We start from the raw sequence: 60,948 nt of genomic DNA on the forward strand, positions 1-60,948 counted from the left end.
ACCCAGGGCGCGACCAATGGAGCCCGGGAAAGCATGGCCCAAGAGGCATCAGCTCTCTCGCAGCTCTTCTTCCCTGACGCGACAGAGCGAATGCCCAAAACCTTGCTGAGGAAGCAACAGTGAAGTGCAGATCGCGCCCAGCTGAAAAGCTCCGGGAAAGCATAGCAGTCGCTGGGAAGTCAGAGTCGGTTCAGTGGGCTGATGTTGCTTCTTGCCTTAGCCTAGTATAGGCAGCACGGTGGGAGAAACCCGCATAGAGCAAAAGCCTCTTTGCCCGGGCATCCCCTCTGGAAAGCACAGCATTCTTTGTGAAATCAGAATCCGGTCTGTGGGATGATGCTGCTGCTTGCCTGAGCAGGTCTCCACAGCACGGTGTAATGAACCCGCATGGGGCGAAATCCTCTTTGCCCTGACATCCCCACTGCCTAAGAGAGAAGCTTGGTGGCGCCTCTGGAAATAGCCTTAAGGAAAGGGACACGTCTGTCACTGCGCTCCCCAGGAGCATGTCTGAGGAAGGCACAGCACACTGCCCAAGTGAAGAGAAGGGGCCCTTTGCCTTGTTGTCGGGAACCGGTCGTGAAGCAGGAGAGCCTGCCATGGCAGGAAGAGCAGGCGAGTGGCAAGACAGGTGTCCCCCTCTCTATTTGCTGAGAAATGAGGGAAGGTTCTGCGGGATGCTGCTGCTGCTGGCCTGAGCCCAAGTCTCATGGTGGGAGAAACCCGCATACAGCCAAAGCCTCTTTGCACAGGCAACTCCTCCAGACAGCACAGCATTCGTTGGGAAATGAGAGTCGGGATTGTGGGATGCTGCTGCTGATGGCCTGAGCTAGTCTCCGCAGCACGGTGGAAGAAACCCGCATGGAGCGAAATTCTCTTTGCCCTAGCATCCTCTCTGCCTGAGAGAGAAGCGTGGTTGCACATCTGGAAAGGGCCTTAAGGAAAGGGACACGTCTGTCCCTGCGCTCCCCAGGAGCATGTCTCAGGAAGGCACAGCACACTGCCCAGGTGAAGAGAAGGGGCCCTTGGCCTTGTCGGGAAACGGTCGTGAAGCAGGAGCACCTGCCATGGCAGGAACAGAAGCGGGTGGCAAGACAGGTGTCACCCTCTCCATTTCCTGAGAAATGAGGGAAGGTTCTGCGGGATGCTGCTGCTGCTGGCCTGAGCCCAAGTCTCACGGTGTGAGAAACCCGCAAGGAGCGAAAGCCTCTTTGCCCAGGCAACTCCTCCGGGACAGCACAGCATTCGTTGGGAAATCAGAGTGGGATGGTGGGATGCTGCTGCTGCTGGCCTGAGCTAGTCTCCGCAGCCCGCTGGAAGAAACCCGCATGGAGCGAAATCTCTTTGCCCTAGCATCCTCTCTGCCTGAGAGAGCAGCGTGGTTGCACATCTGCAAAGGGCCTTAAGGAAAGGGACACGGCTGTCACCGTGCTCCCCAGGAACAATCTAGGGAAGCCACAGCCACCGCCCCGGAAGAACAGAAGGAGCCTTTGGCTTTGTTGTGGGGAAACAGTCGCGAAGCAGGTGAACCTGTCCTGTGAGGAACAGCGGGATGGTGGCAAGACAAGCGTCACCCGCTCCGTGTGCAGACAGACGGAAGCCTGGCTGCCAAGAAGACACGAGGGGACGGCTAGGCAGGCGCGCGTCCTCCACTCTGAGGAAGGAGTCTGGGCAGAAGGCAGGCATGTCCTGGGCCTCTGGTGCCAAGGGGACAGCATCTCCTTGGCCACCTGTCCCTAGGACAGACTTGGGCTTGCCACCAGGCGTCGTACACGGAACTCCCAGAAACAGCTCCCTGGAGAAACGGGCAGTCAGATGCCGTCTTCCTCCAAGATGTGGCAGCGTTGGCGGTGGCAGGGGGTGTGTCGGGGAAGGAGTGGGGACAGTCCCCCACAGCTCCCAATCCCAGGACACGGGCAGAGTGCACAGATCCTGTCGCCTCTCCTCTCCTGTGGGGAAGGCACTGGTCTCGTCCCCGGGTCCACCTGAACGCCAGAGCCAAAGGCAAAGCCTTGCTTACGCCAGGGGATGTTAGTGGGCATAGAGTGCCATCCTAGGCCACACACGTTGCTGCAGGGTTGTGGCTGTGTCTGCTCAGTTTGGCCGGGCAGTGTGAACCCAGGGCGCGACCAATGGAGCCCGGGAAAGCATGGCCCAAGAGGCATCAGCTCTCTCGCAGCTCTTCTTCCCTGACGCGACAGAGCAAATGCCCAAAACCTTGCTGAGGAAGCAACAGTGAAGTGCAGATCGCGCACAGCTGAAAACCTCCGGGAAAGCATAGCAGTCGCTGGGAAGTCAGAGTCGGTTCAGTGGGCTGATGATGCTTCTTGCCTTAGCCTGTATAGGCAGCACGGTGGGAGAAACCCGCATAGAGCAAAAGCCTCTTTGCCCGGGCATCCCCTCTGGAAAGCACAGCATTCTTTGTGAAATCAGAATCCGGTCTGTGGGATGATGCTGCTGCTTGCCTGAGCAGGTCTCCACAGCACGGTGTAATGAACCCGCATGGGGCGAAATCCTCTTTGCCCTGACATCCCCACTGCCTAAGAGAGAAGCTTGGTGGCGCCTCTGGAAATAGCCTTAAGGAAAGGGACACGTCTGTCACTGCGCTCCCCAGGAGCATGTCTGAGGAAGGCACAGCACACTGCCCAAGTGAAGAGAAGGGGCCCTTTGCCTTGTTGTCGGGAACCGGTCGTGAAGCAGGAGAGCCTGCCATGGCAGGAAGAGCAGGCGAGTGGCAAGACAGGTGTCCCCCTCTCTATTTGCTGAGAAATGAGGGAAGGTTCTGCGGGATGCTGCTGCTGCTGGCCTGAGCCCAAGTCTCATGGTGGGAGAAACCCGCATACAGCCAAAGCCTCTTTGCACAGGCAACTCCTCCAGACAGCACAGCATTCGTTGGGAAATGAGAGTCGGGATTGTGGGATGCTGCTGCTGATGGCCTGAGCTAGTCTCCGCAGCACGGTGGAAGAAACCCGCATGGAGCGAAATTCTCTTTGCCCTAGCATCCTCTCTGCCTGAGAGAGAAGCGTGGTTGCACATCTGGAAAGGGCCTTAAGGAAAGGGACACGTCTGTCCCTGCGCTCCCCAGGAGCATGTCTCAGGAAGGCACAGCACACTGCCCAGGTGAAGAGAAGGGGCCCTTGGCCTTGTCGGGAAACGGTCGTGAAGCAGGAGCACCTGCCATGGCAGGAACAGAAGCGGGTGGCAAGACAGGTGTCACCCTCTCCATTTCCTGAGAAATGAGGGAAGGTTCTGCGGGATGCTGCTGCTGCTGGCCTGAGCCCAAGTCTCACGGTGTGAGAAACCCGCATAGAGCGAAAGCCTCTTTGCCCAGGCAACTCCTGCGGGACAGCACAGCATTCGTTGGGAAATCAGAGTGGGATGGTGGGATGCTGCTGCTGCTGGCCTGAGCTAGTCTCCGCAGCCCGCTGGAAGAAACCCGCATGGAGCGAAATCTCTTTGCCCTAGCATCCTCTCTGCCTGAGAGAGCAGCGTGGTTGCACATCTGCAAAGGGCCTTAAGGAAAGGGACACGGCTGTCACCGTGCTCCCCAGGAACAATCTGGGGAAGCCACAGCACGGCGCCCCGGAAGAAGAGAAGGAGCCTTTGGCTTTGTTGTGGGGAAACAGTCGCGAAGCAGGAGAGCCTGTCCTGTGAGGAACAGCGGGATGGTGGCAAGACAAGCGTCACCCGCTCCCTGTGCAGACAGACGGAAGCCTGGCTGCCAAGAAGACACGAGGGGACGGCTAGGCAGGCGCGCGTCCTCCACTCTGAGGAAGGAGTCTGGGCAGAAGGCAGGCATGGTCTGGGCCTCTGGTGCCAAGGGGACAGCATCTCCTTGGCCACCTGTCCCTAGGACAGACTTGGGCTTGCCACCAGGCGTCGTACACGGAACTCCCAGAAACAGCTCCCTGGAGAAACGGGCAGTCAGATGCCATCTTCCTCCAAGATGCGGCAGCGTTGGCGGTGGCAGGGGGTGTGTCGGGGAAGGAGTGGGGACAGTCCCCCACAGCTCCCAATCCCAGGACACGGGCAGAGTGCACAGATCCTGTCGCCTCTCCTCTCCTGTGGGGAAGGCACTGGTCTCGTCCCCGGGTCCACCTGAACGCCAGAGCCAAAGGCAAAGCCTTGCTTACGCCAGGGGAATGTAGTGGGCATAGAGTGCCATCCTAGGCCACACACGTTGCTGCAGGGTTGTGGCTGTGTCTGCTCAGTTTGGCCGGGCAGTGTGAACACAGGGCGCGACCAATGGAGCCCGGGAAAGCATGGCCCAAGAGGCATCAGCTCTCTCGCAGCTCTTCTTCCCTGACGCGACAGAGCGAATGCCCAAAACCTTGCTGAGGAAGCAACAGTGAAGTGCAGATCGCGCCCAGCTGAAAACCTCCGGGAAAGCATAGCAGTCGCTGGGAAGTCAGAGTCGGTTCAGTGGGCTGATGTTGCTTCTTGCCTTAGCCTAGTATAGGCAGCACGGTGGGAGAAACCCGCATAGAGCAAAAGCCTCTTTGCCCGGGCATCCCCTCTGGAAAGCACAGCATTCTTTGTGAAATCAGAATCCATTCTGTGGGATGATGCTGCTGCTTGCCTGAGCAGGTCTCCACAGCACGGTGTAATGAACCCGCATGGGGCGAAATCCTCTTTGCCCTGACATCCCCACTGCCTAAGAGAGAAGCTTGGTGGTGCCTCTGGAAATAGCCTTAAGGAAAGGGACACGTCTGTCACTGCGCTCCCCAGGAGCATGTCTGAGGAAGGCACAGCACACTGCCCAAGTGAAGAGAAGGGGCCCTTTGCCTTGTTGTCGGGAACCGGTCGTGAAGCAGGAGAGCCTGCCATGGCAGGAAGAGCAGGCGAGTGGCAAGACAGGTGTCCCCCTCTCTATTTGCTGAGAAATGAGGGAAGGTTCTGCGGGATGCTGCTGCTGCTGGCCTGAGCCCAAGTCTCATGGTGGGAGAAACCCGCATACAGCCAAAGCCTCTTTGCACAGGCAACTCCTCCAGACAGCACAGCATTCGTTGGGAAATGAGAGTCGGGATTGTGGGATGCTGCTGCTGATGGCCTGAGCTAGTCTCCGCAGCACGGTGGAAGAAACCCGCATGGAGCGAAATTCTCTTTGCCCTAGCATCCTCTCTGCCTGAGAGAGAAGCGTGGTTGCACATCTGGAAAGGGCCTTAAGGAAAGGGACACGTCTGTCCCTGCGCTCCCCAGGAGCATGTCTCAGGAAGGCACAGCACACTGCCCAGGTGAAGAGAAGGGGCCCTTTACCTTGTCGGGAAACGGTCGTGAAGCAGGAGCACCTGCCATGGCAGGAACAGAAGCGGGTGGCAAGACAGGTGTCACCCTCTCCATTTCCTGAGAAATGAGGGAAGGTTCTGCGGGATGCTGCTGCTGCTGGCCTGAGCCCAAGTCTCACGGTGTGAGAAACCCGCATAGAGCGAAAGCCTCTTTGCCCAGGCAACTCCTCCGGGACAGCACAGCATTCGTTGGGAAATCAGAGTGGGATGGTGGGATGCTGCTGCTGCTGGCCTGAGCTAGTCTCCGCAGCCCGCTGGAAGAAACCCGCATGGAGCGAAATCTCTTTGCCCTAGCATCCTCTCTGCCTCAGAGAGCAGCGTGGTTGCACATCTGCAAAGGGCCTTAAGGAAAGGGACACGGCTGTCACCGTGCTCCCCAGGAACAATCTGGGGAAGCCACAGCACGGCGCCCCGGAAGAAGAGAAGGAGCCTTTGGCTTTGTTGTGGGGAAACAGTCGCGAAGCAGGAGAGCCTGTCCTGTGAGGAACAGCGGAATGGTGGCAAGACAAGCGTCACCCGCTCCCTGTGCAGACAGACGGAAGCCTGGCTGTCAAGAAGACACGAGGGGACGGCTAGGCAGGCGCGCGTCCTCCACTCTGAGGAAGGAGTCTGGGCAGAAGGCAGGCATGTCCTGGGCCTCTGGTGCCAAGGGGACAGCATCTCCTTGGCCACCTGTCCCTAGGACAGACTTGGGCTTGCCACCAGGCGTCGTACACGGAACTCCCAGAAACAGCTCCCTGGAGAAACGGGCAGTCAGATGCCGTCTTCCTCCAAGATGCGGCAGCGTTGGCGGTCGCAGGGGGTGTGTCGGGGAAGGAGTGGGGACAGTCCCCCACAGCTCCCAATCCCAGGACACGGGCAGAGTGCACAGATCCTGTCGCCTCTCCTCTCCTGTGGGGAAGGCACTGGTCTCGTCCCCGGGTCCACCTGAACGCCAGAGCCAAAGGCAAAGCCTTGCTTACGCCAGGGGAATGTAGTGGGCATAGAGTGCCATCCTAGGCCACACACGTTGCTGCAGGGTTGTGGCTGTGTCTGCTCAGTTTGGCCGGGCAGTGTGAACCCAGGGCGCGACCAATGGAGCCCGGGAAAGCATGGCCCAAGAGGCATCAGCTCTCTCGCAGCTCTTCTTCCCTGACGCGACAGAGCGAATGCCCAAAACCTTGCTGAGGAAGCAACAGTGAAGTGCAGATCGCGCCCAGCTGAAAACCTCCGGGAAAGCATAGCAGTCGCTGGGAAGTCAGAGTCGGTTCAGTGGGCTGATGTTGCTTCTTGCCTTAGCCTAGTATAGGCAGCACGGTGGGAGAAACCCGCATAGAGCAAAAGCCTCTTTGCCCGGGCATCCCCTCTGGAAAGCACAGCATTCTTTGTGAAATCAGAATCCGGTCTGTGGGATGATGCTGCTGCTTGCCTGAGCAGGTCTCCACAGCACGGTGTAATGAACCCGCATGGGGCGAAATCCTCTTTGCCCTGACATCCCCACTGCCTAAGAGAGAAGCTTGGTGGCGCCTCTGGAAATAGCCTTAAGGAAAGGGACACGTCTGTCACTGCGCTCCCCAGGAGCATGTCTGAGGAAGGCACAGCACACTGCCCAAGTGAAGAGAAGGGGCCCTTTGCCTTGTTGTCGGGAACCGGTCGTGAAGCAGGAGAGCCTGCCATGGCAGGAAGAGCAGGCGAGTGGCAAGACAGGTGTCCCCCTCTCTATTTGCTGAGAAATGAGGGAAGGTTCTGCGGGATGCTGCTGCTGCTGGCCTGAGCCCAAGTCTCATGGTGGGAGAAACCCGCATACAGCCAAAGCCTCTTTGCACAGGCAACTCCTCCAGACAGCACAGCATTCGTTGGGAAATGAGAGTCGGGATTGTGGGATGCTGCTGCTGATGGCCTGAGCTAGTCTCCGCAGCACGGTGGAAGAAACCCGCATGGAGCGAAATTCTCTTTGCCCTAGCATCCTCTCTGCCTGAGAGAGAAGCGTGGTTGCACATCTGGAAAGGGCCTTAAGGAAAGGGACACGTCTGTCCCTGCGCTCCCCAGGAGCATGTCTCAGGAAGGACAGCACACTGCCCAGGTGAAGAGAAGGGGCCCTTGGCCTTGTTGGAAAACGGTCGTGAAGCAGGAGCACCTGCTATGGCAGGAACAGAAGCGGGTGGCAGGACAGGTGTCACCCTCTCCATTTCCTGAGAAATGAGGGAAGGTTCTGCGGGATGCTGCTGCTGCTGGCCTGAGCCCAAGTCTCACGGTGTGAGAAACCCGCATAGAGCGAAAGCCTCTTTGCCCAGGCAACTCCTCCGGGACAGCACAGCATTCGTTGGGAAATCAGAGTGGGATGGTGGGATGCTGCTGCTGCTGGCCTGAGCTAGTCTCCGCAGCCCGCTGGAAGAAACCCGCATGGAGCGAAATCTCTTTGCCCTAGCATCCTCTCTGCCTCAGAGAGCAGCGTGGTTGCACATCTGCAAAGGGCCTTAAGGAAAGGGACACGGCTGTCACCGTGCTCCTCAGGAACAATCTAGGGAAGCCACAGCACGCCGCCCCGGAAGAAGAGAAGGAGCCTTTGGCTTTGTTGTGGGGAAACAGTCGCGAAGCAGGAGAGCCTGTCCTGTGAGGAACAGCGGGATGGTGGCAAGACAAGCGTCACCCGCTCCCTGTGCAGAGAGACGGAAGCCTGGCTGCCAAGAAGACACGAGGGGACGGCTAGGCAGGCGCGCGTCCTCCACTCTGAGGAAGGAGTCTGGGCAGAAGGCAGGCATGTCCTGGGCCTCTGGTGCCAAGGGGACAGCATCTCCTTGGCCACCTGTCCCTAGGACAGACTTGGGCTTGCCACCAGGCGTCGTACACGGAACTCCCAGAAACAGCTCCCTGGAGAAACGGGCAGTCAGATGCCGTCTTCCTCCAAGATGCGGCAGCGTTGGCGGTGGCAGGGGGTGTGTCGGGGAAGGAGTGGGGACAGTCCCCCACAGCTCCCAATCCCAGGACACGGGCAGAGTGCACAGATCCTGTCGCCTCTCCTCTCCTGTGGGGAAGGCACTGGTCTCGTCCCCGGGTCCACCTGAACGCCAGATCCAAAGGCAAAGCCTTGCTTACGCCAGGGGAATGTAGTGGGCATAGAGTGCCATCCTAGGCCACACACGTTGCTGCAGGGTTGTGGCTGTGTCTGCTCAGTTTGGCCGGGCAGTGTGAACCCAGGGCGCGACCAATGGAGCCCGGGAAAGCATGGCCCAAGAGGCATCAGCTCTCTCGCAGCTCTTCTTCCCTGACGCGACAGAGCGAATGCCCAAAACCTTGCTGAGGAAGCAACAGTGAAGTGCAGATCGCGCCCAGCTGAAAAGCTCCGGGAAAGCATAGCAGTCGCTGGGAAGTCAGAGTCGGTTCAGTGGGCTGATGTTGCTTCTTGCCTTAGCCTAGTATAGGCAGCACGGTGGGAGAAACCCGCATAGAGCAAAAGCCTCTTTGCCCGGGCATCCCCTCTGGAAAGCACAGCATTCTTTGTGAAATCAGAATCCGGTCTGTGGGATGATGCTGCTGCTTGCCTGAGCAGGTCTCCACAGCACGGTGTAATGAACCCGCATGGGGCGAAATCCTCTTTGCCCTGACATCCCCACTGCCTAAGAGAGAAGCTTGGTGGTGCCTCTGGAAATAGCCTTAAGGAAAGGGACACGTCTGTCACTGCGCTCCCCAGGAGCATGTCTGAGGAAGGCACAGCACACTGCCCAAGTGAAGAGAAGGGGCCCTTTGCCTTGTTGTCGGGAACCGGTCGTGAAGCAGGAGAGCCTGCCATGGCAGGAAGAGCAGGCGAGTGGCAAGACAGGTGTCCCCCTCTCTATTTGCTGAGAAATGAGGGAAGGTTCTGCGGGATGCTGCTGCTGCTGGCCTGAGCCCAAGTCTCATGGTGGGAGAAACCCGCATACAGCCAAAGCCTCTTTGCACAGGCAACTCCTCCAGACAGCACAGCATTCGTTGGGAAATGAGAGTCGGGATTGTGGGATGCTGCTGCTGATGGCCTGAGCTAGTCTCCGCAGCACGGTGGAAGAAACCCGCATGGAGCGAAATTCTCTTTGCCCTAGCATCCTCTCTGCCTGAGAGAGAAGCGTGGTTGCACATCTGGAAAGGGCCTTAAGGAAAGGGACACGTCTGTCCCTGCGCTCCCCAGGAGCATGTCTCAGGAAGGCACAGCACACTGCCCAGGTGAAGAGAAGGGGCCCTTGGCCTTGTCGGGAAACGGTCGTGAAGCAGGAGCACCTGCCATGGCAGGAACAGAAGCGGGTGGCAAGACAGGTGTCACCCTCTCCATTTCCTGAGAAATGAGGGAAGGTTCTGCGGGATGCTGCTGCTGCTGGCCTGAGCCCAAGTCTCACGGTGTGAGAAACCCGCATAGAGCGAAAGCCTCTTTGCCCAGGCAACTCCTGCGGGACAGCACAGCATTCGTTGGGAAATCAGAGTGGGATGGTGGGATGCTGCTGCTGCTGGCCTGAGCTAGTCTCCGCAGCCCGCTGGAAGAAACCCGCATGGAGCGAAATCTCTTTGCCCTAGCATCCTCTCTGCCTGAGAGAGCAGCGTGGTTGCACATCTGCAAAGGGCCTTAAGGAAAGGGACACGGCTGTCACCGTGCTCCCCAGGAACAATCTGGGGAAGCCACAGCACGGCGCGCCGGAAGAAGAGAAGGAGCCTTTGGCTTTGTTGTGGGGAAACAGTCGCGAAGCAGGAGAGCCTGTCCTGTGAGGAACAGCGGGATGGTGGCAAGACAAGCGTCACCCGCTCCCTGTGCAGACAGACGGAAGCCTGGCTGCCAAGAAGACACGAGGGGACGGCTAGGCAGGCGCGCGTCCTCCACTCTGAGGAAGGAGTCTGGGCAGAAGGCAGGCATGTCCTGGGCCTCTGGTGCCAAGGGGACAGCATCTCCTTGGCCACCTGTCCCTAGGACAGACTTGGGCTTGCCACCAGGCGTCGTACACGGAACTCCCAGAAACAGCTCCCTGGAGAAACGGGCAGTCAGATGCCGTCTTCCTCCAAGATGCGGCAGCGTTGGCGGTGGCACGGGGTGTGTCGGGGAAGGAGTGGGGACAGTCCCCCACAGCTCCCAATCCCAGGACACGGGCAGAGTGCACAGATCCTGTCGCCTCTCCTCTCCTGTGGGGAAGGCACTGGTCTCGTCCCCGGGTCCACCTGAACGCCAGAGCCAAAGGCAAAGCCTTGCTTACGCCAGGGGAATGTAGTGGGCATAGAGTGCCATCCTAGGCCACACACGTTGCTGCAGGGTTGTGGCTGTGTCTGCTCAGTTTGGCCGGGCAGTGTGAACCCAGGGCGCGACCAATGGAGCCCGGGAAAGCATGGCCCAAGAGGCATCAGCTCTCTCGCAGCTCTTCTTCCCTGACGCGACAGAGCGAATGCCCAAAACCTTGCTGAGGAAGCAACAGTGAAGTGCAGATCGCGCCCAGCTGAAAACCTCCGGGAAAGCATAGCAGTCGCTGGGAAGTCAGAGTCGGTTCAGTGGGCTGATGTTGCTTCTTGCCTTAGCCTAGTATAGGCAGCACGGTGGGAGAAACCCGCATAGAGCAAAAGCCTCTTTGCCCGGGCATCCCCTCTGGAAAGCACAGCATTCTTTGTGAAATCAGAATCCGGTCTGTGGGATGATGCTGCTGCTTGCCTGAGCAGGTCTCCACAGCACGGTGTAATGAACCCGCATGGGGCGAAATCCTCTTTGCCCTGACATCCCCACTGCCTAAGAGAGAAGCTTGGTGGTGCCTCTGGAAATAGCCTTAAGGAAAGGGACACGTCTGTCACTGCGCTCCCCAGGAGCATGTCTGAGGAAGGCACAGCACACTGCCCAAGTGAAGAGAAGGGGCCCTTTGCCTTGTTGTCGGGAACCGGTCGTGAAGCAGGAGAGCCTGCCATGGCAGGAAGAGCAGGCGAGTGGCAAGACAGGTGTCCCCCTCTCTATTTGCTGAGAAATGAGGGAAGGTTCTGCGGGATGCTGCTGCTGCTGGCCTGAGCCCAAGTCTCATGGTGGGAGAAACCCGCATACAGCCAAAGCCTCTTTGCACAGGCAACTCCTCCAGACAGCACAGCATTCGTTGGGAAATGAGAGTCGGGATTGTGGGATGCTGCTGCTGATGGCCTGAGCTAGTCTCCGCAGCACGGTGGAAGAAACCCGCATGGAGCGAAATTCTCTTTGCCCTAGCATCCTCTCTGCCTGAGAGAGAAGCGTGGTTGCACATCTGGAAAGGGCCTTAAGGAAAGGGACACGTCTGTCCCTGCGCTCCCCAGGAGCATGTCTCAGGAAGGCACAGCACACTGCCCAGGTGAAGAGAAGGGGCCCTTGGCCTTGTCGGGAAACGGTCGTGAAGCAGGAGCACCTGCCATGGCAGGAACAGAAGCGGTGGCAAGACAGGTGTCACCCTCTCCATTTCCTGAGAAATGAGGGAAGGTTCTGCGGGATGCTGCTGCTGCTGGCCTGAGCCCAAGTCTCACGGTGTGAGAAACCCGCATAGAGCGAAAGCCTCTTTGCCCAGGCAACTCCTGCGGGACAGCACAGCATTCGTTGGGAAATCAGAGTGGGATGGTGGGATGCTGCTGCTGCTGGCCTGAGCTAGTCTCCGCAGCCCGCTGGAAGAAACCCGCATGGAGCGAAATCTCTTTGCCCTAGCATCCTCTCTGCCTCAGAGAGCAGCGTGGTTGCACATCTGCAAAGGGCCTTAAGGAAAGGGACACGGCTGTCACCGTGCTCCCCAGGAACAATCTGGGGAAGCCACAGCACGGCGCCCCGGAAGAAGAGAAGGAGCCTTTGGCTTTGTTGTGGGGAAACAGTCGCGAAGCAGGAGAGCCTGTCCTGTGAGGAACAGCGGAATGGTGGCAAGACAAGCGTCACCCGCTCCCTGTGCAGACAGACGGAAGCCTGGCTGCCAAGAAGACACGAGGGGACGGCTAGGCAGGCGCGCGTCCTCCACTCTGAGGAAGGAGTCTGGGCAGAAGGCAGGCATGTCCTGGGCCTCTGGTGCCAAGGGGACAGCATCTCCTTGGCCACCTGTCCCTAGGACAGACTTGGGCTTGCCACCAGGCGTCGTACACGGAACTCCCAGAAACAGCTCCCTGGAGAAACGGGCAGTCAGATGCCATCTTCCTCCAAGATGCGGCAGCGTTGGCGGTGGCAGGGGGTGTGTCGGGGAAGGAGTGGGGACAGTCCCCCACAGCTCCCAATCCCAGGACACGGGCAGAGTGCACAGATCCTGTCGCCTCTCCTCTCCTGTGGGGAAGGCACTGGTCTCGTCCCCGGGTCCACCTGAACGCCAAAGCCAAAGGCAAAGCCTTGCTTACGACAGGGGAATGTAGTGGGCATAGAGTGCCATCCTAGGCCACACACGTTGCTGCAGGGTTGTGGCTGTGTCTGCTCAGTTTGGCCGGGCAGTGTGAACCCAGGGCGCGACCAATGGAGCCCGGGAAAGCATGGCCCAAGAGGCATCAGCTCTCTCGCAGCTCTTCTTCCCTGACGCGACAGAGCGAATGCCCAAAACCTTGCTGAGGAAGCAACAGTGAAGTGCAGATCGCGCCCAGCTGAAAACCTCCGGGAAAGCATAGCAGTCGCTGGGAAGTCAGAGTCGGTTCAGTGGGCTGATGTTGCTTCTTGCCTTAGCCTAGTATAGGCAGCACGGTGGGAGAAACCCGCATAGAGCAAAAGCCTCTTTGCCCGGGCATCCCCTCTGGAAAGCACAGCATTCTTTGTGAAATCAGAATCCGGTCTGTGGGATGATGCTGCTGCTTGCCTGAGCAGGTCTCCACAGCACGGTGTAATGAACCCGCATGGGGCGAAATCCTCTTTGCCCTGACATCCCCACTGCCTAAGAGAGAAGCTTGGTGGCGCCTCTGGAAATAGCCTTAAGGAAAGGGACACGTCTGTCACTGCGCTCCCCAGGAGCATGTCTGAGGAAGGCACAGCACACTGCCCAATTGAAGAGAAGGGGCCCTTTGCCTTGTTGTCGGGAACCGGTCGTGAAGCAGGAGAGCCTGCCATGGCAGGAAGAGCAGGCGAGTGGCAAGACAGGTGTCCCCCTCTCTATTTGCTGAGAAATGAGGGAAGGTTCTGCGGGATGCTGCTGCTGCTGGCCTGAGCCCAAGTCTCATGGTGGGAGAAACCCGCATACAGCCAAAGCCTCTTTGCACAGGCAACTCCTCCAGACAGCACAGCATTCGTTGGGAAATGAGAGTCGGGATTGTGGGATGCTGCTGCTGATGGCCTGAGCTAGTCTCCGCAGCACGGTGGAAGAAACCCGCATGGAGCGAAATTCTCTTTGCCCTAGCATCCTCTCTGCCTGAGAGAGAAGCGTGGTTGCACATCTGGAAAGGGCCTTAAGGAGAGGGACACGTCTGTCCCTGCGCTCCCCAGGAGCATGTCTCAGGAAGGCACAGCACACTGCCCAGGTGAAGAGAAGGGGCCCTTGGCCTTGTCGGGAAACGGTCGTGAAGCAGGAGCACCTGCCATGGCAGGAACAGAAGCGGGTGGCAAGACAGGTGTCACCCTCTCCATTTCCTGAGAAATGAGGGAAGGTTCTGCGGGATGCTGCTGCTGCTGGCCTGAGCCCAAGTCTCACGGTGTGAGAAACCCGCATACAGCGAAAGCCTCTTTGCCCAGGCAACTCCTCCGGGACAGCACAGCATTCGTTGGGAAATCAGAGTGGGATGGTGGGATGCTGCTGCTGCTGGCCTGAGCTAGTCTCCGCAGCCCGCTGGAAGAAACCCGCATGGAGCGAAATCTCTTTGCCCTAGCATCCTCTCTGCCTCAGAGAGCAGCGTGGTTGCACATCTGCAAAGGGCCTTAAGGAAAGGGACACGGCTGTCACCGTGCTCCCCAGGAACAATCTGGGGAAGCCACAGCACGGCGCCCCGGAAGAAGAGAAGGAGCCTTTGGCTTTGTTGTGGGGAAACAGTCGCGAAGCAGGAGAGCCTGTCCTGTGAGGAACAGCGGGATGGTGGCAAGACAAGCGTCACCCGCTCCCTGTGCAGACAGACGGAAGCCTGGCTGCCAAGAAGACACGAGGGGACGGCTAGGCAGGCGCGCATCCTCCACTCTGAGGAAGGAGTCTGGGCAGAAGGCAGGCATGTCCTGGGCCTCTGGTGCCAAGGGGACAGCATCTCCTTGGCCACCTGTCCCTAGGACAGACTTGGGCTTGCCACCAGGCGTCGTACACGGAACTCCCAGAAACAGCTCCCTGGAGAAACGGGCAGTCAGATGCCATCTTCCTCCAAGATGCGGCAGCGTTGGCGGTGGCAGGGGGTGTGTCGGGGAAGGAGTGGGGACAGTCCCCCACAGCTCCCAATCCCAGGACACGGGCAGAGTGCACAGATCCTGTCGCCTCTCCTCTCCTGTGGGGAAGGCACTGGTCTCGTCCCCGGGTCCACCTGAACGCCAGAGCCAAAGGCAAAGCCTTGCTTACGCCAGGGGATGTTAGTGGGCATAGAGTGCCATCCTAGGCCACACACGTTGCTGCAGGGTTGTGGCTGTGTCTGCTCAGTTTGGCCGGGCAGTGTGAACCCAGGGCGCGACCAATGGAGCCCGGGAAAGCATGGCCCAAGAGGCATCAGCTCTCTCGCAGCTCTTCTTCCCTGACGCGACAGAGCGAATGCCCAAAACCTTGCTGAGGAAGCAACAGTGAAGTGCAGATCGCGCCCAGCTCAAAACCTCCGGGAAAGCATAGCAGTCGCTGGGAAGTCAGAGTCGGTTCAGTGGGCTGATGTTGCTTCTTGCCTTAGCCTAGTATAGGCAGCACGGTGGGAGAAACCCGCATAGAGCAAAAGCCTCTTTGCCCGGGCATCCCCTCTGGAAAGCACAGCATTCTTTGTGAAATCAGAATCCGGTCTGTGGGATGATGCTGCTGCTTGCCTGAGCAGGTCTCCACAGCACGGTGTAATGAACCCGCATGGGGCGAAATCCTCTTTGCCCTGACATCCCCACTGCCTAAGAGAGAAGCTTGGTGGCGCCTCTGGAAATAGCCTTAAGGAAAGGGACACGTCTGTCACTGCGCTCCCCAGGAGCATGTCTGAGGAAGGCACAGCACACTGCCCAAGTGAAGAGAAGGGGCCCTTTGCCTTGTTGTCGGGAACCGGTCGTGAAGCAGGAGAGCCTGCCATGGCAGGAAGAGCAGGCGAGTGGCAAGACAGGTGTCCCCCTCTCTATTTGCTGAGAAATGAGGGAAGGTTCTGCGGGATGCTGCTGCTGCTGGCCTGAGCCCAAGTCTCATGGTGGGAGAAACCCGCATACAGCCAAAGCCTCTTTGCACAGGCAACTCCTCCAGACAGCACAGCATTCGTTGGGAAATGAGAGTCGGGATAGTGGGATGCTGCTGCTGATGGCCTGAGCTAGTCTCCGCAGCACGGTGGAAGAAACCCGCATGGAGCGAAATTCTCTTTGCCCTAGCATCCTCTCTGCCTGAGAGAGAAGCGTGGTTGCACATCTGGAAAGGGCCTTAAGGAAAGGGACACGTCTGTCCCTGCGCTCCCCAGGAGCATGTCTCAGGAAGGACAGCACACTGCCCAGGTGAAGAGAAGGGGCCCTTGGCCTTGTCGGGAAACGGTCGTGAAGCAGGAGCACCTGCCATGGCAGGAACAGAAGCGGGTGGCAGGACAGGTGTCACCCTCTCCATTTCCTGAGAAATGAGGGAAGGTTCTGCGGGATGCTGCTGCTGCTGGCCTGAGCCCAAGTCTCACGGTGTGAGAAACCCGCATAGAGCGAAAGCCTCTTTGCCCAGGCAACTCCTCCGGGACAGCACAGCATTCGTTGGGAAATCAGAGTGGGATGGTGGGATGCTGCTGCTGCTGGCCTGAGCTAGTCTCCGCAGCCCGCTGGAAGAAACCCGCATGGAGCGAAATCTCTTTGCCCTAGCATCCTCTCTGCCTCAGAGAGCAGCGTGGTTGCACATCTGCAAAGGGCCTTAAGGAAAGGGACACGGCTGTCACCGTGCTCCCCAGGAACAATCTGGGGAAGCCACAGCACGGCGCCCCGGAAGAAGAGAAGGAGCCTTTGGCTTTGTTGTGGGGAAACAGTCGCGAAGCAGGAGAGCCTGTCCTGTGAGGAACAGCGGAATGGTGGCAAGACAAGCGTCACCCGCTCCCTGTGCAGACAGACGGAAGCCTGGCTGCCAAGAAGACACGAGGGGACGGCTAGGCAGGCGCGCGTCCTCCACTCTGAGGAAGGAGTCTGGGCAGAAGGCAGGCATGTCCTGGGCCTCTGGTGCCAAGGGGACAGCATCTCCTTGGCCACCTGTCCCTAGGACAGACTTGGGCTTGCCACCAGGCGTCGTACACGGAACTCCCAGAAACAGCTCCCTGGAGAAACGGGCAGTCAGATGCCATCTTCCTCCAAGATGCGGCAGCGTTGGCGGTGGCAGGGGGTGTGTCGGGGAAGGAGTGGGGACAGTCCCCCACAGCTCCCAATCCCAGGACACGGGCAGAGTGCACAGATCCTGTCGCCTCTCCTCTCCTGTGGGGAAGGCACTGGTCTCGTCCCCGGGTCCACCTGAACGCCAAAGCCAAAGGCAAAGCCTTGCTTACGACAGGGGAATGTAGTGGGCATAGAGTGCCATCCTAGGCCACACACGTTGCTGCAGGGTTGTGGCTGTGTCTGCTCAGTTTGGCCGGGCAGTGTGAACCCAGGGCGCGACCAATGGAGCCCGGGAAAGCATGGCCCAAGAGGCATCAGCTCTCTCGCAGCTCTTCTTCCCTGACGCGACAGAGCGAATGCCCAAAACCTTGCTGAGGAAGCAACAGTGAAGTGCAGATCGCGCCCAGCTGAAAACCTCCGGGAAAGCATAGCAGTCGCTGGGAAGTCAGAGTCGGTTCAGTGGGCTGATGTTGCTTCTTGCCTTAGCCTAGTATAGGCAGCACGGTGGGAGAAACCCGCATAGAGCAAAAGCCTCTTTGCCCGGGCATCCCCTCTGGAAAGCACAGCATTCTTTGTGAAATCAGAATCCGGTCTGTGGGATGATGCTGCTGCTTGCCTGAGCAGGTCTCCACAGCACGGTGTAATGAACCCGCATGGGGCGAAATCCTCTTTGCCCTGACATCCCCACTGCCTAAGAGAGAAGCTTGGTGGCGCCTCTGGAAATAGCCTTAAGGAAAGGGACACGTCTGTCACTGCGCTCCCCAGGAGCATGTCTGAGGAAGGCACAGCACACTGCCCAATTGAAGAGAAGGGGCCCTTTGCCTTGTTGTCGGGAACCGGTCGTGAAGCAGGAGAGCCTGCCATGGCAGGAAGAGCAGGCGAGTGGCAAGACAGGTGTCCCCCTCTCTATTTGCTGAGAAATGAGGGAAGGTTCTGCGGGATGCTGCTGCTGCTGGCCTGAGCCCAAGTCTCATGGTGGGAGAAACCCGCATACAGCCAAAGCCTCTTTGCACAGGCAACTCCTCCAGACAGCACAGCATTCGTTGGGAAATGAGAGTCGGGATTGTGGGATGCTGCTGCTGATGGCCTGAGCTAGTCTCCGCAGCACGGTGGAAGAAACCCGCATGGAGCGAAATTCTCTTTGCCCTAGCATCCTCTCTGCCTGAGAGAGAAGCGTGGTTGCACATCTGGAAAGGGCCTTAAGGAGAGGGACACGTCTGTCCCTGCGCTCCCCAGGAGCATGTCTCAGGAAGGCACAGCACACTGCCCAGGTGAAGAGAAGGGGCCCTTGGCCTTGTCGGGAAACGGTCGTGAAGCAGGAGCACCTGCCATGGCAGGAACAGAAGCGGGTGGCAAGACAGGTGTCACCCTCTCCATTTCCTGAGAAATGAGGGAAGGTTCTGCGGGATGCTGCTGCTGCTGGCCTGAGCCCAAGTCTCACGGTGTGAGAAACCCGCATACAGCGAAAGCCTCTTTGCCCAGGCAACTCCTCCGGGACAGCACAGCATTCGTTGGGAAATCAGAGTGGGATGGTGGGATGCTGCTGCTGCTGGCCTGAGCTAGTCTCCGCAGCCCGCTGGAAGAAACCCGCATGGAGCGAAATCTCTTTGCCCTAGCATCCTCTCTGCCTCAGAGAGCAGCGTGGTTGCACATCTGCAAAGGGCCTTAAGGAAAGGGACACGGCTGTCACCGTGCTCCCCAGGAACAATCTGGGGAAGCCACAGCACGCCGCCCCGGAAGAAGAGAAGGAGCCTTTGGCTTTGTTGTGGGGAAACAGTCGCGAAGCAGGAGAGCCTGTCCTGTGAGGAACAGCGGGATGGTGGCAAGACAAGCGTCACCCGCTCCCTGTGCAGACAGACGGAAGCCTGGCTGCCAAGAAGACACGAGGGGACGGCTAGGCAGGCGCGCATCCTCCACTCTGAGGAAGGAGTCTGGGCAGAAGGCAGGCATGTCCTGGGCCTCTGGTGCCAAGGGGACAGCATCTCCTTGGCCACCTGTCCCTAGGACAGACTTGGGCTTGCCACCAGGCGTCGTACACGGAACTCCCAGAAACAGCTCCCTGGAGAAACGGGCAGTCAGATGCCATCTTCCTCCAAGATGCGGCAGCGTTGGCGGTGGCAGGGGGTGTGTCGGGGAAGGAGTGGGGACAGTCCCCCACAGCTCCCAATCCCAGGACACGGGCAGAGTGCACAGATCCTGTCGCCTCTCCTCTCCTGTGGGGAAGGCACTGGTCTCGTCCCCGGGTCCACCTGAACGCCAGAGCCAAAGGCAAAGCCTTGCTTACGCCAGGGGATGTTAGTGGGCATAGAGTGCCATCCTAGGCCACACACGTTGCTGCAGGGTTGTGGCTGTGTCTGCTCAGTTTGGCCGGGCAGTGTGAACCCAGGGCGCGACCAATGGAGCCCGGGAAAGCATGGCCCAAGAGGCATCAGCTCTCTCGCAGCTCTTCTTCCCTGACGCGACAGAGCGAATGCCCAAAACCTTGCTGAGGAAGCAACAGTGAAGTGCAGATCGCGCCCAGCTCAAAACCTCCGGGAAAGCATAGCAGTCGCTGGGAAGTCAGAGTCGGTTCAGTGGGCTGATGTTGCTTCTTGCCTTAGCCTAGTATAGGCAGCACGGTGGGAGAAACCCGCATAGAGCAAAAGCCTCTTTGCCCGGGCATCCCCTCTGGAAAGCACAGCATTCTTTGTGAAATCAGAATCCGGTCTGTGGGATGATGCTGCTGCTTGCCTGAGCAGGTCTCCACAGCACGGTGTAATGAACCCGCATGGGGCGAAATCCTCTTTGCCCTGACATCCCCACTGCCTAAGAGAGAAGCTTGGTGGCGCCTCTGGAAATAGCCTTAAGGAAAGGGACACGTCTGTCACTGCGCTCCCCAGGAGCATGTCTGAGGAAGGCACAGCACACTGCCCAAGTGAAGAGAAGGGGCCCTTTGCCTTGTTGTCGGGAACCGGTCGTGAAGCAGGAGAGCCTGCCATGGCAGGAAGAGCAGGCGAGTGGCAAGACAGGTGTCCCCCTCTCTATTTGCTGAGAAATGAGGGAAGGTTCTGCGGGATGCTGCTGCTGCTGGCCTGAGCCCAAGTCTCATGGTGGGAGAAACCCGCATACAGCCAAAGCCTCTTTGCACAGGCAACTCCTCCAGACAGCACAGCATTCGTTGGGAAATGAGAGTCGGGATAGTGGGATGCTGCTGCTGATGGCCTGAGCTAGTCTCCGCAGCACGGTGGAAGAAACCCGCATGGAGCGAAATTCTCTTTGCCCTAGCATCCTCTCTGCCTGAGAGAGAAGCGTGGTTGCACATCTGGAAAGGGCCTTAAGGAAAGGGACACGTCTGTCCCTGCGCTCCCCAGGAGCATGTCTCAGGAAGGACAGCACACTGCCCAGGTGAAGAGAAGGGGCCCTTGGCCTTGTCGGGAAACGGTCGTGAAGCAGGAGCACCTGCCATGGCAGGAACAGAAGCGGGTGGCAGGACAGGTGTCACCCTCTCCATTTCCTGAGAAATGAGGGAAGGTTCTGCGGGATGCTGCTGCTGCTGGCCTGAGCCCAAGTCTCACGGTGTGAGAAACCCGCATAGAGCGAAAGCCTCTTTGCCCAGGCAACTCCTCCGGGACAGCACAGCATTCGTTGGGAAATCAGAGTGGGATGGTGGGATGCTGCTGCTGCTGGCCTGAGCTAGTCTCCGCAGCCCGCTGGAAGAAACCCGCATGGAGCGAAATCTCTTTGCCCTAGCATCCTCTCTGCCTGAGAGAGCAGCGTGGTTGCACATCTGCAAAGGGCCTTAAGGAAAGGGACACGGCTGTCACCGTGCTCCTCAGGAACAATCTAGGGAAGCCACAGCACGCCGCCCCGGAAGAAGAGAAGGAGCCTTTGGCTTTGTTGTGGGGAAACAGTCGCGAAGCAGGAGAGCCTGTCCTGTGAGGAACAGCGGGATGGTGGCAAGACAAGCGTCACCCGCTCCCTGTGCAGACAGACGGAAGCCTGGCTGCCAAGAAGACACGAGGGGACGGCTAGGCAGGCGCGCGTCCTCCACTCTGAGGAAGGAGTCTGGGCAGAAGGCAGGCATGTCCTGGGCCTCTGGTGCCAAGGGGACAGCATCTCCTTGGCCACCTGTCCCTAGGACAGACTTGGGCTTGCCACCAGGCGTCGTACACGGAACTCCCAGAAACAGCTCCCTGGAGAAACGGGCAGTCAGATGCCATCTTCCTCCAAGATGCGGCAGCGTTGGCGGTGGCAGGGGGTGTGTCGGGGAAGGAGTGGGGACAGTCCCCCACAGCTCCCAATCCCAGGACACGGGCAGAGTGCACAGATCCTGTCGCCTCTCCTCTCCTGTGGGGAAGGCACTGGTCTCGTCCCCGGGTCCACCTGAACGCCAGAGCCAAAGGCAAAGCCTTGCTTACGACAGGGGAATGTAGTGGGCATAGAGTGCCATCCTAGGCCACACACGTTGCTGCAGGGTTGTGGCTGTGTCTGCTCAGTTTGGCCGGGCAGTGTGAACCCAGGGCGCGACCAATGGAGCCCGGGAAAGCATGGCCCAAGAGGCATCAGCTCTCTCGCAGCTCTTCTTCCCTGACGCGACAGAGCGAATGCCCAAAACCTTGCTGAGGAAGCAACAGTGAAGTGCAGATCGCGCCCAGCTGAAAAGCTCCGGGAAAGCATAGCAGTCGCTGGGAAGTCAGAGTCGGTTCAGTGGGCTGATGTTGCTTCTTGCCTTAGCCTAGTATAGGCAGCACGGTGGGAGAAACCCGCATAGAGCAAAAGCCTCTTTGCCCGGGCATCCCCTCTGGAAAGCACAGCATTCTTTGTGAAATCAGAATCCGGTCTGTGGGATGATGCTGCTGCTTGCCTGAGCAGGTCTCCACAGCACGGTGTAATGAACCCGCATGGGGCGAAATCCTCTTTGCCCTGACATCCCCACTGCCTAAGAGAGAAGCTTGGTGGCGCCTCTGGAAATAGCCTTAAGGAAAGGGACACGTCTGTCACTGCGCTCCCCAGGAGCATGTCTGAGGAAGGCACAGCACACTGCCCAAGTGAAGAGAAGGGGCCCTTTGCCTTGTTGTCGGGAACCGGTCGTGAAGCAGGAGAGCCTGCCATGGCAGGAAGAGCAGGCGAGTGGCGAGACAGGTGTCCCCCTCTCTATTTGCTGAGAAATGAGGGAAGGTTCTGCGGGATGCTGCTGCTGCTGGCCTGAGCCCAAGTCTCATGGTGGGAGAAACCCGCATACAGCCAAAGCCTCTTTGCACAGGCAACTCCTCCAGACAGCACAGCATTCGTTGGGAAATGAGAGTCGGGATTGTGGGATGCTGCTGCTGATGGCCTGAGCTAGTCTCCGCAGCACGGTGGAAGAAACCCGCATGGAGCGAAATTCTCTTTGCCCTAGCATCCTCTCTGCCTGAGAGAGAAGCGTGGTTGCACATCTGGAAAGGGCCTTAAGGAAAGGGACACGTCTGTCCCTGCGCTCCCCAGGAGCATGTCTCAGGAAGGCACAGCACACTGCCCAGGTGAAGAGAAGGGGCCCTTGGCCTTGTCGGGAAACGGTCGTGAAGCAGGAGCACCTGCCATGGCAGGAACAGAAGCGGGTGGCAAGACAGGTGTCACCCTCTCCATTTCCTGAGAAATGAGGGAAGGTTCTGCGGGATGCTGCTGCTGCTGGCCTGAGCCCAAGTCTCACGGTGTGAGAAACCCGCATAGAGCGAAAGCCTCTTTGCCCAGGCAACTCCTCCGGGACAGCACAGCATTCGTTGGGAAATCAGAGTGGGATGGTGGGATGCTGCTGCTGCTGGCCTGAGCTAGTCTCCGCAGCCCGCTGGAAGAAACCCGCATGGAGCGAAATCTCTTTGCCCTAGCATCCTCTCTGCCTCAGAGAGCAGCGTGGTTGCACATCTGCAAAGGGCCTTAAGGAAAGGGACACGGCTGTCACCGTGCTCCCCAGGAACAATCTGGGGAAGCCACAGCACGGCGCCCCGGAAGAAGAGAAGGAGCCTTTGGCTTTGTTGTGGGGAAACAGTCGCGAAGCAGGAGAGCCTGTCCTGTGAGGAACAGCGGGATGGTGGCAAGACAAGCGTCACCCGCTCCCTGTGCAGACAGACGGAAGCCTGGCTGCCAAGAAGACACGAGGGGACGGCTAGGCAGGCGCGCGTCCTCCACTCTGAGGAAGGAGTCTGGGCAGAAGGCAGGCATGTCCTGGGCCTCTGGTGCCAAGGGGACAGCATCTCCTTGGCCACCTGTCCCTAGGACAGACTTGGGCTTGCCACCAGGCGTCGTACACGGAACTCCCAGAAACAGCTCCCTGGAGAAACGGGCAGTCAGATGCCATCTTCCTCCAAGATGCGGCAGCGTTGGCGGTGGCAGGGGGTGTGTCGGGGAAGGAGTGGGGACAGTCCCCCACAGCTCCCAATCCCAGGACACGGGCAGAGTGCACAGATCCTGTCGCCTCTCCTCTCCTGTGGGGAAGGCACTGGTCTCGTCCCCGGGTCCACCTGAACGCCAGAGCCAAAGGCAAAGCCTTGCTTACGACAGGGGAATGTAGTGGGCATAGAGTGCCATCCTAGGCCACACACGTTGCTGCAGGGTTGTGGCTGTGTCTGCTCAGTTTGGCCGGGCAGTGTGAACCCAGGGCGCGACCAATGGAGCCCGGGAAAGCATGGCCCAAGAGGCATCAGCTCTCTCGCAGCTCTTCTTCCCTGACGCGACAGAGCGAATGCCCAAAACCTTGCTGAGGAAGCAACAGTGAAGTGCAGATCGCGCCCAGCTGAAAACCTCCGGGAAAGCATAGCAGTCGCTGGGAAGTCAGAGTCGGTTCAGTGGGCTGATGTTGCTTCTTGCCTTAGCCTAGTATAGGCAGCACGGTGGGAGAAACCCGCATAGAGCAAAAGCCTCTTTGCCCGGGCATCCCCTCTGGAAAGCACAGCATTCTTTGTGAAATCAGAATCCGGTCTGTGGGATGATGCTGCTGCTTGCCTGAGCAGGTCTCCACAGCACGGTGTAATGAACCCGCATGGGGCGAAATCCTCTTTGCCCTGACATCCCCACTGCCTAAGAGAGAAGCTTGGTGGCGCCTCTGGAAATAGCCTTAAGGAAAGGGACACGTCTGTCACTGCGCTCCCCAGGAGCATGTCTGAGGAAGGCACAGCACACTGCCCAAGTGAAGAGAAGGGGCCCTTTGCCTTGTTGTCGGGAACCGGTCGTGAAGCAGGAGAGCCTGCCATGGCAGGAAGAGCAGGCGAGTGGCAAGACAGGTGTCCCCCTCTCTATTTGCTGAGAAATGAGGGAAGGTTCTGCGGGATGCTGCTGCTGCTGGCCTGAGCCCAAGTCTCATGGTGGGAGAAACCCGCATACAGCCAAAGCCTCTTTGCACAGGCAACTCCTCCAGACAGCACAGCATTCGTTGGGAAATGAGAGTCGGGATTGTGGGATGCTGCTGCTGATGGCCTGAGCTAGTCTCCGCAGCACGGTGGAAGAAACCCGCATGGAGCGAAATTCTCTTTGCCCTAGCATCCTCTCTGCCTGAGAGAGAAGCGTGGTTGCACATCTGGAAAGGGCCTTAAGGAAAGGGACACGTCTGTCCCTGCGCTCCCCAGGAGCATGTCTCAGGAAGGCACAGCACACTGCCCAGGTGAAGAGAAGGGGCCCTTGGCCTTGTCGGGAAACGGTCGTGAAGCAGGAGCACCTGCCATGGCAGGAACAGAAGCGGGTGGCAGGACAGGTGTCACCCTCTCCATTTCCTGAGAAATGAGGGAAGGTTCTGCGGGATGCTGCTGCTGCTGGCCTGAGCCCAAGTCTCACGGTGTGAGAAACCCGCATAGAGCGAAAGCCTCTTTGCCCAGGCAACTCCTCCGGGACAGCACAGCATTCGTTGGGAAATCAGAGTGGGATGGTGGGATGCTGCTGCTGCTGGCCTGAGCTAGTCTCCGCAGCCCGCTGGAAGAAACCCGCATGGAGCGAAATCTCTTTGCCCTAGCATCCTCTCTGCCTCAGAGAGCAGCGTGGTTGCACATCTGCAAAGGGCCTTAAGGAAAGGGACACGGCTGTCACCGTGCTCCTCAGGAACAATCTGGGGAAGCCACAGCACGCCGCCCCGGAAGAAGAGAAGGAGCCTTTGGCTTTGTTGTGGGGAAACAGTCGCGAAGCAGGAGAGCCTGTCCTGTGAGGAACAGCGGGATGGTGGCAAGACAAGCGTCACCCGCTCCCTGTGCAGAGAGACGGAAGCCTGGCTGCCAAGAAGACACGAGGGGACGGCTAGGCAGGCGCGCGTCCTCCACTCTGAGGAAGGAGTCTGGGCAGAAGGCAGGCATGTCCTGGGCCTCTGGTGCCAAGGGGACAGCATCTCCTTGGCCACCTGTCCCTAGGACAGACTTGGGCTTGCCACCAGGCGTCGTACACGGAACTCCCAGAAACAGCTCCCTGGAGAAACGGGCAGTCAGATGCCATCTTCCTCCAAGATGCGGCAGCGTTGGCGGTGGCAGGGGGTGTGTCGGGGAAGGGGTGGGGACAGTCCCCCACAGCTCCCAATCCCAGGACACGGGCAGAGTGCACAGATCCTGTCGCCTCTCCTCTCCTGTGGGGAAGGCACTGGTCTCGTCCCCGGGTCCACCTGAACGCCAGAGCCAAAGGCAAAGCCTTGCTTACGCCAGGGGATGTTAGTGGGCATAGAGTGCCATCCTAGGCCACACACGTTGCTGCAGGGTTGTGGCTGTGTCTGCTCAGTTTGGCCGGGCAGTGTGAACCCAGGGCGCGACCAATGGAGCCCGGGAAAGCATGGCCCAAGAGGCATCAGCTCTCTCGCAGCTCTTCTTCCCTGACGCGACAGAGCGAATGCCCAAAACCTTGCTGAGGAAGCAACAGTGAAGTGCAGATCGCGCCCAGCTGAAAACCTCCGGGAAAGCATAGCAGTCGCTGGGAAGTCAGAGTCGGTTCAGTGGGCTGATGTTGCTTCTTGCCTTAGCCTAGTATAGGCAGCACGGTGGGAGAAACCCGCATAGAGCAAAAGCCTCTTTGCCCGGGCATCCCCTCTGGAAAGCACAGCATTCTTTGTGAAATCAGAATCCGGTCTGTGGGATGATGCTGCTGCTTGCCTGAGCAGGTCTCCACAGCACGGTGTAATGAACCCGCATGGGGCGAAATCCTCTTTGCCCTGACATCCCCACTGCCTAAGAGAGAAGCTTGGTGGCGCCTCTGGAAATAGCCTTAAGGAAAGGGACACGTCTGTCACTGCGCTCCCCAGGAGCATGTCTGAGGAAGGCACAGCACACTGCCCAAGTGAAGAGAAGGGGCCCTTTGCCTTGTTGTCGGGAACCGGTCGTGAAGCAGGAGAGCCTGCCATGGCAGGAAGAGCAGGCGAGTGGCAAGACAGGTGTCCCCCTCTCTATTTGCTGAGAAATGAGGGAAGGTTCTGCGGGATGCTGCTGCTGCTGGCCTGAGCCCAAGTCTCATGGTGGGAGAAACCCGCATACAGCCAAAGCCTCTTTGCACAGGCAACTCCTCCAGACAGCACAGCATTCGTTGGGAAATGAGAGTCGGGATTGTGGGATGCTGCTGCTGATGGCCTGAGCTAGTCTCCGCAGCACGGTGGAAGAAACCCGCATGGAGCGAAATTCTCTTTGCCCTAGCATCCTCTCTGCCTGAGAGAGAAGCGTGGTTGCACATCTGGAAAGGGCCTTAAGGAAAGGGACACGTCTGTCCCTGCGCTCCCCAGGAGCATGTCTCAGGAAGGCACAGCACACTGCCCAGGTGAAGAGAAGGGGCCCTTGGCCTTGTCGGGAAACGGTCGTGAAGCAGGAGCACCTGCCATGGCAGGAACAGAAGCGGGTGGCAAGACAGGTGTCACCCTCTCCATTTCCTGAGAAATGAGGGAAGGTTCTGCGGGATGCTGCTGCTGCTGGCCTGAGCCCAAGTCTCACGGTGTGAGAAACCCGCATAGAGCGAAAGCCTCTTTGCCCAGGCAACTCCTCCGGGACAGCACAGCATTCGTTGGGAAATCAGAGTGGGATGGTGGGATGCTGCTGCTGCTGGCCTGAGCTAGTCTCCGCAGCCCGCTGGAAGAAACCCGCATGGAGCGAAATCTCTTTGCCCTAGCATCCTCTCTGCCTCAGAGAGCAGCGTGGTTGCACATCTGCAAAGGGCCTTAAGGAAAGGGACACGGCTGTCACCGTGCTCCCCAGGAACAATCTGGGGAAGCCACAGCACGGCGCCCCGGAAGAAGAGAAGGAGCCTTTGGCTTTGTTGTGGGGAAACAGTCGCGAAGCAGGAGAGCCTGTCCTGTGAGGAACAGCGGGATGGTGGCAAGACAAGCGTCACCCGCTCCCTGTGCAGACAGACGGAAGCCTGGCTGCCAAGAAGACACGAGGGGACGGCTAGGCAGGCGCGCGTCCTCCACTCTGAGGAAGGAGTCTGGGCAGAAGGCAGGCATGTCCTGGGCCTCTGGTGCCAAGGGGACAGCATCTCCTTGGCCACCTGTCCCTAGGACAGACTTGGGCTTGCCACCAGGCGTCGTACACGGAACTCCCAGAAACAGCTCCCTGGAGAAACGGGCAGTCAGATGCCATCTTCCTCCAAGATGCGGCAGCGTTGGCGGTGGCAGGGGGTGTGTCGGGGAAGGAGTGGGGACAGTCCCCCACAGCTCCCAATCCCAGGACACGGGCAGAGTGCACAGATCCTGTCGCCTCTCCTCTCCTGTGGGGAAGGCACTGGTCTCGTCCCCGGGTCCACCTGAACGCCAGAGCCAAAGGCAAAGCCTTGCTTACGACAGGGGAATGTAGTGGGCATAGAGTGCCATCCTAGGCCACACACGTTGCTGCAGGGTTGTGGCTGTGTCTGCTCAGTTTGGCCGGGCAGTGTGAACCCAGGGCGCGACCAATGGAGCCCGGGAAAGCATGGCCCAAGAGGCATCAGCTCTCTCGCAGCTCTTCTTCCCTGACGCGACAGAGCGAATGCCCAAAACCTTGCTGAGGAAGCAACAGTGAAGTGCAGATCGCGCCCAGCTGAAAACCTCCGGGAAAGCATAGCAGTCGCTGGGAAGTCAGAGTCGGTTCAGTGGGCTGATGTTGCTTCTTGCCTTAGCCTAGTATAGGCAGCACGGTGGGAGAAACCCGCATAGAGCAAAAGCCTCTTTGCCCGGGCATCCCCTCTGGAAAGCACAGCATTCTTTGTGAAATCAGAATCCGGTCTGTGGGATGATGCTGCTGCTTGCCTGAGCAGGTCTCCACAGCACGGTGTAATGAACCCGCATGGGGCGAAATCCTCTTTGCCCTGACATCCCCACTGCCTAAGAGAGAAGCTTGGTGGCGCCTCTGGAAATAGCCTTAAGGAAAGGGACACGTCTGTCACTGCGCTCCCCAGGAGCATGTCTGAGGAAGGCACAGCACACTGCCCAAGTGAAGAGAAGGGGCCCTTTGCCTTGTTGTCGGGAACCGGTCGTGAAGCAGGAGAGCCTGCCATGGCAGGAAGAGCAGGCGAGTGGCAAGACAGGTGTCCCCCTCTCTATTTGCTGAGAAATGAGGGAAGGTTCTGCGGGATGCTGCTGCTGCTGGCCTGAGCCCAAGTCTCATGGTGGGAGAAACCCGCATACAGCCAAAGCCTCTTTGCACAGGCAACTCCTCCAGACAGCACAGCATTCGTTGGGAAATGAGAGTCGGGATTGTGGGATGCTGCTGCTGATGGCCTGAGCTAGTCTCCGCAGCACGGTGGAAGAAACCCGCATGGAGCGAAATTCTCTTTGCCCTAGCATCCTCTCTGCCTGAGAGAGAAGCGTGGTTGCACATCTGGAAAGGGCCTTAAGGAAAGGGACACGTCTGTCCCTGCGCTCCCCAGGAGCATGTCTCAGGAAGGCACAGCACACTGCCCAGGTGAAGAGAAGGGGCCCTTGGCCTTGTCGGGAAACGGTCGTGAAGCAGGAGCACCTGCCATGGCAGGAACAGAAGCGGGTGGCAAGACAGGTGTCACCCTCTCCATTTCCTGAGAAATGAGGGAAGGTTCTGCGGGATGCTGCTGCTGCTGGCCTGAGCCCAAGTCTCACGGTGTGAGAAACCCGCATAGAGCGAAAGCCTCTTTGCCCAGGCAACTCCTCCGGGACAGCACAGCATTCGTTGGGAAATCAGAGTGGGATGGTGGGATGCTGCTGCTGCTGGCCTGAGCTAGTCTCCGCAGCCCGCTGGAAGAAACCCGCATGGAGCGAAATCTCTTTGCCCTAGCATCCTCTCTGCCTCAGAGAGCAGCGTGGTTGCACATCTGCAAAGGGCCTTAAGGAAAGGGACACGGCTGTCACCGTGCTCCCCAGGAACAATCTGGGGAAGCCACAGCACGGCGCCCCGGAAGAAGAGAAGGAGCCTTTGGCTTTGTTGTGGGGAAACAGTCGCGAAGCAGGAGAGCCTGTCCTGTGAGGAACAGCGGGATGGTGGCAAGACAAGCGTCACCCGCTCCCTGTGCAGACAGACGGAAGCCTGGCTGCCAAGAAGACACGAGGGGACGGCTAGGCAGGCGCGCGTCCTCCACTCTGAGGAAGGAGTCTGGGCAGAAGGCAGGCATGTCCTGGGCCTCTGGTGCCAAGGGGACAGCATCTCCTTGGCCACCTGTCCCTAGGACAGACTTGGGCTTGCCACCAGGCGTCGTACACGGAACTCCCAGAAACAGCTCCCTGGAGAAACGGGCAGTCAGATGCCATCTTCCTCCAAGATGCGGCAGCGTTGGCGGTGGCAGGGGGTGTGTCGGGGAAGGAGTGGGGACAGTCCCCCACAGCTCCCAATCCCAGGACACGGGCAGAGTGCACAGATCCTGTCGCCTCTCCTCTCCTGTGGGGAAGGCACTGGTCTCGTCCCCGGGTCCACCTGAACGCCAGAGCCAAAGGCAAAGCCTTGCTTACGACAGGGGAATGTAGTGGGCATAGAGTGCCATCCTAGGCCACACACGTTGCTGCAGGGTTGTGGCTGTGTCTGCTCAGTTTGGCCGGGCAGTGTGAACCCAGGGCGCGACCAATGGAGCCCGGGAAAGCATGGCCCAAGAGGCATCAGCTCTCTCGCAGCTCTTCTTCCCTGACGCGACAGAGCGAATGCCCAAAACCTTGCTGAGGAAGCAACAGTGAAGTGCAGATCGCGCCCAGCTGAAAACCTCCGGGAAAGCATAGCAGTCGCTGGGAAGTCAGAGTCGGTTCAGTGGGCTGATGTTGCTTCTTGCCTTAGCCTAGTATAGGCAGCACGGTGGGAGAAACCCGCATAGAGCAAAAGCCTCTTTGCCCGGGCATCCCCTCTGGAAAGCACAGCATTCTTTGTGAAATCAGAATCCGGTCTGTGGGATGATGCTGCTGCTTGCCTGAGCAGGTCTCCACAGCACGGTGTAATGAACCCGCATGGGGCGAAATCCTCTTTGCCCTGACATCCCCACTGCCTAAGAGAGAAGCTTGGTGGCGCCTCTGGAAATAGCCTTAAGGAAAGGGACACGTCTGTCACTGCGCTCCCCAGGAGCATGTCTGAGGAAGGCACAGCACACTGCCCAAGTGAAGAGAAGGGGCCCTTTGCCTTGTTGTCGGGAACCGGTCGTGAAGCAGGAGAGCCTGCCATGGCAGGAAGAGCAGGCGAGTGGCAAGACAGGTGTCCCCCTCTCTATTTGCTGAGAAATGAGGGAAGGTTCTGCGGGATGCTGCTGCTGCTGGCCTGAGCCCAAGTCTCATGGTGGGAGAAACCCGCATACAGCCAAAGCCTCTTTGCACAGGCATCTCCTCCAGACAGCACAGCATTCGTTGGGAAATGAGAGTCGGGATTGTGGGATGCTGCTGCTGATGGCCTGAGCTAGTCTCCGCAGCACGGTGGAAGAAACCCGCATGGAGCGAAATTCTCTTTGCCCTAGCATCCTCTCTGCCTGAGAGAGAAGCGTGGTTGCACATCTGGAAAGGGCCTTAAGGAAAGGGACACGTCTGTCCCTGCGCTCCCCAGGAGCATGTCTCAGGAAGGCACAGCACACTGCCCAGGTGAAGAGAAGGGGCCCTTGGCCTTGTCGGGAAACGGTCGTGAAGCAGGAGCACCTGCCATGGCAGGAACAGAAGCGGGTGGCAGGACAGGTGTCACCCTCTCCATTTCCTGAGAAATGAGGGAAGGTTCTGCGGGATGCTGCTGCTGCTGGCCTGAGCCCAAGTCTCACGGTGTGAGAAACCCCACCCCCCTCTGCTACCTTGACACTTGTGCCCTCTGGTGGCTCTGGATGTGTTTACGCACATGCTCGTGGTGGGGGGACAGCAGACCTGACAGTCCTTTGATAGTCTTTTGCACACGCACACACCTGTATTAAGAGGTGATGTCAGGTTGTTTGTATCATCAGTGCACTCTGGGGACCTGGGATGAGCTCACCTCCCACAGGCTCCACTCTGGTGCTAATGAAGCCCTCCCTTGCTAGCCTGTGTCTGGTTCCAAAGGCTCAGGCTGATTTAGGGGGACCCTGAGGACAGGTGGGCAGCTATTTGGGGGCTGATGTAGGAATTCTCTGTCGTAGTGTCGTACTGTCATAGTGCCTTGCATGGTGAATAGTAACAGAGCTTCAGTGCCTTCTCTGGTCTCAGGCCTCTGGTTCCCCCAACCACCCTGGCCTGGCCTCCCAGCCCAGTTCAGCCTCCCTCATTCCCACCTGTCCCAGTGGCCAGCCGTGTTTGGATCTCTGGCAGCCTGGATTTGGGTCCCGCTGGACTGAAGAGTGTCCTCAGGCAAGCAGTGCCTATAACTTCAACTTCAGTACCCTCGGCTGTGCCAATTCCCAGGCTGGGGCCTGGCCGGAGCCTGGTGTGCGCAGCGGGGTAGCAGGCAGCAAAGAGAGGAAGCAGTAGCAGAGGAAGCGGGGAGGGGGAAGAGCCCAGTTCTGCAGCCAGAGGTGCTGTTGACCCTGAGAATGAGGGCCATCAGTCTGATGGCTTCCTCTGGCCGGAAGCTGTGGCTGAGATATCCTTCCTTCCTCCTCACCAGCCCAGATTTGCTGCCTCCCAGGCTGGGAAAGGCCAGGGAGGCTTGGAGGGAGCTGTCAGAGCCAAAAGGCTATTAGAGAAGGCTCTTTATTGCCGGTCAGGGTGCTTAGCTGGCATCCGCTTGTGGGGTGCTAGCTGTAATGTGGGGCAGCAGGGGTGATTTGGCCCAGGAGACCACCATACAGAGGAAGGCTGATTCTGTGGGGAAAAGGATGCCTGGAGCCCCGGGAAGGCCTCTGCCCATTCACCACCCTGCTCACTCCCTCTCTTGTCTCCCCGCCCACCCCCGCTTCTTGGCCCTGCAGAGTTGGCTGCAGTAGTCCGGCGGTTCTCCCAAACGGGCATCCAGGACTTCCTGACGTTGACCCTGACTGAGCAGACAGGGCTTCTGTACGTTGGGGCCCGGGAGGCCCTGTTTGCCTTCAGCGTGGAGGCTCTGGAGCTGCAAGGAGCGGTGAGAGGTGGGGGAGCGGGAGGCACACAGGTGTGGGGAGAGTGGCAGGACCCAAAGGGGTGTAGCCTGAGGAAGCTGGCCCCTCAGCCCTGTTCTTCCCTGTGGAAATCTTTGTCCAGTTTCCATTCCCACCCTTCTAGCAGAGCCGACACGCTGCTTTTCCTCCTCTGCAGCTTTGCAGCAGTCTGGGGCTTCTGTTCTCTGTTACACTCCCGGGCAATGGGGACTGTGTACGCTCCCTTGTGGTGTCCTCATGTAGCTGCCAAGAGCCATGCCTGTGGCAGATACTCAGGGCACGTGCTCAGTGGCTACTTGGGATGTTGATGTCTCCCCCCACTCCCTTCCCAGATCTCATGGGGAGGCACCTGCTGAGAAGAAGCCGAGTGCATCCAGAAAGGGAAGAGTAACCAGGTGGGTGCTCAGGATACGGCCAGGAGGCCAGAACCACCCTCCCATAATTCTGTTGGCCAGGCCTGCAGTTGTCCCCCACCTCCACCCCTCTCCCTTTGTTCCAGACATAAGGGAGAGGTCCTTGTGTCAACATGTCCCATGTTCTCATAACTTTAAGTGAACCCCTTTCTCTCCCCAGACGGAATGTTTCAACTTCATCCGCTTCCTGCAGCCCTACAACACATCCCACCTGTACGTCTGCGGGACCTACGCCTTCCAGCCCAAGTGCACCTACATCGTGAGTGCTGCTTTCTCCCCTCAACCCCCATCCTCGCCCTACTCTGCCCACTCCCCTGGGCGCTTCTGCATTGTCTCTTCCGCCCCTAGGACATGCTCACCTTCACTTTGGAACGTGGAGAATTTGAGGATGGGAAGGGGAAGTGTCCCTATGACCCAGCTAAGGGCCACACCGGCCTCCTTGTGGGGTGAGTGGCTATCCCCACGGCAGGCTGGGGGAGTATCCTACCCCCACCCCTCCGCCTGCCATCTCATTGTGGATCTGCGTGGCCTGAACGAAGTTTCATGTCACTTCTGGCCTGCCTGATCCGCTGTCTTCCATAGACGGCGAGCTGTACTCGGCCACACTCAACAACTTCCTGGGTACAGAGCCAGTTATCCTGCGCAACATGGGGCCTCACCACTCCATGAAGACAGAGTACCTGGCCTTCTGGCTCAACGGTGAGCCCCAAGGAGCTTGCGTGGGGCCCAGGGGGAGCCGTGGGTGAGAGGCCCTGCAGCACCTGCCCTGCTAACCCTCCTCCCCTTCCCGTAGAACCTCATTTTGTAGGCTCTGCCTACATCCAGAGAGCGTGGGCAGCTTCACAGGAGACGATGACAAGGTCTACTTCTTCTTCAGCGAGCGGGCAGTGGAGTATGACTGCTATGCAGAGCAGGTGGTGGCTCGGGTGGCCCGTGTCTGCAAGGTACAGAATCCTGTGGTGAGTGGGGAGCCCCGGGAGGCCTGGTGGCTCAGCGGGCCTGCCCAGCAGTGCCCCCTTGCTATCTGCCAGGGGGACATGGGGGCGCGCGGCGGACCTTGCAGAGGAAGTGGACCACATTCCCTGAAGGCAAGGCTGGTGTGCTCGGCCCGGACTGGCAGCTCTACTTCAATCAGCTGCAGGCTCTGCACACCCTGCGGGATGCCTCTTGGCACAATACCACCTTCTTTGGGGTTTTTCGGGCGCGATGGTGAGTTGGCTGGGAACCCTGGGGGGTTTGGGGGGAGGGGGGTTGCCCAGGAGGGGATGGTTGGGGTTGCAGGCCACTGGGTAAAGGCTTAAGTGGTTCGCTGACCAGAAGGCAAGGAGGATGTTGGGCATCTGCCCCTCTCTGAGTCCCCCCTCCCTGGGGAGGTGTGCAGTGCTCTTGCCCCTGCGGTAGGTTAGAGCCAACATGACATCACACATGGCCATGATTGCTTTGTGTGGGGGGAAGGGGCTATCTTCCTGGTCCATGACATGAGCTGGGGTAAAGTGGACACCACACCTCACCCTTTGGTTCCCTCCTTGGTATGACAGGGGCGATGTGGACTTGTCAGCGGTCTGCGAGTACCAGCTGGAAGAGATCCAGAGGGTATTCGAGGGTCCTTACAAGGAGTACCGTGAGCAAGCCCAGAAATGGGGCCGCTATACTGACCCCGTCCCCAGCCCACGGCCTGGCTCGGTGAGTCCTCCAGGATGGGGATGGGTTCCTGCCCTCAGCCGCAGTAGCTCTCCACCATGCTGACAGCTCTCCCCTCCTCCCCCCTGCCCACACCCCACCCCCCACTCCCCAGTGCATCAACAACTGGCACCGACGCCACGGTTACACCAGTTCTCTGGAGCTGCCGGACAACACCCTCAACTTCATCAAGAAGCACCCACTGATGGAGGAGCAGGTACGGCCCCGGTGGGGCCGGCCCCTGCTCGTGAAGAAGGGACACCAACTTCACCCATCTGGTGGCTGACCGGTGTCACAGGGCTTGACGCAGCCACCTATACGGTGCTGTTCATTGGCACAGGTAGGCACCTGGGGAGGTGGGTGTGGCTGCTGGAAACTGGGTAAAGGCCTGTGTGTGTCGGGGCAGGGAGATCTAGAGATGCTCCAGGGGCCCCATGCCCTCTCATTCTTGCCTGTCCTCCCAACCACCCACAGGAGATGGCTGGCTGCTCAAGGCCGTGAGCCTGGGCCCCTGGGTCCACCTGATCGAGGAGCTGCAGGTGTTTGACCAGGAGCCTGTGGAAAGCTTGGTCCTATCCCGGAGCAAGGTAGTAATCAGGCCCCGTCCACCACTGTCCCTACACCTTCCCCCGTCTTTGGCTTGGCCAGGACAAGGCTGGGGAGGCACTAGAACACACCTCGCTTAGCTTAGGGCGAGTTCCAGGAAACGAGCGTGCTAACAGAATCTGTGCTCGGCGGCTGGCAGGCATTATATATAGCCAGGTCCCCGTGGGGGCAGTGTTCCCAGAATTGGGCCTTGGCAGCGGCTTGCCACGCTTCCGTCAGACCCCTCGAGGCTGTGCTGTGCCTCTGTGACCTACAGCCTCTTCTCTATGGTGCTGCGGTGGTCGGGGCCCCTCGGGCTCATGCTGCCCTCATGCTGCTGGCTGTCTTTGCGCCCCCCATCTCCCCCAAGTCTAGCCCAGCCCAGTCCTGGCCCTCCACTCCCTTTGCTGTTTGTCTAAAGTGCTGCTTGCACCTACCCTTCTTTCTGGCTAGTTTGTGACTCCTGTGAACTTTCATGTACTCGCCCTTGACCAACTGCCGTGGCTCAGATTGTTCCCCAGAACGTGGAATAATGGCAGAAAAAAAGTCCGTGGTTGAAGAAACACGGATTGGCAGTGAGCATTCAGAGGAAAACACCTTAATGCTGTGCCTGTTCTATTACGAGGACTGATGGGCCTAGCGGAAAACAGGCTTCCTGCACTATTTATACTGCACTGAAGCACGCGCGCGCGTGTGTGTGTGTGTGTGTGTGTGTGTGTGATTATATTCCTCAGCCTCGCACTTCACTGTTTGGGCCTAAGAAGGTCATGTCTCTAAGGTGCTTAGGATTGTGTCTGGCTTGTAGTAAGCCCTGGGTGCATTCTTCAGTCCTTCGATTTCCCTCCTCAGAGTCCTGTGCCCTTTGTCCTCAGGCCCCTTTGCCCTCGTGCTCCCATGCAACTGTCAGAGCTGCCCCCCAGGCCATGTCCCGCCCTGGCTGAACCTCCCGCACCCCGCTTCTCTTGCAGAAACTGCTCTTTGCGGGCTCCCGCTCTCAGCTGGTCCAGCTGCCCCTGGCCGACTGCGCAAAATACCGCTCCTGTGCCGACTGTGTCCTCGCTCGGGACCCCTACTGTGCCTGGAGCGTCAACACCAGCCGCTGCGTGGGCCGTGGGTGGCCCCTCGGGGTGAGTGGGGCTCAGCCCTTGCTGGGACCGGGGGTGGGAGCAGGGTGGTTGGAGCCGCAGTGCCCATGGACCCTGTTTCCCCAACCAGGTCCTTGCTGATCCAGCACGTGACGGTCTTGGACACCTCAAGCATTTGTAACCGTGGCAATAAAAAAGGTGAGTTGCCTTTTTTCTCCCTCTCCCCAGTAGGATGGGGCCCTGGGTTTCCTGTGCTAACTCTGCTCACTCTCTACTATTGCAGTCAGGCTCACACCCAAAAACATCACCGTGGTGGCGGGCACAGACCTGGTGCTGCCCTGCCGCCTCTCTTCCAACTTGGCGCACGCCCGCTGGACCTTCGGTGGCCGGGGACCTCCCCGCGGAACAGCCTGGCTCCTTCCTCTATGACGCCCGCCTACAAGCCCTGGTCGTGATGGCTGCCCAGCCCCGCCACGCTGGCGCCTACCACTGCTTTTCGGAGGAGCAGGGGGCGCGGCTGGCTGCCGAAGGCTACCTGGTGGCCGTGGTGGCCGGCCCATCGGTGACCCTGGAGGCTCGGGCTCCCTTGGAAAACCTGGGGCTGGTGTGGCTGGCTGTGGTGGCCCTGGGGGCCGTGTGTCTGGTCCTGCTGCTGCTTGTTCTGTCGCTGCGCCGGCGGGCTGCGGGAGGAGCTGGAGAAGGGTGCCAAGGCGGGCGGAGAGGACCCTGGTGTACCCCCTGGAGCTGCCAAGGAGCCCACCAGTCCTCCCTTCAGGCCTGGCCCAGAGACTGACGAGAAGCTCTGGGATCCCGTCGGCTACTACTACTCAGACGGCTCACTCAAGATTGTGCCTGGACATGCGCGGGTGCCAGCCTGGGGGCGGGCCCCCCTCTCCACCTCCTGGCATCCCCGGCCAGCCCCTGCCTTCTCCAACCCGGCTTCACCTGGGGGGTGGGCGGAACTCAAATGCCAATGGCTACGTGCGCTTACAGCTAGGAGGGGAGGACCGCAGTGGGCTGGGGCACCCACTGCCCGAGCTGGCCGACGAACTGAGGCGCAAGCTACAGCAGCGTCAGCCACTGCCGGACTCCAATCCCGAGGAGTCCTCCGTATGAGGGGCCCCACCGCCTCGCAGGGGCAGCGTGGGACGCGCGGCTCCTCCGTTTTTGCACAGGCACCAGCTACCTCAGGGACATGGCGCGGGCACTGGCTCGACTGGGGCGGACCCTGCCCCGCACCCGCCCGGCCATGAGAACCTGCTCCGCTCAGCACGGGCACTGCCACTTGGTGTGGCTCACCAGGGCACCGCCTCCCAGAAGGCATCTTCCTCCTCTCTGTGAGGGGCTGTGAATCACGGACACATGGGACCCCAGCCGCCAAAACGTTTCAAGGCAGAAGTTGGAGATTGTGGGTGTGTTTGTATCTAGGTGTATGTGTATGTGGGTGTGTGCATGTGTGTGTGACCTAGTCGTCTTGTTTCTCTGTGTGTGTGTGTGTGTGTGTGTGTGCGCGTGTGAGGTAGTCTTCCTTTTTCTGTCCAGTCTTCCCTTGGCCTGGGTCCTCCTGGTGAGTCATTGGAGCTATGAAGGGGAAGGGGTCGTATCACTTTGCCTCTCCTACCCCCCTCTGTCCCCCGTGGGGGTCAGGGAGTGTACATAATGGGGGTGGGCTGGGCAGGGTGCTGTGCCCCTTTTGGGAAGTCCAGGGCTCTGGGGTGGGGCCTGGTCCTGCTCCTAGGGCTGTGAATGTTTTCAGGGTGGGGGGGAGGGAGATGGATTCTCCTGTGTGTTTTGGGGCAAGGGTGGGAGGGGCCTCCCACTTGGCCCTGGGGTTCAGTGGTATTTTATACTTGTCCTCCCTTACTGGGCTGGGAAAGGTTGTGTGGGGGGAGGGGAGGGAGAAGGAGGGAAGAGGAGAGAGGGTGGGCATGCTGTGGATATTGCATATCCTCTCCCAGCCCTAGGAGGAGGGCTCCTAACAGTGTAACTTATTGTGTCCCCCGCGTATTTATTTGTTGTAAATATTTGAGTATTTTTATATTGACAAATAAAATCAAGAAAACAGTAAGTGTTATGTGATAAGGATAAGGCATTTGGGCCAAAATCTTCTGGGCAGGACTAGCCTCACCTCCCCATAGTTGTAGTGCAGCTGTCGCTAATGTCCCTGCCTACTTGTGCCAGAGGGAAGATAGTCCAGGCTCCAGTGTTTTCCCACAGTGGTAGCTTTGGGGCTGGGAACCCGACCAGGGCCAGAGCCTCCTGGGAGCCAGCTTTGGCTTCTGGTCAGAGGGAGAAGTTAGGGCATTGGGACAAGGCGGGAAAGGAGGGGCCTGGCTTCCCAGAACTATGGGAGAGGGAAGTGGGAGTGAGGGGCTAAAGGAGGGGGACTTCTAGAAAGAGCTTAAGGTTGTATGGACTAGCTTATGTGAGGATGGGGCTCCCAATTAGCCTAGGGGAGGAAAGGTAGTTACTTCCAGAAGACTTTCAGCCTTCTTCCTACCCTCCAGGAATTTAGTCTTGAATGCTCCGCTATATGGAACATGGAACTTTCCCCGCTGCCCCCCCCAAGTGTGCACCAAGCCACTAACCTATGCAAGGAATGGGTACAGGGAGGGCCCAGATAATTGTAAGGAACGGAAGACTTACCCTGGATTCTGTAATTCGTGCCACAGATGGAGGCAGTCGTGAAATGGACTTCCTTCATTTGACTGCTCTGGAGGGCCTGCAGTGGCTGAAAGGGGCTGCTGCCCTGTGTCCTTAGCTTTAGGAAAGGGCTGTGATGGCCGACTTCTGGGTATGCTAAGCTTTCAGCTTGGTCATTAACCTCAGCCCCCAGGATGTTTTGATATATGAAGATCGATACAGTAAATTCCGCTCCCACTGGGGCTGGGTGATTTGGCACAACCCAAGGCTCTGTTCTTGCCCTTGGGGGCGTATGTGCTCCTAGTGGCAAAGGTGGTGGCCACCTGCTTCCCACGGGTTTTCAGGAAATAGTGAGGTGGCGCGAGAGCAGAGAAGGGGAAGCGAGGTCACTGGGCCTGGGTGGTGCCGAGAAATGGGGCGGACCTTGGGGCGCGCCCGGCGACTCCCCGTCCTAGGAAAACCAGTGGGACGTAGGGAGCCGTGGAGGGCTGGGCTCTGGCGGGCGGCCCATCCGCCCACTGCGTCCCCACACCCTACAAGGCTGGCGGCCCGCGGGCGGTCCGCCTGCAGTCCGGATCTGGTGATCTAGCGCAGCACCCTCGGCACTCCGCTTAGCCTGGGGCGCCCTCGCGCGGCGGTCTCGGAGCACGGTGCAGAACCACAAGCCCCGCCCCGCCGCCTCGATTGGTTCCCGAACCAAAGCCCCCGGGGTTGGCCTCCGAGGACTGGCGCAGCCGCCGTGCGGACTGATCCCAGGCCCTGGCTCTAGGGCTGCCGCGTCGGCCCCGCCCCCCCACCCCCCCCCCGGCCACGCCGCGGCCGCGCGTGCGCACAACAGCCGGGGCGGAGCTAGCTGCGGGGTCAACATGGCGGCGCCGCAACCTTGTGCGGAAGGCCCGTGCTGCTCCTGGCCGGGTGCAGCGTCCGGCGTGCAGCAGACGCTGGACGAGATGGACTTCGACAGGGGTGAGACTCCCGGCTCTCTCCAGGTCTCTGGACAAGGAGATGGGAGAGAAGCGGGGACCTGAGGGCCGCAGTGGGCGTAATGGGCGTGTGGGCGGACGGTGGGCTCACAGCCCCCGCATCACTGAGACCCCTCCAGGGACCCGGCACGAGCCCGGCCACTAGAAACTTGGTCTCGGGTCTAGGTTGGGAAGCCGAGAGCCTGGTTTCAGTAACTTTTCCAAGTGGTGGGGCGGGGCCCGGCCCCTCAGCTGGTGCGCCCCGGGGAGGCTCGGGCCCGTGCGGGCGGTTGGGCGTGGGTGTGGGGGTGTGTATGGGGGAGTGTCAGAAAGCAGAATCTGCAGCCGGGGTACTGCAGCCACCCCGAGGGCATGGAGCTTCAGAGGGGGTGCTGCGCTGCCAAGGGAACTAACGTGCTGACCGATGTGAGCCCTGATGTGGCAGGCCATGAATGCTTTAGATATGGCCGAGCTGGTCCTCCACGCCGGTGGTGATATCTCTTAGCTTTGGGGCCCGGAGAGGTAACTCCTTTACCCCACACTCTAAGGAGATTATATCGCCTATAAGGAAAAGAGTAGAGCTGAAAAACAAGTCCGCTCTTCCTCGGAGGCTGTGTACCGTGTGTCAGTGCAGAGGCAGCTTATGCAGTAATAACATTTTCATAGCTCTGGGTGGATGCTACGGTTTTATATGCGTTCTGATCTAACTTGCTCTTAAGGGGCTCGTGCGCCAGTCCACCTCCCTCCGCGTCGCCACGCTCTGGGCTCCTGAAGCAGTTCGCTCCTGGGCCTTCCTCCTCCCACTGCTGCCCTCCTCCAAAGTTTTCTGCTTCACACAGAAGCCAGAGTAACCTTTTGAAGATATTAAATCATATTATTTCATTGTTTTCAGAATAAGTTCAGATTCCCTTCACGGCTCACACAACTGTGTGATGTTCTTGCTGCCTATTCTACTTCTCTGCCTCCACTTTATTTCTCAGTCTTTTCTTTTCCCACTCACTATGCTTTGGCCACACTGGGCTTATTTTGGTTTCTGAGATATGCAGGATTTCTCTCACTTAAAGCCGTGGTACTTGCTCCTTGGAATGAACTTCCTGCAGCATTAGGCTAGCTAATGCTTTTCCTTCTGGTCTTGGTTTAAATGTCACCTCCTTGGAGAGAGGGACCCTGGACACCGAATTATGGTAGTTCTCAACTTAGGGGATGGGCAACAACACCCCATTCTAGTAGTTCTCAGTTGGGTGGGGAGGGTGCAGTTCTGACCCTTAAGGGTCTTTGGCAATGACTAGAAACAATTTCAGGTGTTAAAACTGGGAGGGTGCTACGGTCATATAGTAGATAGAGGCCAGGGATGCTGATCTGCAGCCTACAATGCACGGTACAGTTCCTTGTAACAAAGAATTAACTGGCCTGGGCTGTCAGTTTTGCAGCTGTTGAGAAGGAAACCTGGCCCTGTTCAAAGTAGGGCCCCTTCCTCTCCAGGTTTCTGTATCCCCTTGCTTTCATCAAAGCAGTTTTTATAACCTGATGCTACTTTTTTTGCTTACTCATTATTTATTTCCCCACAAGGGAAAGATCCTTATCACGTGGGCTTCCCCCCCCCCTTCTTCATATCTGTCTCTGGGTTCATTTTCCCTTTCCCTAAAATATATCCTTTGAAAGTTTTTTTCAGTGAGTATGATTCTCCATCTCTCTCTCTCTCTTTCTCTTTCAACTGTAGCTTACTTAGGTATAAAATTCTAGACTGACAATGTATTCCCCCCCACTCAGACCTTTGGAAATGTTATTTATCTTCTTTATCTTCTACTGCTGTTAAGAATTTCACTGGGAGCGCTCAGTTGGAAGAGTGAGTGATTCTTGATCTCAGAGTCATTGTGGAGATTACTAAAAAATTAAACTTAAAAAAATCCTGATAATCTGATTATAATTCTTAAGTGACTGGGGCGCCTGGGTGGCTCAGTGGGTTAAAGCCTCTGCCTTCACCTCAGGTCATGATCCCGGTATCATGGGATTGAGCCCCACATCGGGCTCTCTGCTCATTGGGGAGCCTGCTTCCTCCTCTCCGCCTACCTCTCTGCCTACTTGGATCTCTGTCTGTCAAATAAATAAATAAAGTCTTTAAATTTTTAAAAAATAATAATTCTTCAGTGACTAATGAGCTTTTCTTTTTGGTAACTCAGATGTTCTCTCGATGCTTGGTGTTTGGTCATTTTACCATAGTAGATAGTTTGTTTAATTCAGACATATGTTGGTACATTCTGTCTTTCATGTTTCCTTACCTCTCTTTAATATTTTTCTCTTTACCATTCTGCATTCTTGGTGATTTCCAAGTCACTCATTCCCTCTCCGGTGGGTCTGCAGTACTGCCCAACCATCTGTTACTGTTTTATTTCAGTGATTCTATTCTTTTAATTTACTGACTTTAAAAGTAATCTCTACACCCAGCCTGGGGCTCAAACTCATGACCCCGAGATCAAGGGTCACATGGTCTACTGGCTGAGCCAGCCAGGCGCCCCTGCTTTTGTTTTAGACCTCCCTGTCCTTTTTTTTCCTCCCTCATGTTCTGTTGATTTGTGGATTGTATTCCTTTTTCTTTTTGAACACATTAAAGATTGTTTTGAAGTCTTTAGATTGTGCTCTTATGGCTCATTTTGAAGTATGCATTTTTCCATTTGTTGTATTTGCTGACTATCTCGTGGCGGTGGATTACTTCTTGTTTTGCAGCTTTTAATTTTTGAGCTGGTGGGGTTGCGGGGGGGTGTCTTCTCTTGTTAGAGATTATCTGCAACAGAGCCACACCTGTGTTGGCCTGTGGAGGTATCCTCATAGACATTTTTGTTTTTTTTTTTTAAAAAGATATTTATTTATTTATTTATTAGCGATAGAGAGAGAGAGCGCGCGCGCTCACAAGTAGGCAGAGAGGCAGGCAGAAAGGGAGGAAGGGAAGAAGGGAAGCAGGCTCCCTGCTGAGCAGAGAGCCCGATGCAGGAGCCCAGGATCACGACCTGAGCCTAAGGCAGAGGCTTTAACCCACTGAGCCACCCAGGTGCCCCCATAGGACATTTTTTAAAAATTGCTTCTGTGCAGTTTGTGTAGCATCCACTTGACCTATTTTTATGACAGAGCCTTAGCTTGTGGGTCTTGTTCCCTAAGGCTGTGAATAGATATAAGTCTCCTTGTACAGTGATTTATGTCAACTCTTTCTCCATAAACCTGGAAAAAATATGCAGTTAATAAAATTTACATGACGGGAAAAATGCAAAAACAAACAAATATAAATATATATCCCACATCTCCAAGTTGAGTGGGTCATGGTATCTGATTTTTTAGTTTTCTTCTGCCTTTGCTGTATTCTCACACCTATTGAAATGGTGCCTTTCTCATTTCCTTTAAGTTTCTCTTCAGATGTCATAAGAGATGCCATCCCTGACCACTGCTTGTATCCCTTCTCTGTTTTATTTTTCTTCATAGCACTTAGCACCACCTGACTTATTTCTTTTTTTTTTTTTTCTTTATCTGTTTCATTAATTAGAAAGTAAACTCCAGGGCACCGGGGTGGCTCAGTGGGTTAAAGCCTCTGCCTTCAGCTCAGGTCATGATCCCAGGGTCCTGGGATCGAGCCCCGCATTGGGCTCTCTGCTCAGCCTGCTTCCTCCTATCTCTGCCTGCCTCTCTGCCTACTTGTGATCTCTGTTTGTCAAATAAATAAAATCTTTAGAACAAAAAAAGAGAGAGAAAGAAAGTAACGTCCAGGGTGCCTGGGTGGCTCAATTGATTAAGCCACTGCCTTTGGCTCAGGTCATGATTCCGGAGTCTGGGGATCGAGTCCCGCATCAGGCTCCCTCCTCCAAGGGAGTCTGCTTCTCCCTCTGACCTTCCCATCTCTCATGCTCTCTCTCGCTCTCTCTCTCAAATAAATAAATTAATTAAAAAAAAAAGAAGAAAGTAACCAAAGTAACCTCCATGAGACCAGAATTTTGGGGGCAGCCCTGGGAATTGGGGACCTTTAATTCTTGGCTGACCTCTAATTCCCAGAACAGTGCCAGATGCATGATAAGTATGCAGTAAATACTTGCTGAGTAAGTAAAGTGCCTGGGCCTGGCAGCTTGCTTTCTGCTGCTATTCAGAACAGGAAAGTAGAAAATTTTCCAGGCCCCATTCATGCGTGAGGTGGTACTTCTGCCTCCCAGCTTTGTGTATAGAACTTTGTTGTCTCTCTTCCTGGCCATGCACCTGACCTGCAGCTTTTGCTCCAGACCCTGCCTAGTTGTTCAAGCCAAAGCCTCTAAGGTGTGTGTCCATTTACACAGACTTCCAGGATTCTGCAGGTGGATGCCCTGCTCACCACTTTGGCTATGGTTTTCACCTTCTTCTGGCAACTGGCAGTGTCCTTTTCTTGCTTTTGAGTTTGCTTCTATATTCAGACATTTTAAACATTACTTTATTTAATATTTATGTGTTTAAAATGGGAAGAAGGGATTTATGTCTGCCGAACCATACTGTCCTGATTCGACAAAGCTCCTGTCTGTCTTGTTCACAACTGTAGCACCAGCTGCTCGGACAGTCCTTAGCACAGAGATCTCAGTTAAATTTTTTTAAGATATTATTTATTGATTGATGGATGGATGGATGGATGGATGGATGGGAGGGGCGGAGGGAGAGAGAGAATCTCAAGCTGAGTGCCGAGCCTGACTCTAGGCTCGATCCCAGGACCCTAAGATCGTGACTTCAACCCAAACCAAGAGTCAGGAGCTCAACTAATTGAGCCACCCAGATGCCCCTCAGTTAATATTTGTTGAATGAATAAATCCCCATTGTATAGATGAGAAAATAGAGGTGATGAGGTAAAGGAAGCACTAAAAGTCTCTAGTCACTTGGCATTATTCAGCACTTCAGTTGTCTTTCCACAGGAATCTGGTCGGCAGCCCTGAATGGAGACCTAGGCCGAGTCAAATATTTCATCCAGAAGGCAACAGACCCTAGCCAGCCCGACTCAGCTGGCTACACTGCTCTGGTGAGTTGGGGAGGGAAACCTGCACTCGGGATACCTGCTCTCCATGCGGAAGGGGTCATGTTGCCTTTAGTTTGCCCTTTCTTCTCTCCCAGCAGGTTTTCAGTTTTAAGCACTGTGCGAACCTTGTTCTTGGTTTGTTTGTTTCTTCCTTAAGTATTAAGTGCTTTATATCCTTTATTTAATTTCATTTACCTAACAATCCTTTGAGGTAGGAATGATTATTATCCCCATTTTCCTGTTGAAGAAACTGATGCTAGAAATGAAGAAGCTTGGCTAGGTCCCATGGCTAACGGAGGTAGCCCCTGAGGTCATTGACATCCTCTTGCTCCAGAGCCCATGCTCTCACTTGCCCACCGCCCTTGTCTGCCTGGGCTCTGCCATCTGACCTTGGTCTCTCTTCCCTGCAGCACTATGCCAGCCGCAACGGGCACTATGCCGTATGTCAGTTCCTGCTGGAAAGCGGGGCTAAGTGTAATGCCCAAACCCATGGGGGCGCCACAGCTCTGCACCGGGCCAGCTACTGTGGGCACACTGAAATCGCACGGCTCCTGCTGTCTCACGGGTCCAACCCTAGGTTGGTGGATGACGATGGCATGACAAGTCTGCATAAGGTATGCTGCCCTCCCCAACTTCACGAACTTGGTTGTTGTCATTATAAACATGATAACATGTTCACTGTAGAGAACATGGGGAAAGCAGAAAAGCACTTGTGATGTCATTGCTTACCAATCATCACCTGAGGGTTAATGTGTAACAGGCCAGCATTTCCCCTGTGCATGTAAATTCGAATTACATGTACAGCATCATTTTTTTCTTTGCTTTCATAATCTGTCATGAATGCTCTTCCATGAAGTTAGTTTTCTGAAGCTCACACCTACTCACGCCTACCCCTGCAGCCCACTTTCCGAATGGTAGCCAGGGTGATCACTTTAACTTTCTTCTGACTGGAAATTCCTACACGTAGTGAGGAGTTTGAGGATACAAAACAGTGCAGCATGAAAACATTTCCCTTCCACCCTAACCCATGGTACCTCAGTCTTCCAGGACACCCTGCTCAAGGCAGGTTATGGCTTATATATTTTAGAGAAGTGGTTTATGCATATTTTTGGCATATATCTGTAAATGCATTCTTTTGTGAATTTTAAGAAAAAATTTAAGTAGTTGACTGCATGATGTACCAGGAGAACCTGTGGCAGACACTTTTTGCAGTCCACTGAAAATTTGTGCCCACTGGGGCACCTGGGTGGCTCAGTGGGTTGGGCCGCTGCCTTCGGCTCAGGTCATGATCTCAGGGTCCTGGGATCGAGTCCCGCATCGGGCTCTCTGCTCAGCAGGGAGTCTGCTTCCCTCTCTCTCTCTCTCTCTGCCTGCCTCTCCATCTACTTGTGATTTCTCTCTGTCAAATAAATAAATAAAATCTTTAAAAAAAAAAAAAAAATTTGTGCCCACTCTGTCCTTTTAGAGACCTGGCTCTCAGACAGTGCTCTATAATCACACACTACATTCTATTCCCTCTAGCATCTCACATGGCCAGTTCTCAGCCACTAGAAGACAAGACACACCAGTGAGCTTTTTTCCAGGAGGAGAGCTATTAGGAGCCGGTGTTCCTACTCCACACATTCTCCTTGGTCACCTCAGGCAGGACAGACACCTAAAGGTTGGCAGATCCCTGGCAATCAACTTGGATTCCAGAAACACGTTAGCACAGAAAGGTTGCTTGCTCAGTGACAGCAACCTTGAAATGTTACCCCCACAAAGATAGAGTTGTTATTTTTATTTATTTTGTACTTCTGACTATTGAATAATACATACTATTTTTTTTTTTAAGTATGATGGGAATAGGGCTAACACTTTGGTAGAAACACTAGTAGAGATATTTAAGAAATATAGGAAGACTGGGTGGCTCAGTCGGTTAAGCGTCTGCCTCACGCAGGGTCCAGGATGTCAGGGTCCTGGAATTGAGTCCCACGTCAGACTCCTTGCTCAGCAGGAAGCCTGCTTCTCCCTCTGCCTCTGCTCCCCCTGCTTGTGCGCTCGCTCGCTCGCTCTCCCCCACCCCCATTCCCTCTGACCCCCCCAAAAAAATATTTATTTATTTTTTTCCCAACAGGTTTTGTTTTGTTTTTTGTTTTTTTTAAGATTTTTGTTTATTTATTTGACAGAGAGAGATTACAAGTAGGCAGAGAGGCAGGCAGAGAGAGAGAGGAGGAAGCAGGCTCCCTGCTGAGCAGAGAGCCCGATGCGGGACTCGATCCCAGGACCCTGAGATCATGACCTGAGCCGAAGGCAGCAGCTTAACCCACTGAGCCACCCAGGCGCCCTTGTTTTGGTTTTTATATGTCATGATGCCTCTTATGTGAGGCACAGGCACACCTCAGAGATAGGCCGACCACCGTAATAAAGCAAGTTGGAGGAGTTTTTTGTTTCCCAGTGCACATAAAAGTTTTATTTATCCTATACTGTAGTCTATTTAGTGTACACTAGCATTATGTAAAAAAAAAAAAAAAAAAACATTGTCGTATGTACCTTTTTGAAAATACTTTCTTGCTAAAAAATGCTAACCATCATCAGAACTTTCAGCAAGTTGTAATCTTTTAACTGGTAGAGGGCCTTAGCGCGATGGGGATACCTGCATAGGGTATCAGGGAGGTCAGGGTAGTAGTTGCTGAAGGTTTAAGAAATGGCTGGGGCACACTGATTCTTACATTAAGATAGCAATGAACTTCGCCACATTGATTGACTCTTCCTTTCTACTTGAGCGCTGAAAGGCCATTGCCGGGTTATTAATTGACTTACTTTCAATGTCGAGTTTCTGGGAATAGGGAGCCACGGGGAAGAGAGAAAGACTGGGGAACAGGTGCCAGAGCAGCAGTCAGGACACAAGTTTATAAATGAAGTTTGCTGTCTAATATGGGTGCAGCTCCTGGCATCCCAAAATAATTACAGTAGTAGCATCAGTGACCACAGATGACAGATATAATGATGATGATGAAAAAGTTTGAAATAGTTAGGGAGTTAATGAAAATGTGTCCAGATAACGAAGTGAGCAAACGCTGTTGGGAAAATGGCACCTACAGACCTGCCCGGTGTGGGGTCGCCACAGACCTTCAGTGTGTACAGTGTCTGCACAATGCAGTAAAGCAGAGGGCAATAAAATGGGGTGTGCCTGTGTAGAAAATAGTCCCGACACAGGAGCAGAGTGGGACGGTGGTGGCTGGGCGGTCTGGAGGTGCTGTTGAGCTGGCGCATTGTCCCTGAGGAAAGTAGATGAAGCGCAGCAGATGACACTGCGTCTGTGGGTGACCGCGCGGGTGGTTTGTTAGGAAGGGCGCCAGCCCGGCTGGATCAGTGAGTAGAGTATGGGGCTTGTGATCTCAGGGTTATAAGTTCAAGCCCACATTGAGTGTGGAAGGTGGGGGGTGGCTATCATTAAACAAAAAGAACAATTACCAAAAAATTATAAGTAGGTTGATTGATTTGTTAAGAGGTCAGATTTCATCTGAAGTGTTCTTATCACAGTAAGAAGTTGGGTGGGAGGGTATTTCAAGGACCAAATTAATTTTTAGGAAGCCAGATGTGACTATTTCACAGTCCGAGGATTTGCAGTTATATTACACTTGTGTGCATTCATGGGAAGATGTCAGCGTTTCCCTCCTCCAGTTTCCTTCTTTCTGTCTTTCTTTCTTTCTTTTTTTTTTTTTTTTTTTAAGTTAAGCCATCTCTGTGTCCAGCGTGAGGCTCAGACTCACCATTCCCAGATCAGGACTTCATGTTCTTCCAACTGAACAGCCACATGTCCCTATCTTCACCCCCTTGTCTTTTATCCTCAGGCCAGTTTCTTGACCCATCACGGTGACACTCCAGAGCCTTACATGTCACGCTATCTCTGTCCAGATGCCTCTCCCCTCCTAGTTTTCACCTGTCTTGTTGCTGTCCTTTCTGGATCTCAGCTTCTGTATCACACCTGCAGAGGGTCTCCCTGTTCTCAGGCATGGGTGGCTTCCCCAACGGCGCAAAAGCACCCTGCACTTGACTTCTTAGAGCTTTTCTCTCTCTTGAGATTCTGTATGAGCGCTTTCTTCCGAGAGATAGCGAAGGACTTGATCTTGTTCACTGTGGTGGCTCCAGCTCTCAGCACAGGTGCCCAGTGAATATTCGCTGAGTGAACAACTAGATGTCATTTTATTTTCTTTTAAGATCCTTGCTAGCTGAAGAGGCAGATTGCTGCTTTCTCAGTGGTCCACACTGTTGTTGCTGGGATGGTATAAGTCCCCTGGAGGGTGTGTACCAGGAGGACACTGCACACCTGGTGCTGGCAGGTCTTACAACTTGAGGCCTTCTTGCAGCCTCCAGCCCTTTCGTTCAGGGGATGCAGATATGAGAGGAGTTACGAATTCTTTCTTTTTTAAAAAAATAAGCTACTTTGGAACGTTGGTACCTTTTATTGTACAAAATTCTTTGGACTGCATCTTGCATCTTCCCAGAATGCACCCCAGAACTGCTCACAACATACCACTGACTGAATTGAGGCGACAAAACTGGGAACCTTATGTCTGTACTCATTAGGAGGACTGGCTAAATATCTGGATTCAAATTTGAGGTGGTATTTGCTACTAATACTAATTTTGACACCTCTCAGAAACCCCCGGGGTGCCTCAGTCTGACTGTTGAGAGGGAATAGAGTGGTGTAACACAGTTGTTAAGAGTCGAGACGTGGCAGTCAGACAGACCTGGTTTAGGATCCCCAGGCTGCCACACAAGCTCTGTGACGTTGGCCAAGTCACTTACCATGTATGAACTTCAGTTTCTTCATCTGTAAAATGGGAATGATGATAGTTCCTACCTCTGATGGTTATTATGGAAGTTATATAAGCTAATCTGTGTAAATCACCTTAATCTTTTCTGGAGAAGGTAGGTTAAAAATTGACATCCAAGTTGGGATAGTATATTTCAAAGGAAGAGGAGAAAGCCAAGTACCTGAACCCATTTTTCTGTGCTCATCTGCACACTCCTGGAGGGCAGGGGCTGTGTCTGGTATATCTTGTGCCTACGGTGCCCAGCTGATAGAGGACTGAACATTTATAAAAGATACTTAAGAGATCCAAGTTTCTATATTTGTTTTTGATTATTTAAAGATTTTATTTTTAAGTAATCTCTGCACCCAGCATGGGGCTCAAACTCACAATCCCAAGACCAAGAGTCACATGCTCCATCAACTGAGCTGGCCAGGCGCCTGTCTATATTTATTTTTAATGTGCAAACCTGGACAGAGAAGAATGGCTGCGGAGCAGAGAACACAAGAAAGAAAAACTCAAGCTAACTGCCAAGAAAAGCACTAGATAATTCCACCAATCTTCCTGCAAGTTGTTGGACTTTGGTAGGAATTAGGGGAAATCTATTTATTTTTTATTTTTTTAATATTTTATTTATTTAGTATTTTATTATTTTGAGAGAGAGAACACAAGCAGGGGGAGAGGCGGAGGGAGAAGGAGACTGCCTGTCAAGCCAGGACCCGGAGATCATGACCTGAGCCGAAGGCAGACACTCAGCCATCTGAGCCACCCAGGTGCCCCGGAATTAGGGGAAATCTACTTAGATAGCCAGTGTCTTCCATTTCCACAAGACCTGTTTTAGGACCAAGAGATTCCCCGAAGTGGAGCAAGAAAGGGCAGGGCCCAGTGGGATTATGGCTTTTGAATCTGGCATCTTTCTCCACAGGCTGCTGAGAAGGGTCATATGGACATTTGCTCCCTGCTCTTGGAACACAGCCCAACCCTGAAGGCTGTCCGGGATCGGAAGGCACGCCTAGCATGTGACCTGCTGCCCTGCGACAGTGACCTGTGGGACCTGCTGGCCACCTGAGCCGCCACCTTTCTGTCTTGGGCTGCCATTCAAGAGGACCCAGACTAGCACTCCTACCCCCTGTCGTGGCGTGCATCCGTGCTGCAGGGTGGGACGTTGAGGCCCGAAGAGCCCCATTCTGGCCGCTGTGGGAGCGAGGGAGTAGTTGTGGGGCTGCAGGTGCTTAAACCTGGACAGATGATCATACTCTAAATTAGCTCATGTAGAAACATCTATCTGTTTGGAAAAATAAAACTGTATCCTTACCTCATCCCATGCACAAAAATAAACTTCAAGTAGATTAAAGACCTAAATATAAAAACAGAACTATGTAAGTATTAGAAGAAACTGGGGGACATCTGACAAAATCTGCTTCCTAGCTGAGCCCTTGGGAAAGGTCACTTTGCCCATCTGCCCCTAGTTCCTCATCTGTGGTGAGGATGGTTGTAACAGGGACTGCCCCAGAGGCTTTGTGGAGGTTAGATGAGCAAGTAGATAGAGGGCCCCAGACTATGTCAGAGCACCCACTTCTACTTTCTTCGATTTTAACAACCTGATAGAATGAGTGCTTTTGCTTTGTTGTGCGTTGCTAGTGGCCACCTACCTTCTCTGAACTTTCTGTCCATACATGTGGACTGTTTAAAGATTTTCTTCTTTTTATTGATTCATAGGGATTATATATTCCGGATATTAATCCTGTTTATGTGTATATGAATATATTTTTGTGTGTGTGTGTATATGTGTATATATATATATATATATTTTTTTTTTTCTTTATTTCTTTCTTACCATCACTTTGTTGGTGTCTCTTCATGGAAATTGGTACACCCACCATAGACAGGAGTTTGGCAATTTCTATTAAAATTTAGGTGAGTAGGGCCAATAATTTGATTTCTCTGTAGCTACCTAGAGAAATGTCCACATGTACAAAGATGGTTATTTACAGAGACATCTATGGAGTTGTGCATTAGAGCATGTGCTGTAATGTAAGGAAGAAAGGAGGTAAGCTAAGTGCTCCCAGCTAGGGAAATGATTAAATTCTGGTACAGGAGTCATTGGAGTACTGTGTAGACTAACGCGGAAAGGGTCCTGAGTTGCAGTCACAGTATGACGCCTCTTAAAACAGGTCTATGGAAACCTGCATGTACATGCACACGATTACAGGGAACAAGTCAGGAGGGTGTGTTACGCCGGTACCCGTGGTGGCCCTGGGTCTGCTGTGGTGAGAGGAGTTTGTCAGGAGCCTCTTGAGCTTTATTTGTTACATTTGGGTTTTTTACAAGGAGTGATTTGTTAAGAATTAATACCAGTCAATTTCCTGTGGAAGAAACTAGTTTTCTGGTGAGAATTTCAGATGAATCCTGTTGGTACAAAATGCCCTTGGCCTTGAATGTTGAAGAAGAGGAGTTGTAGTTGGCAGACTGGGGAGTCCAGAGCTGTCTTGCTTTTCTTATTTACCCTCACTCTAGTCTAGGCAACTTTCCCTCTTCATAGCCAATGGTAAGAAAGCATCTTTGACCAAAAACCCCTAACACATAAGGACTGAATTTCTTTTAAAAGCTCTGGATTCCCTAAGTCTCAAAACTTGGATGTATTTACTGAGAAGCCAGCTGTGGGTGGAACCATTCCCAGCCCTTCAGGGCCTGGGCTGTCCTTGACCTGTAGTTCTCTCCCTCCCTCTCCCTCTGGTCATCCCTGGTCATGCAGCTCCCAGTTCTGGAGTCTTACTATCAGGTTTCCTTTCAAAGGTCAGGACAGAATTCAGGGCATAGCTGGGTGAAGGGCATGCTGGGCATCTTAAATGAGGAAGTTTGGTGGCTTGCGACAGCTTGTTTTGTGACTAGATTAACATTCCGTACTTGGACCCAGAGCCGATCTCAGTCCAGCTTCTCTGTGGGATGGCATGTTCCCTGCCCAGGAGAGCATCGGGAAGGGGACCTGCATGTATGGGGCATGGAAGGCTTTTCAAGGGGCGGGAGGTGCTGATGACAGGCTGGACTTGGCGCCTGGCCAGGGTGTAGTTTAATACGCTGGCTCTCGGGGTGGTGCGGGAGAAGCAAGGGGCGCCAGGGGACGGAATGCGGCAGGAGTATGGAGGGCAGCCTTGAAGCTGTCTGGGAGTGGGGAAGCTGCTTGAAGCCTGATTTCCTCCTGTAGGTGCCATGCAGATTCCTCACGCAGAGGTCAGCCTCTTGGCCTTTCCTTCCCAAGATCTTTCAGAGTCTCAGGCGCTGAGACCTGTAGCAACATGGACGCTCACACTCGACATTTTTCTAGTGGCCCAGGCACCCCCCGGCTACATTTGTTGGTCGAACTGATGAGCAGGTGTAGAGGATAACACAGGTGCAGGAGAGTGGGTGACCGAGGGTGCACCTGACTCAGCCCAGGGCGGCTCCTGCCTTCAGCGGGCTGCACGCCCACACTGGTATTTTGGTCCGTGTTACAGAACCACTGAGCTATCTGGCCCAGACACGAGCCCCTAGTCGGCCCTGCCCCCAGGACACTGCTCTCTATAAAAGGGCTGAGCAGCTCAGCACCTCTCACCGGGGGCGTGAAGAGCAGGGGGGACCATGGATATCATCAGCATCCAGCAGTTGGTAAGGACATGCAGCAGGCGGTGGGAGGCAGGTCATGGTCTAGACATCCCCAGGCCAGGCCAGCAGAATGAGGAGGTCCTGCGAGAGGCAGGCAGGTGGCTGCGTCCTGGGGTCAGAGCATAGGTGCAAGAGCGGAAACATGCAGTTGTTTTTTGCTGTATCCGTCTGGTTCTGCGAGGCAGTGAGAGATGGAAGCAACAGGAAGATACCAGGTGATGGTGTGGACATGACGACCCTCGAGTTGACTCTTGCCCTGGACTGGGTGGTGGTGGGGAGGGGGACGGAACAGAAAGTCACAGGCTACTTCAGAAGACAGGAGCGTGGCCGCAGGGTGGGTTTAGCTCTGCCGCTGTGATAGCTGTTGCTCTGGAAACGGTCCAGAGGGTCTGGCTACTTTGGTCCGGGAGGAAGAAGGGTGCTCTTGAGTTCCCCGGGAGTGAGAGAAACGGTCACATGGGTGACACTTTGGGGTGTCTGTTTTGGTGACGTGAGGCCCGGGAGTCACACTGGCCTGCAAGCCCCACAATGGTGGGCCAGGGCCTCAGCCAACCCGGCCTGGTACAGCTGCTCCTGAGAGGCAGGTTGCCAGCATGTACTATAGAAAAGAACGTAGTTTGTTTTCCGTGGCTGGAAGCCCTAGGCTCTGCCATCCTATCATTTCTAGCCTTTTCCCTCTCCTCTAGCGTGCTTGTTCCTCAGTGCTCCCCAGCTCCTGAACCCCTGGTAGGGGCAGGAAGGAAGAACAGATCACTGTATGGCAGGTTCTGCCCCGGTTTCCTCCTCCCAGCCCTTTGAGCAAGATGCTAGTTTTACCCCATTGACCTGACGAAGAGACAGAGCTTCATGAGCTGAGATTTGAACCCAGGAATTCAGCATTTTACCCAGGAGGCATCTCTGTCCCGCTGAGCTCAGGGTCAGGTGGCAGTATGGCATGATCTGGTAGGAATGTAAGGACAACAGCCCAGGAGGGAGGCTGAGGTGTCACCTATACTGAGCGTACCTGGACACAAGCCCAGCAGTATAAATAGATATGGTGTCATGCCCCCGACCCTGTGTCCTGCTGACAGGACAAGGTAGGCGGCAGTTATCCTCCTGGGCCCCGGGCAGCACTACAGTGGGTGAGAGCCAAGAGCCACAGGCATCAGGGGGCATGCCAGCAGAGCGCCAGGAAGCTTTGCAAAGGCTCAGGCCACTCTGACATCCACAACACTAATCTCTGGGTCAGCTCTTGTCAGGACCCCTGTACTGCACAGCTGTGTTTCTAAGGCTTCCTCATTTTTCTGAGTCTTTATCCTTATCCTGCTCCTACAGGTATGTGGAGACAGGGTTGGAAGTAAAGTGTTGGGATGTGGACATGGAGTTCCTGATCCTGGAGGCGGGCCTGGGGCCTGGAGGCCCAGAGCCCAAGAGGCCGTGGCCCGGGAGCAGTGGAAACTGGAAGAAGAGAAGAAGAAGAAAGTGAGCAGTGATGGGGATGGGAGGCGATGGATGCCGACCCTGGGGCGGACAGGCTCTAAGCAGTGAGGACCTCAGGTGGCTGGGTCCTCTTGTAGGTGGGAGAGACAAGGGCCGGACCCACCAGGAGCCTGCCCCTGAGGCTTTGGCGCCCCCGTGGCTGACCGCTGGCCTGCTCTTGTGCCGCAGCTTGAAAGATTTAACAGCTCCAGACTCAATCTGGAGACTCTGACTGACTTGGAAAACTTGGTTCAAAGACGAAGAGAAAAGCGACTGAAACGCAGAGTCCCCCCCAGGGCACCTGAGTCCATGGTTAAGGTGAGTGACAAGTCAGGGCCACACGGAAGGGTCAACACCTGGGGCTTGAGTTGGTGAGGAATCTGCTTTGTGTCCCCACGGGAGGGCTTGGGGAAGAGTGGATGCTGTCAGGGCCTGCTCAGCTGGAGGCTCCGCTCTGGAGGCCCCACAGCCCTTGTGACTTTGCTAGGGACCACACACACACAGGCTTAAACAACAGAAATTTATTCTCCCAGTTCTGGAGACTGGAACTCTGAGATCAAAGTGATGGCAGGGTCGGTTCCTTCTGAGGACTGTGGGGGAGAATCTGTCCCCGCCAGTCTTCTAGCTTTAGGTGCTTGGTGGCGGGCTTCGGTGTTCTTCAGCTTGTGGGTGCATTGCCCCGATCTCTATTTGAGCTCATATGGCATTGTCACTGTGCATGCTGTGTCCACTTGTCCGCTTTCATTAAGGACACCAGTCATACTGGATTAGGGTTCCCTTTACTCCAGTGTGACTTCATTTTAATTACAGCCATGATGACCCTATTTCCAAATAAGCCCACATTCTGAGGTCCTGGGGTTGGGACTTCAACAAACTGGGGGTGGGGGGGGGGAGAACAGCAACCCATGATGGGGATAATAGATGCCCCACCAGTCCGAATCGGCTGGGGGGTGGGGGGTGGTTAAGAATTATGGTTTGTACCAGCCGCAGACCAAATGTAGTCCTCGGCTGGCTCTCGGGAGCTGCCTGGCTCGAGTGGTGATGTGGCGGTGCCCCAGAGCCCTGCGGTTTGAGAAAGTGATTTGGTCTTGTCCTCTAACATACCCAGCCGCAGCCCCAGGCCCAGCCGGAGCCTGTGGACCTGGAGATGTTCCTGAAGGCAGCTGCAGAGAACCAGGAGGCCTTGATTGACAAGTACCTGACAGATGGAGGGGACCCCAATGCCCATGACAAGGTAGTAAGTGGGAGGAAACTCGGACTGCAGTGTCCGAGCTGCAGGGGTGCCACCGTTTGCATGTTCCAGTCTCAGCCTGGGAAACAGCTGGGCTTTCCTGTTCTGCAGCCCTAACCTGTGGTGCCTCCTGAGTTGGGAATGGTGGGGCCCTGGGTGCGAGCAGGGAGGGGGCAGATGCGTGTTCGGGGAACATAGTGCTGGGAATAGGACCCAGGAAGGGGCTGCAGGGGGCAGCCGTGCTCTCTTGCCGATCTCCCATCTCCACCCACAGCTGCACCGCACAGCCTTGCACTGGGCCTGTCTGAAGGGTCACGGCCAGCTGGTGAACAAGCTGCTGGAGGCAGGTGCCGCTGTGGACGCTCGAGACTTGGTGAGAAGCAGGGAGGGCCCATCCTCAGAGCAGGGGCCCTGTCCCTCACCCTAGCACGCCCGTGCATGGATACTTTCATCTTGTAGCTGGACAGGACACCCGTGTTCTGGGCCTGCCGTGGAGGACACCTGGATGTCCTCAAACAGCTGCTTAACCAGGGAGCCCAGGTCAACGCCCGGGACAAGGTGAGGGGTATGCGGCTGGGGGTTGGCCTCATCCTGGGAAAGAGAGCACGTGGTCCCTTCACCCCAGGGGTGACACGGATTCTCACCCCCCAGATTTGGAGCACCCCCCTGCACGTGGCCGTGCGCACGCGACACTGTGACTGCCTGGAGCATCTCATTGCGTGTGGCGCCCACATCGATGCCCAGGACAAGGCAGGCGCTTGCTGTTTGGTTTGGGTCTGCTCCACCAGGGGGCCTGAGCTCCAGGGTGCTCCCGTGGACTGTACTGTGCAGGTGGTGAGGGTGGGGGAGTCAGGAGGATGACCCCACCCTTTTCTGGCAGGAAGGGGACACAGGTCTGCACGAGGCGGTGCGGCTCGGCCACTACAAGGCCATGAAGGTGCTGCTGCTCTATGGAGCCCATCTGGGTGTGCGGAACGCGGTAGGAGCCTGAACCCGGCCCCTTGGTCTGCAGAGGGTGGGGGCTCTGAAGAGAGGACTGACTGACCCAGGGTCCTTGTTCCCAGGCTTCAGTGACCCCAGCGGAGCTGGCGCGAGACTGGCAGCGGGGCATCCGTGAAGCACTGCAGGCCCATGCGGGCCACCCTCGCACTCGGTCCTAGCCAAGTGCAGCCTGCAGGGTCACTTCTCAGCCACCATTCCACCTCACCCTCCCCTCCCCTCCTCATGCCCTCACAGTGATCTGCACCCCTCTGGGGTCATCCCCTCAGCCCTCAGGCCAGCAGTGCCCACCAGGGGACAAGGCCGGCCTCCGTTCTCCACCAGGCTGCGCACAAGGAATGGCTGAGGCAGGGGACCCCAGAGAAGTGGGACACAGCGCAGGTCCAGTTGAGGAACAGTGCAGGAGAGTGGCGGTCCAGGTTGGAGCAAAACTGGAGTCCTGAGCCTTGAGCTGCCCAGGGTCAGGCACTCGGTGTCCTCCGATCCTCTCTTCACAAGGGCCAGTTTCCCACCCGGTGGGGCTTCAGGCCACAGCTGCCATCCAGGCCACACCGCTATGGCATGCTTCCGCAGCTGACCAAGGCCCTCCTGGCAGGGGTTTCTCGGGGACTCCATTCCTGTCAGCAGCAACCCTGACAGCAGGTGGAGTGGCTCTAGACTGCTCTGGCTGTAGGGCTTCTGGAGTTGGGTCTGGCCGTAAGGAGCAGGTGCCCAACAGGGTTAGGCCCCCCTGCAGGCCCCATATGCTACCAGCCCGGTTGCCTCAGAAGCCCTACAGCTGAGCAGCTAGAGCTCATGTTTGTTTTAGGGAAACCTCATGCCTACGGTCTGAAGGCCTTGGCCAGCCTGCCTGCTGCCCTCTAGTTGGCCAGCTGACTGCGTTCCTTGTAGGGGTGAAATGCCTGGGAGCTGGGGATTGCTTGTGGCCCACCCAACTCTTGGGGTGGCGGCCCGTAACCCTACTTTGCCTCGGGCATCACCTAGCACTAGAACTTGAGCTCTGGCCTGGACAGCAGTCGCACCTGCTTGGCTTCCCCCCACTGCTGGGACAGGACACCAAGGCGCTAGTGGCTCAGCCCCAGAGGGGAAGCAGAGGAAAGCAAGGGGCACACCTGCTTCCCCCCCTCTGCTGAGTGATGGCAGGTTTAGGACCCAGACTCACCCCAGTTCTCCTCTAGGTTCCTTCCTTCACTGCCTTTTCTGTTTCACTCACACTGGTGTAGACCCATACCGCTGGCGGGGCTGGGTCCCGAAGTGGCAGAAAGTGAATCTTAAGGAACTCTGCCCTAAATGGAGAACCGCAGGCTGAGGGACCGGCTTTAGATGCAAGGTCAGCCTCCTTCCCATATGTAAAGTACCCATATGGACATCCATTTTGCAGCAGTTCCTTCCAGTCTAACACTGGCGGCCTTCTTGGGCCAAGCACAAGGCTATTCTGACTATATGAAAAAGCGACTACAGCTCCGACCCTGCACAGAACTGTGGTGACAGTTCCTCCGGGTGCTGGAGCCATAAGAGAAACAGGTTCGAGTTCCTCGAGAAGACATCGCCCCATCTAGAAGATGGGAACCCTTAACATGACAGACAAAAACACCTTTTTATACACTTCAGTATTTTTTGTTCATTAAACTGTTGACTATCCATCACAGCCTAGGTGTCTGTTTGGGGCGGGGGGTGGGGGCAGCAGGTCATTAGGCCCAGGGCCTGGTCTTCCTCAGCAGCAAAGCTCAACCTGTGAAGGACACTGGCCTGACAGCAAGATAGGCCCGCAAATGCCTAGTGGGGAGTGCAGGCACTTGGCTCTGTGCTCAAGGCATCTCTCCACTCAGTGATGAGCTAGTTCAAAGAGCAGCGGTTCTCAGCCTTGCTGCTCCTCACAATCACAAGGGAAGGTGTTTCAAGTCCTAATGTGCAAGCTAATTCAGTCAGTCTCTAGGGGTGGGACCCAGGTATAATTATCATGCAGAGGACATACCTGTCTACTTAGGAAATCCTTAGGAATGTAAAAAAACACCTAGAATAATGGAATTTGGCAAGATCTCAGGATAGAAGATAAACCTACAAAGACCTATTTCTATGTATTAGCAATGACTACATGAACACAAAAGAGCACAATACACTTAAAGTGGCCTTTAAAAACACTTAGAAGTAACTCTAACACTTAAGGACTTGTATGTTGAAAACTACAACACACTGATAAATGAAGTCAATGAAGACCTACCTTATTTGTGGATTGGAAGATGAGATCTACTGTATATATATTTTTTAAGATTTTATTTATTTATTTGACAGACCGAGATCACCAGTAGTCAGAGAGGCAGGCAGAGAGAGAGAGAGAGAAGGAAGCAGGCTCCCTGCTGAGCAGAGAGCCTGATGTGGGGCTCGATCCCAGGACCCTGGGATCATGACCTGAGCCGAAGGCAGAGGCTTTAACCCACTGAGCCACCCAGGCGCCTGGAAGATGAGATCTAGTAAAGAGGTCTATTCTTTGTCAAATTGATGCACAGGTTTAATGCAGCTCCAACCAAATAACCCAGCAAGATTGTTTTGTAAATTTAGTTAGTAAGATGGTTTAAAAACTTATAGCTAAGGGGTGCCTGGGTAGCTCAGTTGGTTAAGCATCCAACTCTTGAATTTGGCTCAGGTCATGATCTCAGGGTCCTGGGATCAAGCTCCACATCAGGCTCCCTGCTCAGTGGGGAGCCTGCTTCTCCCTCTCCCTCTGCCCCGCCCTATGCTCTCTCACTCTAACTCAAATAAATAAAATTTAAAAAAATAAAAACTCATAGCTAAAACAATTTTGAAAAATAAAGTGGTAGGAGCCAGTCTACCCAATTTCAAGACTTACTGTAAGAGCTCCAGCAATTGGGGCACCTGGGTGGCTCGGTGGGTTAAATGTCTGCCTTTGGATCAGGTTCTGATCCTGGAGTCTGGGGCCTGAGCCCCACACTGGGCTCCCTGCTCAGTGGGCAGTCTGCTTCTCCCTCTCCCTCTCTGCTCCTTCCCCTGCTCAGTCACTCTCTCAAAATTTTTTTAAAAGATTATTCGAGAAAGGATATGTGCACAAGCAGGGGAGGGGCAGAAGGAGAGGGAGAAGCAGGCACCTTGCTGAGCAGGGAGCCCGATGCAGAGCTCCACCCCAGGACCCTGAGATCAAGACCCAAGCTGAAGGCAAATGCCCAACCAACTGAGCCATCCAGGTGGCCTCAAATAAGTAAAATCTTACAAAAAAAAAAAAAAAAAAGAAAGCTACAGTAATCAACACAACGTGGTACTGATGGACAGACACAGATCAATGGAACAAAACAGACAACCCAGAAATAGACACAAATATGCCCAACTGATTTTTGACAAAGGTGTCAAATTCAATGGTGGAAAGCCTTTGCAACAAATGGTGCTGGAGCAACCAGATGTCCATAGGCTTAGAAAAAAATAAGACAAAAAACCTTGACCTAAATCTTATACAAAAATTAAAAAACCCTCAAAAATTAGCACAAAGAGGGACGCCTGGGTGGCTCTGTTGGTTAAGCGGCTGCCTTCGGCTCAGGTCATGATCCCAGCGTCCTGGGATCAAGTCCCACATCGGGCTCCTTGCTCAGCAGGGAGCCTGCTTCTCCCTCTGCCTCTGCCTGCCTCTCTGTCTGCCTGTGCTCACTCTCTCTGACAAATAAATAAATAAAATCTTTTTTAAAAAATTAGCACAAAGATAAAGCATAAAACTATACAAATTTTGGGAGAAAAAACCCTAGGAGACAATCTTTGGGACCCAGAGTAGGTAAAGAAGTCTTAGACACGATACCAAAAGCATAATCGGTAAAAGAAAACTGGTAAACTGGACTTCATCAAAATTAACAACTTTTGGGAGACCTGGGTGGCTCAGTTGGTTAAGCAACTGCCTTTGGCTCAGGTCATGATCCCGGAGTCCTGGGACTGAGTCCCATACCGGGCTCCCTACTCAGCGGGGAGTCTGGTTCTCCCTCTAACCCTACCCACTCCCATGTTCTCTCACTCTCAAATAAATAAAATCTTTTAAAAAAATTAACAACTTTTGCTATATAAAAGATCCTGTTATAGGATGAAAAAAAAAAAGCTACAGACTGAGAGAAAATATTTGCAAGCTATAGATTGAGAGAAAATATTTGCAACCCAACAAAGGACTATATAAAGAACTCTCAAAAGACTATATAAAGAACTCTCAAAACAACAGTGAAAGACCATACAATCCAACCAGAAATGGGTGAAAAACAATAGTTATTTCACACAAGCAGCACATGAAAAGACCTCCATCAGCCCTTATGTTAATACAACTGGAAACCACAATGAGATCTCACTATACACCTACCAGAATGGCTAAAAATAAACGATGACAACATCAAATGCTGGTGAGGATTTAGAGG

The 60,948-nt window shown here is 55.6% G+C and overlaps 2 protein-coding genes and 1 pseudogene across 2 annotated transcripts; all 3 read left to right on the top strand.

Moving 5' to 3' along the window:
- Positions 1 to 32,415: 32,415 nt before the first annotated feature.
- Positions 32,416 to 37,025, top strand: LOC122916331 (annotated as a pseudogene).
- Positions 37,026 to 39,300: 2,275 nt separating this feature from the next.
- LOC122916333 (ankyrin repeat domain-containing protein 39) lies at positions 39,301 to 50,540 on the top strand. The gene is made up of 4 exons (XM_044263582.1): positions 39,301 to 39,418; positions 44,325 to 44,428; positions 44,836 to 45,039; positions 50,147 to 50,540. The coding sequence occupies exons 1-4, from the start codon at positions 39,319 to 39,321 to the stop codon at positions 50,288 to 50,290; spliced, it is 552 nt and encodes a 183-aa protein (XP_044119517.1). The 5' UTR covers positions 39,301 to 39,318; the 3' UTR covers positions 50,291 to 50,540.
- Positions 50,541 to 50,624: 84 nt separating this feature from the next.
- Positions 50,625 to 58,199, top strand: LOC122916332 (ankyrin repeat domain-containing protein 23-like). Its single transcript, XM_044263581.1, has 9 exons — positions 50,625 to 52,866; positions 54,178 to 54,324; positions 54,511 to 54,639; positions 55,430 to 55,555; positions 55,827 to 55,925; positions 56,012 to 56,110; positions 56,204 to 56,302; positions 56,433 to 56,531; positions 56,617 to 58,199. The coding sequence occupies exons 1-9, from the start codon at positions 52,840 to 52,842 to the stop codon at positions 56,710 to 56,712; spliced, it is 921 nt and encodes a 306-aa protein (XP_044119516.1). The 5' UTR covers positions 50,625 to 52,839; the 3' UTR covers positions 56,713 to 58,199.
- The last annotated feature ends 2,749 nt before the right edge of the window (positions 58,200 to 60,948 follow it).

This window comes from Neovison vison, chromosome 8 (assembly GCF_020171115.1).
Source record: "Neovison vison isolate M4711 chromosome 8, ASM_NN_V1, whole genome shotgun sequence".
In the NCBI taxonomy this organism is placed as follows: domain Eukaryota; kingdom Metazoa; phylum Chordata; class Mammalia; order Carnivora; family Mustelidae; genus Neogale; species Neogale vison.

What these genes read in the sequence shown, in the direction of transcription:
- LOC122916333 (XM_044263582.1), top strand. Translation starts at nt 39,319, where the DNA reads ATGGCGGCGCCGCAACCTTGTGCGGAAGGCCCGTGCTGCTCCTGGCCG. An exon ending in CGAGATGGACTTCGACAGGG is followed by an intron (nt 39,419 to 44,324) that starts GTGAGACTCCCG and finishes GTCTTTCCACAG; the next exon opens with GAATCTGGTCGGCAGCCCTG. An exon ending in GCATGACAAGTCTGCATAAG is followed by an intron (nt 45,040 to 50,146) that starts GTATGCTGCCCT and finishes CTTTCTCCACAG; the next exon opens with GCTGCTGAGAAGGGTCATAT.
- LOC122916332 (XM_044263581.1), top strand. Translation starts at nt 52,840, where the DNA reads ATGGATATCATCAGCATCCAGCAGTTG. An exon ending in AAGAAGAGAAGAAGAAGAAA is followed by an intron (nt 54,325 to 54,510) that starts GTGAGCAGTGAT and finishes CTTGTGCCGCAG; the next exon opens with CTTGAAAGATTTAACAGCTC. An exon ending in ATCTGGGTGTGCGGAACGCG is followed by an intron (nt 56,532 to 56,616) that starts GTAGGAGCCTGA and finishes CCTTGTTCCCAG; the next exon opens with GCTTCAGTGACCCCAGCGGA.